Source organism: Schistocerca americana, unplaced genomic scaffold (assembly GCF_021461395.2).
Source record: "Schistocerca americana isolate TAMUIC-IGC-003095 unplaced genomic scaffold, iqSchAmer2.1 HiC_scaffold_42, whole genome shotgun sequence".
NCBI lineage: Eukaryota > Metazoa > Arthropoda > Insecta > Orthoptera > Acrididae > Schistocerca > Schistocerca americana.
This window is the reverse complement of record NW_025726148.1, coordinates 3,211,198-3,283,286: the sequence shown is the minus strand read 5'-3', so window position 1 is coordinate 3,283,286 and position 72,089 is coordinate 3,211,198.

Below are 72,089 nucleotides of genomic sequence, written 5' to 3'. Positions count from 1 at the left end.
TACTTTCTACCCTTGATGAACAAGAACTGTAAGAAGCCTCAGAAAGCACCATTTCCAACACTCACCATCTGTAGACATAGTTAGCGTACAGCTGTACACGTCTACCTTACTCACTACCCTAGGTGAAGGAGAACAGTAAGGAGCTCAGAAGGCACTATTTCCAACATTCACCATCTGTAGACACAGTTAGCGCACATCTGACCATGTCTCCCTTACTTTCTACCCTTGATGAACAAGAACTGTAAGGAGCCTCAGAAAGCACCATTTCCAACATTCACCATCTGTAGACACAGTTAGCGCACATCTGACCATGTCTCCCTTACTTTCTACCCTTGATGAACAAGAACTGTAAGGAGCCTCAGAAAGCACCATTTCCAGCATTCACCATCTGTAGACACAGTTAGCGCACATCTGACCGTGTCTCCCTTACTTTCTACCCTTGATGAACAAGAAATGTAAGGAGCCTCAGAAAGCACCATTTCCAACATTCACCATCTGTAGACATAGTTAGCGTACAACTGTACACGTCTACCTTACTCACTACCCTAGGTGAAGGAGAACAGTAAGGAGCTCAGAAGGCACCATTTCCAACATTCACCATCTGTAGACACAGTTAGCGCACATCTGACCATGTCTCCCTTACTTTCTACCCTTGATGAAAAAGAACTGTAAGGAGCCTCAGAAAGCACCATTTCCAACATTCACCATCTGTAGACACAGTTAGCGCACATCTGACCATGTCTCCCTTACTTTCTACCCTTGATGAACAAGAACTGTAAGGAGCCTCAGAAAGCACCATTTCCAACATTCACCATCAGTAGACATAGTTAGCGTACAGCTGTACACGTCTACCTTACTCACTACCCTAGGTGAAGGAGAACAGTAAGGAGCTCAGAAGGCACCATTTCCAACATTCACCATCTGTAGACACAGTTAGCGCACATCTGACCATGTCCCGCTTACTTACTACCCTTGATGAACAAGAACTGTAAGGAGCCTCAGAAAGGACCATTTCCAGCATTCACCATCTGTAGACACAGTTAGCGCACATCTGACCATGTCTCCCTTACTTTCTACCCTTGATGAACAAGAACTGTAAGGAGCCTCAGAAAGCACCATTTCCAACATTCACCATCTGCAGACATAGTTGGCGAACAGCTGTACACGTCTACCATACTCACTACCCTAGTGGAAGGAGAACAGTAAGTAGCTCAGGAGGCACCGTTTCCAACATTCACCATCTGTAGACATAGTTAGCGCACATCTGGCCATGTCTCCCTTACTTTCTACCCTTGATGAACAAGAACTGTAACGAGCCTCAGAAAGCACCATTTCCAACTTTCACCATCTGTAGACATAGTTAGCGTACAGCTGTACACGTCTACCTTACTCACTACCCTAAATGAAGGAGAACAGTAAGGAGCTCAGAAGGCACCATTTCCAACATTCACCATCTGTAGACACAGGTAGCGCACATCTGACCATGTCTCCCTTACTTTCTACCCTTGATGAAAAAGAACTGTAAGGAGCCTCAGAAAGCACCATTTCCAACATTCACCATCTGTAGACACAGTTAGCGCACATCTGACCATGTCTCCCTTACTTTCTACCCTTGATGAACAATAACTGTAAGGAGCCTCAGAAAGCACCATTTCCAACATTCACCATCAGTAGACATAGTTAGCGTACAGCTGTACACGTCTACCTTACTCACTACCCTAGGTGAAGGAGAACAGTAAGGAGCTCAGAAGGCACCATTTCCAACATTCACCATCTGTAGACACAGTTAGCGCACATCTGACCATGTCCCGCTTACTTACTACCCTTGATGAACAAGAACTGTAAGGAGCCTCAGAAAGGACCATTTCCAGCATTCACCATCTGTAGACACAGTTAGCGCACATCTGACCATGTCTCCCTTACTTTCTACCCTTGATGAACAAGAACTGTAAGGATCCTCAGAAAGCACCATTTCCAACATTCACCATCTGCAGACATAGTTGGCGTACAGCTGTACACGTCTACCATACTCACTACCCTAGGTGAAGGAGAACAGTAAGGAGCTCAGGAGGCACCGTTTCCAACATTCACCATCTGTAGACATAGTTAGCGCACATCTGGCCATGTCTCCCTTACTTTCTACCCTTGATGAACAAGAACTGTAACGAGCCTCAGAAAGCACCATTTCCAACTTTCACCATCTGTAGACATAGTTAGCGTACAGCTGTACACGTCTACCTTACTCACTACCCTAGGTGAAGGAGAACAGTAAGGAGCTCAGAAGGCACCATTTCCAACATTCACCATCTGTAGACACAGTTAGCGCACATCTGACCACGTCTCCCTTACTTTCTACCCTTGATGAACAAGAACTGTAAGGAGCCTCAGAAAGCACCATTTCCAACATTCACCATCTGTAGACACAGTTAGCGCACATCTGACCATGTCTCCCTTACTTTCTACCCTTGATGAACAAGAACTGTAAGCAGCCTCGGAAAGCACCATTTCCAACATTCACCATCTGTAGACACAGTTAGCGCACATCTGACCATGTCTCCCTTACTTTCTACCCTTGATGAGCAAGAACTGTAAGGAGCCTCAGAAAGCACCATTTCCAACATTCACCATCTGTAGACATAGTTAGCATACAGCTGTACACGTCTACCTTACTTACTACCCTAGGTAAAGGAGAACAGTAAGGAGCTCAGAAGGAACCATTTCCAACTTTCACCATCTGTAGACACTGTTAGCGCACATCTGACCATGTCTCCCTTACTTTCTACCCTTGATGTACAAGAACTGTAAGGAGCCTCAGAAAGCACCATTTCCAACATTCACCATCTGTAGACACAGTTAGCGCACATCTGACCATGTCTCCCTTACTTTCTACCCTTGATGAACAAGAACTGTAAGGAGCCTCAGAAAGCACCATTTCCAACATTCACCATCTGTAGACATAGTTAGCGTACAGCTGTACACGTCTACCTTACTCACTACCCTAGGTGAAGGAGAACAGTAAGGAGCTCAGAAGGCACCATTTCCAACATTCACCATCTGTAGACACAGTTAGCGCACATCTGACCATGTCTCCCTTACTTTCTACCCTTGATGAACAAGAACTGTAAGGAGCCTCAGAAAGCACCATTTCCAACATTCACTATCTGTAGACACAGTTAGCGCACATCTGACCATGTCTCCCTTACTTTCTACCCTTGATGAACAAGAACTGTAAGGAGCCTCAGAAAGCACCATTTCCAACATTCACTATCTGTAGACACAGTTAGCGCACATCTGACCATGTCTCCCTTACTTTCTACCCTTGATGAACAAGAACTGTAACGAGCCTCAGAAAGCACCATTTCCAACATTCACGATCTGTAGACACAGTTAGCGCACATCTGACCATGTCTCCCTTACTTTCTACCCTTGATGAACAAGAACTGTAAGGAGCCTCAGAAAGCACCATTTCCAACATTCACTATCTGTAGACACAGTTAGCGCACATCTGACCATGTCTCCTTTACATTCTACCCTTGATGAACAAGAACTGTAAGGAGCCTCAGAAAGCACCATTTCCAACATTCACCATCTGTTGACATAGTTAGCGTACAGCTGTACACGTCTACCTTACTCACTACCCTAGGTGAAGGAGACAGTAAGAAGCTCAGAAGGCACCATTTCCAACATTCACCATCTGTAGACACAGTTAGCGCACATCTGACCATGTCTCCCTTACTTTCTACCCTTGATGAACAAGAACTGTAAGGAGCCTCAGAAAGCACCATTTCCAACATTCACCATCTGTAGACACAGTTAGCGCACATCTGACCATGTCTCCCTTACTTTCTACCCTTGATGAACAAGAACTGTAGGGAGCCTCAGAAAGCACCATTTCCACATTCACCATCTGTAGACACAGTTAGCGCACATCTGACCATGTCTCCCTTACTTTCTACCCCTGATGAACAAGAACTGTAAGGAGCCTCAGAAAGCACCAATTCCAACATTCACCATCTGTAGACATAGTTAGCGTACAGCTGTACACGTCTACCTTACTCACTACCCTAGGTGAAGGAGAACAGTTAGGAGCTCAGAAGGCACCATTTCCAACATTCACCATCTGTAGACACAGTTAGCGCACATCTGACCATGTCTCCCTTACTTTCTACCCTTGATGAACAAGAACTGTAAGGAGCCTCAGAAAGCACCATTTCCAACATTCACTATCTGTAGACACAGTTAGCGCACATCTGACCATGTCTCCCTTACTTTCTACCCTTGATGAACAAGAACTGTAAGGAGCCTCAGAAAGCACCATTTCCAACATTCACTATCTGTAGACACAGTTAGCGCACATCTGACCATGTCTCCCTTACTTTCTACCCTTGATGAACAAGAACTGTAAGGAGCCTCAGAAAGCACCATTTCCAACATTCACCATCTGTAGACATAGTTAGCGTACAGCTGTACACGTCTACCTTACTCACTACCCTAGGTGAAGGAGAACAGTAAGGAGCTCAGAAGGCACCATTTCCAACATTCACCATCTGTAGACACAGTTAGCGCACATCTGACCATGTCTCCCTTACTTTCTACCCTTGTTGAACAAGAACTGTAAGGAGCCTCAGAAAGCACCATTTCCTACATTCACCATCTGTAGACATAGTTAGCGTACAGCTGTACACGTCTACCTTACTCACTACCCTAGGTGAAGGAGAACAGTAAGGAGCTCAGAAGGCACCTTTTTTAACATTCACCATCTGTAGACACAGTTAGCGCACATCCGACCATGTCTCCCTTACTGTCTACCCTTGATGAACAAGAACTGTAGGGAGCCTCAGAAAGCACCATTCCCAACATTCACCATCTGTAGACACAGTTAGCGCACATCTGACCATGTCTCCCTTACTTTCTACCCTTGATGAACAAGAACTGTAAGGAGCTTCAGAAAGCACCATTTCCAACATTCACCATCTGTAGACATCGTTAGCGTACAGCTGTACACGTCTACCTTACTCACTACCCTAGGTGAAGGAGAACAGTAAGGAGCTCAGAAGGCACCATTTCCAACATTCACCATCTGTAGACACAGTTAGCGCACATCTGACCATGTCTCCCTTACTTTCTACCCTTGATGAACAAGAACTGTAAGGAGCCTCAGAAAGCAAAATTTCCAACATTCACTATCTGTAGACACAGTTAGCGCACATCTGACCATGTCTCCCTTACTTTCCACCCTTGATGAACAAGAACTGTAAGGAGCCTCAGAAAGCACCATTTCCAACATTCACCATCTGTAGACACAGTTAGCGCACATCTGACCATGACTCCCTTACTTTCTACCCATGATGAACAAGATCTCTAAGGAGCCTCAGAAAGCACCATTTCCAACATTCACCATCTGTAGACACAGTTAGCGCACATCTGACCATGTCTCCCTTAATTTCTACCCTTGATGAACAAGAACTGTAAGGAGCCTCATAAAAAAACCATTTCCAACATTCACCATCTGTAGACACAGTTAGCGCACATCTGACCATGTCTCCCTTACTTTCTACCCTTGATGAACAAGAACCGTAAGGAGCCTCAGAAAGCACCATTTCCAACATTCACCATCTGTAGACATAGTTAGCGTACAGCTGTACACGTCTACCTTACTCACTACCCTAGGTGAAGTAGAACAGTAAGGAGCTCAGAAGGCACCATTTCCAACATTCACCATCTGTAGACACAGTTAGCGCACATCTGACCATGTCTCCCTTACTTTCTACCCTTGATGAACAAGGACTGTAAGGAGCCTCAGAAAGCACCATTTCCAACATTCACCATGTGTAGACACAGTTAGCGCACATCTGACCATGTCTCCCTTACTTTCTACCCTTGATGAACAAGAACTGTAACGAGCCTCAGAAAGCACCATTTCCAACATTCACGATCTGTAGACACAGTTAGCGCACATCTGACCATGTCTCCCTTACTTTCTACCCTTGATGAACAAGAACTGTAAGGAGCCTCAGAAAGCACCATTTCCAACATTCACTATCTGTAGACACAGTTAGCGCACATCTGACCATGTCTCCTTTACTTTCTACCCCTGATGAATAAGAACTGTAAGGAGCCTCAGAAAGCACCATTTCCAACATTCACCATCTGTAGACACAGTTAGCCAACATCTGACCATGTCTCCCTTACTTTCTACCCTTGATGAACAAGAACTGTAAGGAGCCTCAGAAAGCACCATTTTTAACATTCACTATCTGTAGACACAGTTAGCGCACATCTGACCATGTCTCCCTTACTTTCTACCCTTGATGAACAAGAACTGTAAGGAGCCTCAGAAAGCACCATTTCCAACATTCACCATCTGTAGACACAGTTAGCGCACATCTGACCATGTCTCCCTTACTTTCTACACTTGATGAACAAGAACTGTAAGGAGCCTCAGAAAGCACCATTTCCCACTTTCACCATCTGTAGACACAGTTAGCGCACATCTGACCATGTCTCCCTTACTTTCTACCCTTGATGAACAAGAACTGTAAGGGCCTTTAGAAAGCACCATTTCCAACATTCACCATCTGTAGACATAGTTAGCGTACAGCTGTACACGTCTACCTTAGTCACTACCCTAGGTGAAGGAGAACAGTAAGGAGCTCAGAAGGCACCATTTCCAACATTCACCATCTGTAGATACAGTTAGCGCACATCTGACCATGTCTCCCTTACTTTCTACCCTTGATGAACAAGAACTGTAAGGAGCCTCAGAAAGCACCATTTCCAACATTCACCATCTGTAGACACAGTTAGCGCACATCTGACCACGTCTCCCTTACTTTCTACCCTTGATGAACAAGAACTGTAAGGAGCCTCAGAAAGCACCATTTCCAACATTCACCATCTGTAGACACAGTTAGCGCACATCTGACCACGTCTCCCTTACTTTCTACCCTTGATGAACAAGAACTGTAAGGAGCCTCAGAAAGCACCATTTCCAACATTCACCATCTGTAGACACAGTTAGCGCACATCTGACCATGTCTCCCTTACTTTCTACCCTTGTTGAACAAGAACTGTAAGGAGCCTCAGAAAGCACCATTTCCAACATTCACCATCTGTAGACACAGTTAGCGCACATCTGACCATGTCTCCCTTACTTTCTACCCTTGATGAACAAGATATGTAAGGAGCCTCAGAAAGCACCATTTCCAACATTCACCATTTGTAGACACAGTTAGCGCACATCTGACCATGTCTCCCTTACTTTCTACCCTTGATGAACAAGAACTGTAAGGAGCCTCAGAAAGCACCATTTCCAACATTCACCATCTGTAGACACAGTTAGCGCACATCTGACCATGTCTCCCTTACTTTCTACCCTTGTTGAACAAGAACTGTAAGGAGCCTCAGAAAGCACCATTTCCAACATTCACCATCTGTAGACACAGTTAGCGCACATCTGACCATGTCTCCCTTACTTTCTACCCTTGTTGAACAAGAACTGTAAGGAGCCTCAGAAAGCACCATTTCCTACATTCACCATCTGTAGACATAGTTAGCGTACAGCTGTACACGTCTACCTTACTCACTACCCTAGGTGAAGGAGAACAGTAAGGAGCTCAGAAGGCACCTTTTTTAACATTCACCATCTGTAGACACAGTTAGCGCACATCCGACCATGTCTCCCTTACTGTCTACCCTTGATGAACAAGAACTGTAGGGAGCCTCAGAAAGCACCATTCCCAACATTCACCATCTGTAGACACAGTTAGCGCACATCTGACCATGTCTCCCTTACTTTCTACCCTTGATGAACAAGAACTGTAAGGAGCCTCAGAAAGCACCATTTCCAACATTCACCATCTGTAGACATCGTTAGCGTACAGCTGTACACGTCTACCTTACTCACTACCCTAGGTGAAGGAGAACAGTAAGGAGCTCAGAAGGCACCATTTCCAACATTCACCATCTGTAACCACAGTTAGCGCACATCTGACCATGTCTCCCTTACTTTCTACCCTTGATGAACAAGAACTGTAAGGAGCCTCAGAAAGCACCATTTCCAACATTCACTATCTGTAGACACAGTTAGCGCACATCTGACCATGTCTCCCTTACTTTCCACCCTTGATGAACAAGAACTGTAAGGAGCCTCAGAAAGCACCATTTCCAACATTCACCATCTGTAGACACAGTTAGCGCACATCTGACCATGACTCCCTTACTTTCTACCCATGATGAACAAGATCTCTAAGGAGCCTCAGAAAGCACCATTTCCAACATTAACCATCTGTAGACACAGTTAGCGCACATCTGACCATGTCTCCCTTAATTTCTACCCTTGATGAACAAGAACTGTAAGGAGCCTCATAAAAAAACCATTTCCAACATTCACCTTCTGTAGACACAGTTAGCGCACATCTGACCATGTCTCCCTTACTTTCTACCCTTGATGAACAAGAACCGTAAGGAGCCTCAGAAAGCACCATTTCCAACATTCACCATCTGTAGACACAGTTAGCGCACATCTGACCATGTCTCCCTTACTTTCTACCCTTGATGAACAAGAACTGTAAGGAGCCTCAGAAAGCACCATTTCCAACATTCACCATCTGTAGACACAGTTAGCGCACATCTGACCATGTCTCCCTTACTTTTTACCCTTGATGAACAAGAACTGTAAGGAGCCTCAGAAAGCACCATTTCCAACATTCACCATCTGAAGACACAGTTAGTGCACATCTGACCATGTCTCCCTTACTTTCTACCCTTGATGAACAAGAACTGTAGGGAGCCTCAGAAAGCACCATTTCCAACATTCACCATCTGTAGACACAGATAGCGCACATCTGACCATGTCTCCCTTACTTTCTACCCTTGATGAACAAGAACTGTAAGGAGCCTCAGAAAGCACCATTTCCAACATTCACCATCTGTAGACACAGTTAGCGCACATCTGACCATGTCTCCCTTACTTTCTACTCTTGATGAACAAGAGCAGTAAGGAGCCTCAGAAAGCACCATTTCCAACATTCACCATCTGTAGACATAGTTAGCGTACAGCTGTACACGTCTACCTTACTCACTACCCTAGGTGAAGGAGAACAGTAAGGAGCTCAGAAGGCACCATTTCCAACATTCACCATCTGTAGACACAGTTAGCGCACATCTGACCATGTCTCCCTTACTTTCTACCCTTGATGAACAAGAACTGTAAGGAGCCTCAGAAAGCACCATTTCCAACATTCACCATCTGTAGACATAGTTAGCGTACAGCTGTACACGTCTACCTTCCTCACTACCCTAGGTGAAGGAGAACAGTAAGGTGCTCAGAAGGCACCATTTCCAACATTCACCATCTGTAGACACAGTTAGCGCACATCTGACCATGTCTCCCTTACTTTCTACCCTTGTTGAACAAGAACTGTAAGGAGCCTCAGAAAGCACCATTTCCTACATTCAGCATGTGTAGACATAGTTAGCGTACAGCTGTACACGTCTACCTTACTCACTACCCTAGGTGAAGGAGAACAGTAAGGAGCTCAGAAGGCACCATTTCCAACATTCACCATCTGTAGACACAGTTAGCGCACATCCGACCATGTCTCCCTTACTTTCTACCCTTGATGAACAAGAACTGTAAGGAGCCTCAGAAAGCACCATTTCCAACATTCACCATCTGTAGACACAGTTAGCGCACATCTGACCATGTCTCCCTTACTTTCTACCCTTGATGAACAAGAACTGTAAGGAGCCTCAGAAAGCACCATTTCCAACATTCACTATCTGTAGACACAGTTAGCGTAAACCTGTACACGTCTACCTTACTCACTACCCTAGGTGAAGGAGAACAGTAAGGAGCTCAGAAGGCACCATTTCCAACATTCACCATCTGTAGACACAGTTAGCGCACATCTGACCATGTCTCCCTTACTTTCTACCCTTGATGAACAAGAACTGTAAGGAGCCTCAGAAAGCACCATTTCCAACATTCACCATCTGTAGACACAGTTAGCGCACATCTGACCACGTCTCCCTTACTTTCTACCCTTGATGAACAAGATCTGTAAGGAGCCTCAGAAAGCACCATTTCCAACATTCACCATTTGTAGACACAGTTAGCGCACATCTGACCATGTCTCCCTTACTTTCTACCCTTGATGAACAAGAACTGTAAGGAGCCTCAGAAAGCACCATTTCCAACATTCACCATCTGTAGACACAGTTTGCGCACATCTGACCATGTCTCCCTTACTTTCTACCCTTGATGAACAAGAACTGTAAGGAGCCTCAGAAAGCACCATTTCCAACATTCACCATCTGTAGACACAGTTAGCGCACATCTGACCATGTCTCCCTTACTTTCTACCCTTGATGAACAAGAACTGTAAGGAGCCTCAGAAAGCACCATTTCCAACATTCACCATCTGTAGACACAGTTAGCGCACATCTGACCATGTCTCCCTTGTTTTCTACCGTTGATGAACAAGAACTGTAAGGTGCCTCAGAAAGCACCATTTCCAACATTCACCATCTGTAGACACAGTTAGCGCACATCTGACCATGTCTCCCTTACTTTCTACCCCTGATGAACAAGAACTGTAAGGAGCCTCAGAAAGCACCATTTCCAACATTCACCATCTGTCGACAAAGTTAGCGCACATCTGACCATGTCTCCCTTACTTTCTACCCTTGATGAACAAGAACTGTAAGGAGCCTCAGAAAGCACCATTTCCAACATTCAGCATCTGTAGACATAGTTAGCGTACAGCTGTACACGTCTACCTTCCTCACTACCCTAGGTGAAGGAGAACAGTAAGGAGCTCAGAAGGCACCATTTCCAACATTCACCATCTGTAGACACAGTTAGCGCACATCTTACCATGTCTCCCTTACTTTCTACCCTTGTTGAACAAGAACTGTAAGGAGCCTCAGAAAGCACCATTTCCTACATTCACCATCTGTAGACATAGTTAGCGTACAGCTGTACACGTCTACCTTACTCACTACCCTAGGTGAAGGAGAACAGTAAAGAGCTCAGAAGACACCATTTCCAACATTCACCATCTGTAGACACAGTTAGCGCACATCCGACCATGTCTCCCTTACTTTCTACCCTTGATGAACAAGAACTGTAAGGAGCCTTAGAAAGCACCATTTCCAACATTCACCATCTGTAGACACAGTTAGCGCACATCTGACCATGTCTCCCTTAGTTTCTACCCTTGATGAACAAGAACTGTAAGGAGCCTCAGAAAGCACCATTTCCTACATTCACCATCTGTAGACATAGTTAGCGTACAGCTGTACACGTCTACCTTACTCACTACCCTAGGTGAAGGAGAACAGTAAGGAGCTCATAAGGCACCATTTCCAACATTCACCATCTGTAGACACAGTTAGCGCACATCTGACCATGTCTCCCTTACTTTCTACCCTTGATGAACAAGAACTGTAAGGAGCCTCAGAAAGCACCATTTCCAACATTCACCATCTGTAGACACAGTTAGCGCACATCTGACCATGTCTCCCTTACTTTCTACCCTTGATGAACAAGAACTGTAAGGAGCCTCAGAAAGCACCATTTCCAACATTCACCATTTGTAGACACAGTTAGCGCACATCTGACCATGTCTCCCTTACTTTCTACCCTTGATGAACAAGAACTGTAAGGAGCCTCAGAAAGCACCATTTCCAACATTCACCATCTGTAGACACAGTTAGCGCACATCTGACCATGTCTCCCTTACCTTCTACCCTTGATGAACAAGAACTGTAAGGAGCCTCAGAAAGCACCATTTCCGACATTCACCATCTGTAGACACAGTTAGCACACATCTGACCATTTCTCCCTTACTTTCTACCCTTGATGAACAAGAACTGTAAGGAGCCTCAGAAAGCACCATTTCCAACATTCACTATCTGTAGATATAGTTACCGTACAGCTGTACACGTCTACCTTACTCACTACCCTACGTGAAGGAGAACAGTAAGGAGCTCAGAAGGCACCATTTCCAACATTCACCATCTGTAGACACAGTTAGCGCACATCTGACCATGTCTCCCTTTCTTTCTACCCTTGATGAACGAGAACTGTAAGGAGCCTCAGAATGCACCATTTCCAACATTCACTATCTGTAGACACAGTTAGCGCACATCTGACCATGTCTCCCTTACTTTCTACCCTTGATGAACAAGAACTGTAAGGAGCCTCAGAAAGCACCATTTCCAACATTCACCATCTGTAGACACAGTTAGCGCACATCTGACCATGTCTCCCTTACTTTCTACCTTTGATGAAGAAGAACTGTAAGGAGCCTCAGAAAGCACCATTTCCAACATTCACTATCTGTAGACACAGTTAGCGCACATCCGACCATGTCTCCCTTACTTTCTACCCTTGATGAACAAGAACTGTAAGGAGCCTCAGAAAGCACCATTTCCAACATTCACCATCTGTAGACACAGTTACCGCACATCTGACCATGTCTCCCTTACTTTCTACCCTTGATGAACAAGAACTGTAAGGAGCCTCAGAAAGCACCATTTCCAACATTCACTATCTGTAGACACAGTTAGCGTAAAGCTGTACACGTCTACCTTACTCACTACCCTAGGTGAAGGAGAACAGTAAGGAGCTCAGAAGGCACCATTTCCAACATTCACCATCTGTAGACACAGTTAGCGCACATCTGACCATGTCTCCCTTACTTTCTACCCTTGATGAACAAGAACTGTAAGGAGCCTCAGAAAGCACCATTTCCAACATTCACCATCTGTAGACACAGTTAGCGCACATCTGACCATGTCTCCCTTACTTTCTACCCTTGATGAACAAGAACTGTAAGGAGCCTCAGAAAGCACCATTTCCAACATTCACCATCTGTAGACACAGTTTGCGCATATCTGACCATGTCTCCCTTACTTTCTACCCTTGATGAACAAGAACTGTAAGGAGCCTCAGAAAGCACCATTTCCAACATTCACCATCTGTAGACACAGTTAGCGCACATCTGACCATGTCTCCCTTACTTTCTACCCTTGATGAACAAGAACTGTAAGGAGCCTCAGAAAGCACCATTACCAACATTCACCATCTGTAGACACAGTTAGCGCACATCTGACCATGTCTCCCTTACTTTCTACCGTTGATGAACAACAACTGTAAGGAGCCTCAGAAAGCACCATTTCCAACATTCACCATCTGTAGACACAGTTAGCGCACATCTGACCATGTCTCCCTTACTTTCTACCCTTGATGAACAAGAACTGTAAGGAGCCTCAGAAAGCACCATTTCCAACATTCACCATCTGTCGACAAAGTTAGCACACATCTGACCATGTCTCCCTTACTTTCTACCCTTGATGAACAAGAACTGTAAGGAGCCTCAGAAAGCACCATTTCCAACATTCAGCATCTGTAGACATAGTTAGCGTACAGCTGTACACGTCTACCTTCCTCACTACCGTAGGTGAAGGAGAACTGTTAGGAGCTCAGAAGGCACCATTTCCAACATTCACCATCTGTAGACACAGTTAGCGCACATCTTACCATGTCTCCCTTACTTTCTACCCTTGTTGAACAAGAACTGTAAGGAGCCTCAGAAAGCACCATTTCCTACATTCACCATCTGTAGACATAGTTAGCGTACAGCTGTACACGTCTACCTTACTCACTACCCTAGGTGAAGGAGAACAGTAAAGAGCTCAGAAGACACCATTTCCAACATTCACCATCTGTAGACACAGTTAGCGCACATCCGACCATGTCTCCCTTACTTTCTACCCTTGATGAACAAGAACTGTAAGGAGCCTTAGAAAGCACCATGTCCAACATTCACCATCTGTAGACACAGTTAGCGCACATCTGACCATGACTCCCTTACTTTCTACCCATGATGAACAAGATCTCTAAGGAGCCTCAGAAAGCACCATTTCCAACATTCACCATCTGTAGACACAGTTAGCGCACATCTGACCATGTCTCCCTTACTTTCTACCCTTGATGAACAAGAACTGTAAGGAGCCTCAGAAAGCACCATTTCCAACATTCACTATCTGTAGACACAGTTAGCGTAAAGCTGTACACGTCTACCTTACTCACTACCCTAGGTGAAGGAGAACAGTAAGGAGCTCAGAAGGCACCATTTCCAACATTCACCATCTGTAGACACAGTTAGCGCACATCTGACCATGACTCCCTTACTTTCTACCCATGATGAACAAGATCTCTAAGGAGCCTCAGAAAGCACCATTTCCAACATTCACCATCTGTAGACACAGTTAGCGCACATCTGACCATGTCTCCCTTACTTTCTACCCTTGATGAAGAAGAACCGTAAGGAGCCTCAGAAAGCACCATTTCCAACATTCACCATCTGTAGACATAGTTAGCGTACAGCTGTACACGTCTACCTTACTCACTACCCTAGGTGAAGAAGAACAGTAAGGAGCTCAGAAGGCACCATTTCCAACATTCACCATCTGTAGACACAGTTAGCGCACATCTGACCATGTCTCCCTTAATTTCTACCCTTGATGAACAAGAACTGTAAGGAGCCTCATAAAAAAACCATTTCCAACATTCACCATCTGTAGACACAGTTAGCGCACATCTGACCATGTCTCCCTTACTTTCTACCCTTGATGAACAAGAACCGTAAGGAGCCTCAGAAAGCACCATTTCCAACATTCACCATCTGTAGACATAGTTAGCGTACAGCTGTACACGTCTACCTTACTCACTACCCTAGGTGAAGAAGAACAGTAAGGAGCTCAGAAGGCACCATTTCCAACATTCACCATCTGTAGACACAGTTAGCGCACATCTGACCATGTCTCCCTTACTTTCTACCCTTGATGAACAAGGACTGTAAGGAGCCTCAGAAAGCACCATTTCCAACATTCACCATGTGTAGACACAGTTAGCGCACATCTGACCATGTCTCCCTTACTTTCTACCCTTGATGAACAAGAACTGTAACGAGCCTCAGAAAGCACCATTTCCAACATTCACGATCTGTAGACACAGTTAGCGCACATCTGACCATGTCTCCCTTACTTTCTACCCTTGATGAACAAGAACTGTAAGGAGCCTCAGAAAGCACCATTTCCAACATTCACCATCTGTAGACACAGTTAGCGCACATCTGACCATGTCTCCCTTACTTTCTACCCTTGATGAACAAGAACCGTAAGGAGCCTCAGAAAGCACCATTTCCAACATTCACCATCTGTAGACACAGTTAGCGCACATCTGACCATGTCTCCCTTACTTTCTACCCTTGATGAACAAGAACTGTAAGGAGCCTCAGAAAGCACCATTTCCAACATTCACCATCTGTAGACACAGTTAGCGCACATCTGACCATGTCTCCCTTACTTTTTACCCTTGATGAACAAGAACTGTAAGGAGCCTCAGAAAGCACCATTTCCAACATTCACCATCTGAAGACACAGTTAGTGCACATCTGACCATGTCTCCCTTACTTTCTACCCTTGATGAACAAGAACTGTAGGGAGCCTCAGAAAGCACCATTTCCAACATTCACCATCTGTAGACACAGATAGCGCACATCTGACCATGTCTCCCTTACTTTCTACCCTTCATGAACAAGAACTGTAAGGAGCCTCAGAAAGCACCATTTCCAACATTCACCATCTGTAGACACAGTTAGCGCACATCTGACCATGTCTCCCTTACTTTCTACTCTTGATGAACAAGAACAGTAAGGAGCCTCAGAAAGCACCATTTCCAACATTCACCATCTGTAGACATAGTTAGCGTACAGCTGTACACGTCTACCTTACTCACTACCCTAGGTGAAGGAGAACAGTAAGGAGCTCAGAAGGCACCATTTCCAACATTCACCATCTGTAGACACAGTTAGCGCACATCTGACCATGTCTCCCTTACTTTCTACCCTTGATGAACAAGAACTGTAAGGAGCCTCAGAAAGCACCATTTCCAACATTCACCATCTGTAGACATAGTTAGCGTACAGCTGTACACGTCTACCTTCCTCACTACCCTAGGTGAAGGAGAACAGTAAGGAGCTCAGAAGGCACCATTTCCAACATTCACCATCTGTAGACACAGTTAGCGCACATCTGACCATGTCTCCCTTACTTTCTACCCTTGTTGAACAAGAACTGTAAGGAGCCTCAGAAAGCACCATTTCCTACATTCAGCATGTGTAGACATAGTTAGCGTACAGCTGTACACGTCTACCTTACTCACTACCCTAGGTGAAGGAGAACAGTAAGGAGCTCAGAAGGCACCATTTCCAACATTCACCATCTGTAGACACAGTTAGCGCACATCCGACCATGTCTCCCTTACTTTCTACCCTTGATGAACAAGAACTGTAAGGAGCCTCAGAAAGCACCATTTCCAACATTCACCATCTGTAGACACAGTTAGCGCACATCTGACCATGTCTCCCTTACTTTCTACCCTTGATGAACAAGAACTGTAAGGAGCCTCAGAAAGCACCATTTCCAACATTCACTATCTGTAGACACAGTTAGCGTAAACCTGTACACGTCTACCTTACTCACTACCCTAGGTGAAGGAGAACAGTAAGGAGCTCAGAAGGCACCATTTCCAACATTCACCATCTGTAGACACAGTTAGCGCACATCTGACCATGTCTCCCTTACTTTCTACCCTTGATGAACAAGAACTGTAAGGAGCCTCAGAAAGCACCATTTCCAACATTCACCATCTGTAGACACAGTTAGCGCACATCTGACCACGTCTCCCTTACTTTCTACCCTTGATGAACAAGATCTGTAAGGAGCCTCAGAAAGCACCATTTCCAACATTCACCATTTGTAGACACAGTTAGCGCACATCTGACCATGTCTCCCTTACTTTCTACCCTTGATGAACAAGAACTGTAAGGAGCCTCAGAAAGCACCATTTCCAACATTCACCATCTGTAGACACAGTTTGCGCACATCTGACCATGTCTCCCTTACTTTCTACCCTTGATGAACAAGAACTGTAAGGAGCCTCAGAAAGCACCATTTCCAACATTCACCATCTGTAGACACAGTTAGCGCACATCTGACCATGTCTCCCTTACTTTCTACCCTTGATGAACAAGAACTGTAAGGAGCCTCAGAAAGCACCATTTCCAACATTCACCATCTGTAGACACAGTTAGCGCACATCTGACCATGTCTCCCTTGTTTTCTACCGTTGATGAACAAGAACTGTAAGGTGCCTCAGAAAGCACCATTTCCAACATTCACCATCTGTAGACACAGTTAGCGCACATCTGACCATGTCTCCCTTACTTTCTACCCCTGATGAACAAGAACTGTAAGGAGCCTCAGAAAGCACCATTTCCAACATTCACCATCTGTCGACAAAGTTAGCGCACATCTGACCATGTCTCCCTTACTTTCTACCCTTGATGAACAAGAACTGTAAGGAGCCTCAGAAAGCACCATTTCCAACATTCAGCATCTGTAGACATAGTTAGCGTACAGCTGTACACGTCTACCTTCCTCACTACCCTAGGTGAAGGAGAACAGTAAGGAGCTCAGAAGGCACCATTTCCAACATTCACCATCTGTAGACACAGTTAGCGCACATCTTACCATGTCTCCCTTACTTTCTACCCTTGTTGAACAAGAACTGTAAGGAGCCTCAGAAAGCACCATTTCCTACATTCACCATCTGTAGACATAGTTAGCGTACAGCTGTACACGTCTACCTTACTCACTACCCTAGGTGAAGGAGAACAGTAAAGAGCTCAGAAGACACCATTTCCAACATTCACCATCTGTAGACACAGTTAGCGCACATCCGACCATGTCTCCCTTACTTTCTACCCTTGATGAACAAGAACTGTAAGGAGCCTTAGAAAGCACCATTTCCAACATTCACCATCTGTAGACACAGTTAGCGCACATCTGACCATGTCTCCCTTAGTTTCTACCCTTGATGAACAAGAACTGTAAGGAGCCTCAGAAAGCACCATTTCCAACATTCACCATCTGTAGACATAGTTAGCGTACAGCTGTACACGTCTACCTTACTCACTACCCTAGGTGAAGGAGAACAGTAAGGAGCTCATAAGGCACCATTTCCAACATTCACCATCTGTAGACACAGTTAGCGCACATCTGACCATGTCTCCCTTACTTTCTACCCTTGATGAACAAGAACTGTAAGGAGCCTCAGAAAGCACCATTTCCAACATTCACCATCTGTAGACACAGTTAGCGCACATCTGACCATGTCTCCCTTACTTTCTACCCTTGATGAACAAGAACTGTAAGGAGCCTCAGAAAGCACCATTTCCAACATTCACCATTTGTAGACACAGTTAGCGCACATCTGACCATGTCTCCCTTACTTTCTACCCTTGATGAACAAGAACTGTAAGGAGCCTCAGAAAGCACCATTTCCAACATTCACCATCTGTAGACACAGTTAGCGCACATCTGACCATGTCTCCCTTACTTTCTACCCTTGATGAACAAGAACTGTAAGGAGCCTCAGAAAGCACCATTTCCAACATTCACCATCTGTAGACACAGTTAGCACACATCTGACCATTTCTCCCTTACTATCTACCCTTGATGAACAAGAACTGTAAGGAGCCTCAGAAAGCACCATTTCCAACATTCACTATCTGTAGATATAGTTACCGTACAGCTGTACACGTCTACCTTACTCACTACCCTAGGTGAAGGAGAACAGTAAGGAGCTCAGAAGGCACCATTTCCAACATTCACCATCTGTAGACACAGTTAGCGCACATCTGACCATGTCTCCCTTTCTTTCTACCCTTGATGAACGAGAACTGTAAGGAGCCTCAGAATGCACCATTTCCAACATTTACTATCTGTAGACACAGTTAGCGCACATCTGACCATGTCTCCCTTACTTTCTACCCTTGATGAACAAGAACTGTAAGGAGCCTCAGAAAGCACTATTTCCAACATTCACCATCTGTAGACACAGTTAGCGCACATCTGACCATGTCTCCCTTACTTTCTACCTTTGATGAAGAAGAACTGTAAGGAGCCTCAGAAAGCACCATTTCCAACATTCACCATCTGTAGACACAGTTAGCGCACATCCGACCATGTCTCCCTTACTTTCTACCCTTGATGAACAAGAACTGTAAGGAGCCTCAGAAAGCACCATTTCCAACATTCACCATCTGTAGACACAGTTAGCGCACATCTGACCATGTCTCCCTTACTTTCTACCCTTGATGAACAAGAACTGTAAGGAGCCTCAGAAAGCACCATTTCCAACATTCACCATCTGTAGACACAGTTAGCGCACATCTGACCATGTCTCCCTTACTTTCTACCCTTGATGAACAAGAACTGTAAGGAGCCTCAGAAAGCACCATTTCCAACATTCACCATCTGTCGACAAAGTTAGCGCACATCTGACCACGTCTCCCTTACTTTCTACCCTTGATGAACAAGAACTGTAAGGAGCCTCAGAAAGCACCATTTCCAACATTCAGCATCTGTAGACATAGTTAGCGTACAGCTGTACACGTCTACCTTCCTCACTACCCTAGGTGAAGGAGAACAGTAAGGAGCTCAGAAGGCACCATTTCCGACATTCACCATCTGTAGACACAGTTAGCGCACATCTTACCATGTCTCCCTTACTTTCTACCCTTGTTGAACAAGAACTGTAAGGAGCCTCAGAAAGCACCATTTCCTACATTCACCATCTGTAGACATAGTTAGCGTACAGCTGTACACGTCTACCTTACTCACTACCCTAGGTGAAGGAGAACAGTAAAGAGCTCAGAAGACACCATTTCCAACATTCACCATCTGTAGACACAGTTAGCGCACATCCGACCATGTCTCCCTTACTTTCTACCCTTGATGAACAAGAACTGTAAGGAGCCTTAGAAAGCACCATTTCCAACATTCACCATCTGTAGACACAGTTAGCGCACATCTGACCATGTCTCCCTTAGTTTCTACCCTTGATGAACAAGAACTGTAAGGAGCCTCAGAAAGCACCATTTCCAACATTCACCATCTGTAGACATAGTTAGCGTACAGCTGTACACGTCTACCTTACTCACTACCCTAGGTGAAGGAGAACAGTAAGGAGCTCATAAGGCACCATTTCCAACATTCACCATGTGTAGACACAGTTAGCGCACATCTGACCATGTCTCCCTTACTTTCTACCCTTGATGAACAAGAACTGTAAGGAGCCTCAGAAAGCACCATTTCCAACATTCACCATCTGTAGACACAGTTAGCGCACATCTGACCATGTCTCCCTTACTTTCTACCCTTGATGAACAAGAACTGTAAGGAGCCTCAGAAAGCACCATTTCCAACATTCACCATTTGTAGACACAGTTAGCGCACATCTGACCATGTCTCCCTTACTTTCTACCCTTGATGAACAAGAACTGTAAGGAGCCTCAGAAAGCACCATTTCCAACATTCACCATCTGTAGACACAGTTAGCGCACATCTGACCATGTCTCCCTTACTTTCTACCCTTGATGAACAAGAACTGTAAGGAGCCTCAGAAAGCACCATTTCCAACATTCACCATCTGTAGACACAGTTAGCACACATCTGACCATTTCTCCCTTACTTTCTACCCTTGATGAACAAGAACTGTAAGGAGCCTCAGAAAGCACCATTTCCAACATTCACTATCTGTAGATATAGTTACCGTACAGCTGTACACGTCTACCTTACTCACTACCCTAGGTGAAGGAGAACAGTAAGGAGCTCAGAAGGCACCATTTCCAACATTCACCATCTGTAGACACAGTTAGCGCACATCTGACCATGTCTCCCTTTCTTTCTACCCTTGATGAACGAGAACTGTAAGGAGCCTCAGAATGCACCATTTCCAACATTCACTATCTGTAGACACAGTTAGCGCACATCTGACCATGTCTCCCTTACTTTCTACCCTTGATGAACAAGAACTGTAAGGAGCCTCAGAAAGCACCATTTCCAACATTCACCATCTGTAGACACAGTTAGCGCACATCTGACCATGTCTCCCTTACTTTCTACCTTTGATGAAGAAGAACTGTAAGGAGCCTCAGAAAGCACCATTTCCAACATTCACCATCTGTAGACACAGTTAGCGCACATCCGACCATGTCTCCCTTACTTTCTACCCTTGATGAACAAGAACTGTAAGGAGCCTCAGAAAGCACCATTTCCAACATTCACCATCTGTAGACACAGTTAGCGCACATCTGACCATGTCTCCCTTACTTTCTACCCTTGATGAACAAGAACTGTAAGGAGCCTCAGAAAGCACCATTTCCAACATTCACTATCTGTAGACACAGTTAGCGTAAAGCTGTACACGTCTACCTTACTCACTACCCTAGGTGAAGGAGAACAGTAAGGAGCTCAGAAGGCACCATTTCCAACATTCACCATCTGTAGACACAGTTAGCGCACATCTGACCATGTCTCCCTTACTTTCTACCCTTGATGAACAAGAACTGTAAGGAGCCTCAGAAAGCACCATTTCCAACATTCACCATCTGTAGACACAGTTAGCGCACATCTGACCATGTCTCCCTTACTTTCTACCCTTGATGAACAAGAACTGTAAGGAGCCTCAGAAAGCACCATTTCCAACATTCACCATCTGTAGACACAGTTTGCGCATATCTGACCATGTCTCCCTTACTTTCTACCCTTGATGAACAAGAACTGTAAGGAGCCTCAGAAAGCACCATTTCCAACATTCACCATCTGTAGACACAGTTAGCGCACATCTGACCATGTCTCCCTTACTTTCTACCCTTGATGAACAAGAACTGTAAGGAGCCTCAGAAAGCACCATTTCCAACATTCACCATCTGTAGACACAGTTAGCGCACATCTGACCATGTCTCCCTTACTTTCTACCGTTGATGAACAACAACTGTAAGGAGCCTCAGAAAGCACCATTTCCAACATTCACCATCTGTAGACACAGTTAGCGCACATCTGACCATGTCTCCCTTACTTTCTACCCTTGATGAACAAGAACTGTAAGGAGCCTCAGAAAGCACCATTTCCAACATTCACCATCTGTCGACAAAGTTAGCACACATCTGACCATGTCTCCCTTACTTTCTACCCTTGATGAACAAGAACTGTAAGGAGCCTCAGAAAGCACCATTTCCAACATTCAGCATCTGTAGACATAGTTAGCGTACAGCTGTACACGTCTACCTTCCTCACTACCGTAGGTGAAGGAGAACTGTTAGGAGCTCAGAAGGCACCATTTCCAACATTCACCATCTGTAGACACAGTTAGCGCACATCTTACCATGTCTCCCTTACTTTCTACCCTTGTTGAACAAGAACTGTAAGGAGCCTCAGAAAGCACCATTTCCTACATTCACCATCTGTAGACATAGTTAGCGTACAGCTGTACACGTCTACCTTACTCACTACCCTAGGTGAAGGAGAACAGTAAAGAGCTCAGAAGACACCATTTCCAACATTCACCATCTGTAGACACAGTTAGCGCACATCCGACCATGTCTCCCTTACTTTCTACCCTTGATGAACAAGAACTGTAAGGAGCCTTAGAAAGCACCATGTCCAACATTCACCATCTGTAGACACAGTTAGCGCACATCTGACCATGTCTCCCTTAGTTTCTACCCTTGATGAACAAGAACTGTAAGGAGCCTCAGAAAGCACCATTTCCAACATTCACCATCTGTAGACATAGTTAGCGTACAGCTGTACACGTCTACCTTACTCACTACCCTAGGTGAAGGAGAACAGTAAGGAGCTCGGAAGGCACCATTTCCAACATTCACCATCTGTAGACACAGTTAGCGCACATCTGACCATGTCTCCCTTACTTTCTACCCTTGATGAACAAGAACTGTAAGGAGCCTCAGAAAGCACCATTTCCAACATTCACCATCTGTAGACACAGTTAGCGCACATCTGACCATGTCTCCCTTACTTTCCACCCTTGATGAACAAGAACTGTAAGGAGCCTCAGAAAGCACCATTTCCAACATTCACCATTTGTAGACACAGTTAGCGCACATCTGACCATGTCTCCCTTACTTTCTACCCTTGATGAACAAGAACTGTAAGGAGCCTCAGAAAGCACCATTTCCAACATTCACCATCTGTAGACACAGTTAGCGCACATCTGACCATGTCTCCCTTACTTTCTACCCTTGATGAACAAGAACTGTAAGGAGCCTCAGAAAGCACCATTTCCAACATTCACTATCTGTAGACACAGTTAGCGCACATCTGACCATGTCTCCCTTACTTTCTACCCTTGATGAACAAGAACTGTAAGGAACCTCAGAAAGCACCATTTCCAACATTCACCATCTGTAGACTCAGTTAGCGCACATCTGACCATGTCTCCCTTACTTTCTACCCTTGATGAACAAGAACTGTAAGGAACCTCAGAAAGCACCACTTCCAACATTCACCATCTGTAGACACAGTTAGCGCACATCTGACCATGTCTCCCTTACTTTCTACCCTTGATGAACAAGAACTGTAAGGAGCCTCAGAAAGCACCATTTCCAACATTCACCATCTGTAGACATAGTTAGCGTACAGTTGTACACGTCTACTTTACTCACTACCCTAGGTGAAGGAGAACAGTAAGGAGCTCAGAAGGCACCATTTCCAACATTCGCCATCTGTAGACACAGTTAGCGCACATCTGACCATGTCTCCCTTACTTTCTACCCTTGATGAACAAGAACTGTAAGGAGCCTCAGAAAGCACCATTTCCAACATTCACCATCTGTAGACACAGTTAGCGCACATCTGACCATGTCTCCCTTACTTTCTACCCTAGATGAACAAGAACTGTAAGGAGCCTCAGAAAGCACCATTTCCAACATTCACCATCTGTAGACATAGTTAGCGTACAGCTGTACACGTCTACCTTAATCACTACCCTAGGTGAAGGAGAACAGTAAGAAGCTCAGAAGGCACCATTTCCAACATTCACCATCTGTAGACACAGTTAACGCACATCTGACCATGTCTCCCTTACTTTCTACCCTTGATGAACAAGAACTGTAAGGAGCCTCAGAAAGAACCATTTCCAACATTCACCATCTGTAGACACAGTTAGCACACATCTGACCATTTCTCCCTTACTTTCTACCCTTGATGAACAAGAACTGTAAGGAGCCTCAGAAAGCACCATTTCCAACATTCACTATCTGTAGATATAGTTACCGTACAGCTGTACACGTCTACCTTACTCACTACCCTAGGTGAAGGAGAACAGTAAGGAGCTCAGAAGGCACCATTTCCAACATTCACCATCTGTAGACACAGTTAGCGCACATCTGACCATGTCTCCCTTTCTTTCTACCCTTGATGAACGAGAACTGTAAGGAGCCTCAGAATGCACCATTTCCAACATTCACTATCTGTAGACACAGTTAGCGCACATCTGACCATGTCTCCCTTACTTTCCACCCTTGATGAACAAGAACTGTAAGGAGCCTCAGAAAGCACCATTTCCAACATTCACCATCTGTAGACACAGTTAGCGCACATCTGACCATGTCTCCCTTACTTTCTACCTTTGATGAACAAGAACCGTAAGGAGCCTCAGAAAGCACCATTTCCAACATTCACTATCTGTAGACACAGTTAGCGCACATCTGACCATGTCTCCCTTACTTTCTACCCTTGATGAACAAGAACTGTAAGGAGCCTCAGAAAGCACCATTTCCAACATTCACCATCTGTTGACATAATTAGCGTACAGCTGTACACGTCTACCTTACTCACTACCCTAGGTGAAGGAGAACAGTAAGGCGCTCAGAAGGCACCATTTCCAACGTTCACCATCTGTAGACACAGTTAGTGCACATCTGACCATGTCTCCCTTACTTTCTACACTTGATGAACAAGAACTGTAAGGAGCCTCAGAAAGCACCATTTCCAACATTCACCATCTGTAGACACAGTTAGCGCACATCTGACCATGTCTCCCTTACTTTCTACCCTTGATGAACAAGAACTGTAAGGAGCCACAGAAAGCACCATTTCCAACATTCACCATCTGTAGACACAGTTAGCGCACATCTGACCATGTCTCCCTTACTTTCTACCCTTGATGAACAAGAACTGTAAGGAGCCTCAGAAAGCACCATTTCCAACATTCACCATCTGTAGACACAGTTAGCGCACATCTGACCATGTCTCCCTTACTTTCTGCCCTTGATGAACAAGAACTGTAAGGAACCTCAGAAAGCACCATTTCCAACATTCACCATCTGAAGACACAGTTAGTGCACATCTGACCATGTCTCCCTTACTTTCTACCCTTGATGAACAAGAACTGTAAGGAGCCTTAGAAAGCACCATGTCCAACATTCACCATCTGTAGACACAGTTAGCGCACATCTGACCATGTCTCCCTTAGTTTCCACCCTTGATGAACAAGAACTGTAAGGAGCCTCAGAAAGCACCATTTCCAACATTCACCATCTGTAGACATAGTTAGCGTACAGCTGTACACGTCTACCTTACTCACTACCCTAGGTGAAGGAGAACAGTAAGGAGCTCGGAAGGCACCATTTCCAACATTCACCATCTGTAGACACAGTTAGCGCACATCTGACCATGTCTCCCTTACTTTCTACCCTTGATGAACAAGAACTGTAAGGAGCCTCAGAAAGCACCATTTCCAACATTCACCATCTGTAGACACAGTTAGCGCACATCTGACCATGTCTCCCTTACTTTCCACCCTTGATGAACAAGAACTGTAAGGAGCCTCAGAAAGCACCATTTCCAACATTCACCATTTGTAGACACAGTTAGCGCACATCTGACCATGTCTCCCTTACTTTCTACCCTTGATGAACAAGAACTGTAAGGAGCCTCAGAAAGCACCATTTCCAACATTCACCATCTGTAGACACAGTTAGCGCACATCTGACAATGTCTCCCTTACTTTCTACCCTTGATGAACAAGAACTGTAAGGAGCCTCAGAAAGCACCATTTCCAACATTCACCATCTGTAGACATAGTTAGCGTACAGTTGTACACGTCTACTTTACTCACTACCCTAGGTGAAGGAGAACAGTAAGGAGCTCAGAAGGCACCATTTCCAACATTCGCCATCTGTAGACACAGTTAGCGCACATCTGACCATGTCTCCCTTACTTTCTACCCTTGATGAACAAGAACTGTAAGGAGCCTCAGAAAGCACCATTTCCAACATTCACCATCTGTAGACACAGTTAGCGCACATCTGACCATGTCTCCCTTACTTTCTACCCTAGATGAACAAGAACTGTAAGGAGCCTCAGAAAGCACCATTTCCAACATTCACCATCTGTAGACATAGTTAGCGTACAGCTGTACACGTCTACCTTAATCACTACCCTAGGTGAAGGAGAACAGTAAGAAGCTCAGAAGGCACCATTTCCAACATTCACCATCTGTAGACACAGTTAACGCACATCTGACCATGTCTCCCTTACTTTCTACCCTTGATGAACAAGAACTGTAAGGAGCCTCAGAAAGAACCATTTCCAACATTCACCATCTGTAGACACAGTTAGCACACATCTGACCATTTCTCCCTTACTTTCTACCCTAGATGAACAAGAACTGTAAGGAGCCTCAGAAAGCACCATTTCCAACATTCACCATCTGTAGACATAGTTAGCGTACAGCTGTACACGTCTACCTTAATCACTACCCTAGGTGAAGGAGAACAGTAAGAAGCTCAGAAGGCACCATTTCCAACATTCACCATCTGTAGACACAGTTAACGCACATCTGACCATGTCTCCCTTACTTTCTACCCTTGATGAACAAGAACAGTAAGGAGCTCAGAAGGCACCATTTCCAACATTCACCATCTGTAGACACAGTTAGCGCACATCTGACCATGTCTCCCTTTCTTTCTACCCTTGATGAACGAGAACTGTAAGGAGCCTCAGAATGCACCATTTCCAACATTCACTATCTGTAGACACAGTTAGCGCACATCTGACCATGTCTCCCTTACTTTCTACCCTTGATGAACAAGAACTGTAAGGAGCCTCAGAAAGCACCATTTCCAACATTCACCATCTGTAGACACAGTTAGCGCACATCTGACCATGTCTCCCTTACTTTCTACCTTTGATGAACAAGAACTGTAAGGAGCCTCAGAAAGCACCATTTCCAACATTCACTATCTGTAGACACAGTTAGCGCACATCTGACCATGTCTCCCTTACTTTCTACCCTTGATGAACAAGAACTGTAAGGAGCCTCAGAAAGCACCATTTCCAACATTCACCATCTGTTGACATAATTAGCGTACAGCTGTACACGTCTACCTTACTCACTACCCTAGGTGAAGGAGAACAGTAAGGCGCTCAGAAGGCACCATTTCCAACGTTCACCATCTGTAGACACAGTTAGTGCACATCTGACCATGTCTCCCTTACTTTCTACACTTGATGAACAAGAACTGTAAGGAGCCTCAGAAAGCACCATTTCCAAGATTCACCATCTGTAGACACAGTTAGCGCACATCTGACCATGTCTCCCTTACTTTCTACCCTTGATGAACAAGAACTGTAAGGAGCCACAGAAAGCACCATTTCCAACATTCACCATCTGTAGACACAGTTAGCGCACATCTGACCATGTCTCCCTTACTTTCTACCCTTGATGAACAAGAACTGTAAGGAGCCTCAGAAAGCACCATTTCCAACATTCACCATCTGTAGACACAGTTAGTGCACATCTGACCATGTCTCCCTTACTTTCTACCCTTGATGAACAAGAACTGTAAGGAGCCTTAGAAAGCACCATGTCCAACATTCACCATCTGTAGACACAGTTAGCGCACATCTGACCATGTCTCCCTTAGTTTCCACCCTTGATGAACAAGAACTGTAAGGAGCCTCAGAAAGCACCATTTCCAACATTCACCATCTGTAGACATAGTTAGCGTACAGCTGTACACGTCTACCTTACTCACTACCCTAGGTGAAGGAGAACAGTAAGGAGCTCGGAAGGCACCATTTCCAACATTCACCATCTGTAGACACAGTTAGCGCACATCTGACCATGTCTCCCTTACTTTCTACCCTTGATGAACAAGAACTGTAAGGAGCCTCAGAAAGCACCATTTCCAACATTCACCATCTGTAGACACAGTTAGCGCACATCTGACCATGTCTCCCTTACTTTCCACCCTTGATGAACAAGAACTGTAAGGAGCCTCAGAAAGCACCATTTCCAACATTCACCATTTGTAGACACAGTTAGCGCACATCTGACCATGTCTCCCTTACTTTCTACCCTTGATGAACAAGAACTGTAAGGAGCCTCAGAAAGCACCATTTCCAACATTCACCATCTGTAGACACAGTTAGCGCACATCTGACAATGTCTCCCTTACTTTCTACCCTTGATGAACAAGAACTGTAAGGAGCCTCAGAAAGCACCATTTCCAACATTCACTATCTGTAGACACAGTTAGCGCACATCTGACCACGTCTCCCTTACTTTCTACCCTTGATGAACAAGAACTGTAAGGAGCCTCAGAAAGCACCATTTCCAACATTCACCATCTGTAGACACAGTTAGCGCACATCTGACCATGTCTCCCTTACTTTCTACCCTTGATGAACAAGAACTGTAAGGAACCTCAGAAAGCACCACTTCCAACATTCACCATCTGTAGACACAGTTAGCGCACATCTGACCATGTCTCCCTTACTTTCTACCCTTGATGAACAAGAACTGTAAGGAGCCTCAGAAAGCACCATTTCCAACATTCACCATCTGTAGACATAGTTAGCGTACAGTTGTACACGTCTACTTTACTCACTACCCTAGGTGAAGGAGAACAGTAAGGAGCTCAGAAGGCACCATTTCCAACATTCGCCATCTGTAGACACAGTTAGCGCACATCTGACCATGTCTCCCTTACTTTCTACCCTTGATGAACAAGAACTGTAAGGAGCCTCAGAAAGCACCATTTCCAACATTCACCATCTGTAGACACAGTTAGCGCACATCTGACCATGTCTCCCTTACTTTCTACCCTAGATGAACAAGAACTGTAAGGAGCCTCAGAAAGCACCATTTCCAACATTCACCATCTGTAGACATAGTTAGCGTACAGCTGTACACGTCTACCTTAATCACTACCCTAGGTGAAGGAGAACAGTAAGAAGCTCAGAAGGCACCATTTCCAACATTCACCATCTGTAGACACAGTTAACGCACATCTGACCATGTCTCCCTTACTTTCTACCCTTGATGAACAAGAACTGTAAGGAGCCTCAGAAAGAACCATTTCCAACATTCACCATCTGTAGACACAGTTAGCACACATCTGACCATTTCTCCCTTACTTTCTACCCTTGATGAACAAGAACTGTAAGGAGCCTCAGAAAGCACCATTTCCAACATTCACTATCTGTAGATATAGTTACCGTACAGCTGTACACGTCTACCTTACTCACTACCCTAGGTGAAGGAGAACAGTAAGGAGCTCAGAAGGCACCATTTCCAACATTCACCATCTGTAGACACAGTTAGCGCACATCTGACCATGTCTCCCTTTCTTTCTACCCTTGATGAACGAGAACTGTAAGGAGCCTCAGAATGCACCATTTCCAACATTCACTATCTGTAGACACAGTTAGCGCACATCTGACCATGTCTCCCTTACTTTCTACCCTTGATGAACAAGAACTGTAAGGAGCCTCAGAAAGCACCATTTCCAACATTCACCATCTGTAGACACAGTTAGCGCACATCTGACCATGTCTCCCTTACTTTCTACCTTTGATGAACAAGAACTGTAAGGAGCCTCAGAAAGCACCATTTCCAACATCCACTATCTGTAGACACAGTTAGCGCACATCTGACCATGTCTCCCTTACTTTCTACCCTTGATGAACAAGAACTGTAAGGAGCCTCAGAAAGCACCATTTCCAACATTCACCATCTGTTGACATAATTAGCGTACAGCTGTACACGTCTACCTTACTCACTACCCTAGGTGAAGGAGAACAGTAAGGCGCTCAGAAGGCACCATTTCCAACGTTCACCATCTGTAGACACAGTTAGTGCACATCTGACCATGTCTCCCTTACTTTCTACACTTGATGAACAAGAACTGTAAGGAGCCTCAGAAAGCACCATTTCCAACATTCACCATCTGTAGACACAGTTAGCGCACATCTGACCATGTCTCCCTTACTTTCTACCCTTGATGAACAAGAACTGTAAGGAGCCACAGAAAGCACCATTTCCAACATTCACCAACTGTAGACACAGTTAGCGCACATCTGACCATGTCTCCCTTACTTTCTACCCTTGATGAACAAGAACTGTAAGGAGCCTCAGAAAGCACCATTTCCAACATTCACCATCTGTAGACACAGTTAGCGCACATCTGACCATGTCTCCCTTACTTTCTGCCCTTGATGAACAAGAACTGTAAGGAACCTCAGAAAGCACCATTTCCAACATTCACCATCTGAAGACACAGTTAGTGCACATCTGACCATGTCTCCCTTACTTTCTACCCTTGATGAACAAGAACTGTAAGGAGCCTCAGAAAGCACCATTTACAACATTCACCATCTGTAGACACAGTTAGCGCACATCTGACCATGTCTCCCTTACTTTCTACCCTTGATGAACAAGAACTGTAAGGAGCCTCAGAAAGCGCCATATCCAACATTCACCATCTGTAGACACAGTTAGCGCACATCTGACCATGTTTCCCTTACTTTCTACCCTAGATGAACAAGAACTGTAAGGAGCCTTAGAAAGCACCATTTCCAACATTCACTATCTGTAGACACAGTTAGCGCACATCTGACCATGTCTCCCTTACTTTCTACCCTTGATGAACAAGAACTGTAAGGAGCCTTAGAAAGCACCATTTCCAACATTTACCATCTGTAGACACAGTTAGCGCACATCTGACCATGTCTCCCTTACTTTCTACCCTTGATGAACAAGAACTGTAAGGAGCCTCAGAAAGCACCATTTCCAACATTCACCATCTGTAGACACAGTTCGCGCACATCTCACCATGTCTCCCTTACTTTGTACCCTTGATGAACAAGAACTGTAAGGAGCCTCAGAAAGCACCATTTCCAACATTCACCATCTGTAGACACAGCGCACATCTGACCATGTCTCCCTTACTTTCTACCCTTGATGAACAAGAACTGTAAGGAGCCTCAGAAAGCACCATTTCCAACATTCACCATCTGTAGACACAGTTAGCGCACATCTGACCATGTCTCCCTTACTTTCTACCCTTGATGAACAAGAACTGTAAGGAGCCTCAGAAAGCACCATTTCCAACATTCACCATCTGTAGACACAGTTAGCGCACATCTGACCATGTCTCCTTTACTTTCTACCCTTGATGAACAAGAACTGTAAGGAGCCTCAGAAAGCACCATTTCCAACATTCACTATCTGTAGACACAGTTAGCGCACATCTGACCATGTCTCCCTTACTTTCTACCCTTGATGAACAAGAACTGTAAGGAGCCTCAGAAAGCACCATTTCCAACATTCACCATCTGTAGACACAGTTCGCGCACATCTCACCATGTCTCCCTCACTTTCTACCCTTGATGAACAAGAACTGTAAGGAGCCTCAGAAAGCACCATTTCCAACATTCACCATCTGTAGACACAGTTAGCGCACATCTGACCATGTCTCCCTTACTTTCTACCCTTGATGAACAAGAACTGTTAGGAGCCTCAGAAAGCACCATTTCCAACATTCACCATCTGTAGACACAGTTAGCGCACATCTGACCATGTCTCCCTTACTTTCTACCCTTGATGAACAAGAACTGTAAGGAGCCTCAGAAAGCACCATTTCCAACATTCACCATCTGTAGACACAGTTAGCGCACATCTGACCATGTCTCCCTTACTTTCTACCCTTGATGAACAAGAACTGTAAGGAGCCTCATATAGCACCATTTCCAACATTCACCATCTGTAGACATAGTTAGCGTACAGCTGTACACGTCTACCTTACTCACTACAATAGGTGAAGGAGAACAGTAAGGAGCTCAGAAGGCACCATTTCCAACAATCACCATCTGTAGACACAGTTAGCGCACATCTGACCATGTCTCCCTTACTTTCTACCCTTGATGAACAAGAACTGTAAGAAGCCTCAGAAAGCACCATTTCCAACATTCACCATCTGTAGACGCAGTTAGCGCACATCTGACCATGTCTCCCTTACTTTCTGCCCTTGATGAACAAGAACTGTAAGGAGCCTGAGAAAGCACCATTTCCAACATTCACTATCTGTAGACACAGATAGCGCACATCTGACCATGTCTCCCTTACTTTCTACCCTTGATGAACAAGAACTGTAAGGAGCCTCAGAAAGCACCATTTCCAACATTCACCATCTGTAGACATAGTTAGCGTACAGCTGTACACGTCTACCTTACTCACTACCCTAGGTGAAGGAGAACAGTAAGGAGCTCAGAAGGCACCATTTCCAACATTCACCGTCTGTAGACACAGTTAGCGCACATCTGACCATGTCTCCCTTACTTTCTACCCTTGATGAACAAGAACTGTAAGGAGCCTCAGAAAGCACCATTTCCAACATTCACCATCTGGAGACATAGTTAGCGTACAGCTGTACACGTCTACCATACTCACTACCCTAGGTGAAGGAGAACAGTAAGGAGCTCAGAAGGCACCATTTCCAACATTCACCATCTGTAGACACAGTTCGCGCACATCTGACCATGTCTCCCTTACGTTCTACCCTTGATGAACAAGAACTGTAAGGAGCCTCAGAAAGCACCATTTCCAACATTCACCATCTGTAGACACAGTTAGCGCACATCTGACCATGTCTCCCTTACTTACTACCCTTGATGAACAAGAACTGTAAGGAGCCTCAGAAAGCACCATTTCCAACATTCACTATCTGTAGACACAGTTAGCGCACATCTGACCATGTCTCCCTTACTTTCTACCCTTCATGAACAAGAACTGTAAGGAGACTCAGAAAGCACCATTTCCAACATTCACTATCTGTAGACACAGTTAGCGTACAGCTGTACACGTCTACCTTACTCACTACCCTAGGTGAAGGAGAACAGTAAGGAGCTCAGAAGGCACCATTTCCAACATTAACCATCTGTAGACACAGTTAGCGCACATCTGACCATGTCTCCCTTACTTTCTACCCTTGCTGAACAAGAACTGTAAGGAGCCTCAGAAAGCACCATTTCCAACTTTCATCATCTGTAGACATAGTTAGCGTACAGCTGTACTCGTCTACCTTACTCACTACCCTAGGTGAAGGAGAACAGTAAGGAGCTCAGAAGGCACCATCCCCAACATTCACCATCTGTAGACACAGTTAGCGCACATCTGACCATGTCTCCCTTACTTTCTACCCTTGATGAACAAGAACTGTAAGGAGCCTCAGAAAGCACCATTTCCAACATTCACCATCTGTAGACACAGTTAGCGCACATCTGACCATGTCTCCCTTACTTTCTACCCTTGATGAACAAGAACTGTAAGGAGCCTCAGAAAGCACCATTTCCAACATTCACCATCTGTAGACACAGTTAGCGCACATCTGACCATGTCTCCCTTACTTTCTACCCTTGATGAACAAGAACTGTAAGGAGCCTCAGAAAGCACCATTTCGAACATTCACAATCTGTAGACACAGTAAGCGCACATCTGACTATGTCTCCCTTACTTTCTACCCTTGATGAACAAGAACTGTAAGGAGCCTCAGAAAGCACCATTTCCAACATTCACCATCTGTAGACACAGTTTGCGCACATCTCACCATGTCTCCCTTACTTTCTACCCTTGATGAACAAGAACTGTAAGGAGCCTCAGAAAGCACCATTTCCAACATTCACCATCTGTAGACACAGTTAGCGCACATCTGACCATGTCTCCCTTACTTTCTACCCTTGATGAACAAGAACTGTAAGGAGCCTCAGAAAGCACCATTTCCAACATTCACCATCTGTAGACACAGTTAGCGCACATCTCACCATGCCTCCCTTACTTTCTACCCTTGATGAACATGAACTGTAAGGAGTCTCAGAAAGCACCATTTCCAACATTCACCATCTGTAGACACAGTTAGCGCACATCTGACCATGTCTCCCTTACTTTCTACCCTTGATGAACAAGAACTGTAAGGAGCCTCAGAAAGCACCATTTCCAACATTCACCATCTGTAGACACAGTTAGCGCACATCTCACCATGACTCCCTTACTTTCTACCTTTGATGAACAAGAACTGTAAGGGGCCTCAGAAAGCACCATTTCCAACATTCACCATCTGTAGACACAGTTAGCGCACATCTGACCATGTCTCCCTTACTTTCTACCCTTGATGAACAAGAACTGTAAGGAGCCTCAGAAAGCACCATTTCCAACATTTACCATCTGTAGACACAGTTAGCGCACATCTCACCATGTCTCCCTTACTTTCTACCCTTGATGAACAAGAACTGTAAGGAGCCTCAGAAAGCAACATTTCCAACATTCACCATCTGTAGAGATAGTTAGCGTACAGCTGTACACTTCTACCTTACTCACTACCCTAGGTGAAGGAGAACAGTAAGGAGCTCAGAAGGCACCATTTCCAACATTCACTATCTGTAGACACAGTTAGCGCACATCTGACCATGTCTCCCTTACTTTCTACCATTGATGAACAAGAACTGTAAGGAGCCTCAGAAAGCACCATTTCCAACATTCACCATCTGTAGACACAGTTAGCGCACATCTGACCATGTCTCCCTTACTTTCTACCCTTGATGAACAATAACTGTAAGGAGCCTCAGAAAGCACCATTTCCAACATTCACCATCTGTAGACACAGTTAGCGCACATCTGACCATGTATCAATTACTTTCTACCCTTGATGAACAAGAACTGTAAGGAGCCTCAGAAAGCACCATTTCCAACATACACCATCTGTAGACATAGTTAGTGTACAGCTGTACACGTCTACCTTACTCACTACCCTAGGTGAAGGAGAACAGTAAGGAGCTCAGAAGGCACAATTTTCACCGTTCACCATCTGTAGACACAGTTAGCGCACATCTGACCATGTCTCCCCTACTTTCTACCATTGATGAACAAGAACTGTAAGGAGCCTCAGAAAGCACCATTTCCAACATTCACCATCTGTAGACACAGTTAGCGCACATCTGACCATGTCTCCCTTACTTTCTACCCTTGATGAACAATAAGTGTAAGGAGCCTCAGAAAGCACCATTTCCAACATTAACTATCTGTAGACACAGTTAGCGCACATCTGACCATGTCTCCCTTACTTTCTACGCTTGATGAACAAGAACTGTAAGGAGCCTCAGAAAGCACCATTTCCAACATTCACCATCTGTAGACATAGTTAGCGTACAGCTGTACACGTTACCTTACTCACTACCCTAGGTGAAGGAGAACAGTAAGGAGCTCAGAAGGCACCATTTCCAACATTCACCATCTGTAGACACAGTTAGCGCACATCTGACCATGTCTCCCTTACTTTCTACCCTTGATGAACAAGAACTGTAAGGAGCCTCAGAAAGCACCATTTCCAACATTCACCATCTGTAGACACAGTTAGCGCACATCTGACCATGTCTCCCTTACTTTCTACCCTTGATGAACAAGAACTGTAAGGAGCCTCAGAAAGCACCATTTCCAACATTCACCATCTGTAAACATAGTTAGCGTACAGCTGTACACGTCTACCTTACTCACTACCCTAGGTGAAGGAGAACAGTAAGGAGCTCAGAAGGCGCCATTTCCAACATTCACCATCTGTAGACACAGTTAGCGTACATCTGACCATGTCTCCCTTACTTTCTACCCTTGATGAACAAGAACTGTAAGGAGCCTCAGAAAGCACCATTTCCAACATTCACCATCTGTAGACATAGTTAGCGCACAACTGACCATGTCTCCCTTACTTTCTACCCTTGATGAACAAGAACTGTAAGGAACCTCAGAAAGCACCATTTCCAACATTCACCATCTGTAGACACAGTTAGCGCACATCTGACCATGTCTCCCTTACTTTCTACCCTTGATGAACAAGAACTGTAAGGAGCCTCAAAAAGCACCATTTCCAACATTCACCATCTATAGACACAGTTAGCGCACATCTGACCATGTCTCCCTTACTTTCTACCCTTGATGAACAAGAACTGTAAGGAGCCTCAGAAAGCACCATTTCCAACATTCACCATCTGTAGACACAGTTAGCGCACATCTGACCATGTCTCCCATACTTTCTACCCTTGATGAACAAGAACTGTAAGGAGCCTCAGAAAGCACCATTTCCAACATTCACCATCTGTAGACATAGTTAGCGTACAGCAGTACACGTCTACCTTACTCACTACCCTAGGTGAAGGAGAACAGTAAGGAGCTCAGAAGGCACCATTTCCAACATTCACCGTCTGTAGACACAGTTAGCGCACATCTGACCATGTCTCCCTCACTTTCTACCCTTGATGAACAAGAACTGTAAGGAGCCTCAGAAAGCACCATTTCCAACATTCACCATCTGTAGACACAGTTAGCGCACATCTGACCATGTCTCCCTCACTTTCTACCCTTGATGAACAAGAACTGTAAGGAGCCTCAGAAAGCACCATTTCCAACATTCACCATCTGTAGACATAGCGTACAGCTGTACACGTCTACCTTACTCACTACCCTAGGTGAAGGAGAACAGTAAGGAGCTCAGAAGGCACCATTTCCAACATTCACCATCTGTAGACACAGTTAGCGCACATCTGACCATGTCTCCCTTACTTTCTACCCTTAATGAACAAGAACTGTAAGGAGCCTCAGAAAGCACCATTTCCAACATTCACTATCTGTAGACACAGTTAGCGCACATCTGACAATGTATCCCTTACTTTCTACTCTTGAAGAACAAGAACTGTAAGGAGCCTCAGAAAGCACCATTTCCAACATTCACCATGTGTAGACATAGTTAGCGTACAGCTGTACACGTCTACCTTACTCACTACCCTAGGTGAAGGACAACAGTAAGGTGCTCAGAAGGCAACATTTCGAACATTCACCATCTGTAGACACAGTTAGCGCACATCTGACCATGTCTCCCTTACTTTCTACACTTTATGAACAAGAACTGTAAGGAGCCTCAGAAAGCACCATTTCCAACATTCACCATCTGTAGACACAGTTAGCGCACATCTGACCATGTCTCCCTTACTTTCTACCCTTGATGAACAAGAACTGTAAGGAGCCTCAGAAAACACCATTTCCAACATTCACTATCTGTAGACACAGTTAGCGCACATCTGACCATGTCTCCCTTACTTTCTACCCTTGATGAACAAGAACTGTAAGGAGCCTCAGAAAGCACCATTTCCAACATTCACCATCTGTAGACACAGTTAGCGCACATCTGACCATGTCTCCCTTACTTTCTACCCTTGATGAACAAGAACTGTAAGGAGCCTCAGAAAGCACCATTTCCAACATTCACCATCTGTAGACACAGTTAGCGCACATCTGACCATGTCTCCCTTACTTTCTACCCTTGATGAACAAGAACTGTAAGGAGCCTCAGAAAGCACCATTTCCAACATTCACCATCTGTAGACATAGTTAGCGTACAGCTGTACACGTCTACCTTACTCACTACCCTAGGTGAAGGAGAACAGTAAGGAGCCCAGAAGGCACCATTTCCAACATTCACCATCTGTAGACAAAGTTAGCGCACATCTGACCATGTCTCCCTTACGTTCTACCCTTGATGAACAAGAACTGTAAGGAGCCTTAGAAAGCACCATTTACAACATTCACCATCTGTAGACACAGTTAGCGCACATCTGACCATGTCTCCCTTACTTTCTACCCTTGATGAACAAGAACTGTAAGGAGCCTCAGAAAGCACCATTTCCAACATTCACTATCTGTAGACACAGTTAGCGCACATCTGACCATGTCTCCCTTACTTTCTACCCTTGATGAACAAGACCTGTAAGGAGCCTCAGAAAGCACCATTTCCAACATTCACCATCTGTAGACATAGTTAGCGCACATCTGACCATGTCTCCCTTACTTTCTACCCTTGATGAACAAGAACTGTAAGGAGCCTCAGAAAGCACCATTTCCAACATTCACCATCTGTAGACACAGTTAGCGCACATCTGACCATGTCTCCCTTACTTTCTACCCTTGATGAACAAGAACTGTAAGGAGCCTCAAAAAGCACCATTTCCAACATTCACCATCTATAGACATAGTTAGCGCACATCTGACCATGTCTCCCTTACTTTCTACCCTTGATGAACAAGAACTGTAAGGAGCCTCAGAAAGCACCATTTCCAACATTCACCATCTGTAGACATAGTTAGCGTACAGCTGTACACGTTACCTTACTCACCACCCTAGGTGAAGGAGAAAAGTAAGGAGCTCAGAAGGCACCATTTCCAACATTCACCATCTGTAGACCCAGTTAGCGCACATCTGACCATGTCTCCCTTACTTTCTACCCTTGATGAACAAGAACTGTAAGGAGCCTCAGAAAGCACCATTTCCAACATTCACCATCTGTAGACATAGCGTACAGCTGTACACGTCTACCTTACTCACTACCCTAGGTGAAGGAGAACAGTAAGGAGCTCAGAAGGGACCATTTCCAACATTCACCATCTGTAGACACAGTTAGCGCACATCTGACCATGTCTCCCTTACTTCCTACCCTTGATGAACAAGAACTGTAAGGAGCCTCAGAAAGCACCATTTCCAACATTCACCATCTGTAGACACAGTTAGCGCACATCTGACCATGTCTCCCTTACTTTCTACCCTTGATGAACAAGAACTGTAAGGAGCCTCAGAAAGCACCATTTCCAACATTCACCATCTGTAGACACAGTTAGCGCACATCTGACCATGTCTCCCTTACTTTCTACCCTTGATGAACAAGAACTGTAAGGAGCCTCAGAAAGCACCATTTCAAACATTCACCATCTGTAGACATAGTTAGCGTACAGCTGTACACGTCTACCTTACTCACTACCCTAGGTGAAGGAGAACAGTAAGGAGCTCAGAAGGCACCATTTCCAACATTCACCGCCTGTAGACACAGTTAGCGCACATCTGACCATGTCTCCCTTACTTTCTACCCTTGATGAACAAGAACTGTAAGGAGCCTCAGAAAGCACCATTTCCAACATTCACCATCTGTAGACACAGTTAGCGCACATCTGACCATGTCTCCCTCACTTTCTACCCTTGATGAACAAGAACTGTAAGGAGCCTCAGAAAGCACCATTTCCAACATTCACCATCTGTAGACATAGCGTACAGCTGTACACGTCTACCTTACTCACTACCCTAGGTGAAGGAGAACAGTAAGGAGCTCAGAAGGCACCATTTCCAACATTCACCATCTGTAGACACAGTTAGCGCACATCTGACCATGTCTCCCTTACTTTCTACCCTTGATGAACAAGAACTGTAAGGAGCCTCAGAAAGCACCATTTCCAACATTCACTATCTGTAGACACAGTTAGCGCACATCTGACAATGTATCCCTTACTTTCTACTCTTGAAGAACAAGAACTGTAAGGAGCCTCAGAAAGCACCATTTCCAACATTCACCATGTGTAGACATAGTTAGCGTACAGCTGTACACGTCTACCTTACTCACTACCCTAGGTGAAGGAGAACAGTAAGGTGCTCAGAAGGCAACATTTCCAACATTCACCATCTGTAGACACAGTTAGCGCACATCTGACCATGTCTCCCTTACTTTCTACACTTTATGAACAAGAACTGTAAGGAGCCTCAGAAAGCACCATTTCCAACATTCACCATCTGTAGACACAGTTAGCGCACATCTGACCATGTCTCCCTTACTTTCTACCCTTGATGAACAAGAACTGTAAGGAGCCTCAGAAAGCACCATTTCCAACATTCACTATCTGTAGACACAGTTAGCGCACATCTGACCATGTCTCCCTTACTTTCTACCCTTGATGAACAAGAACTGTAAGGAGCCTCAGAAAGCACCATTTCCAACATTCACCATCTGTAGACACAGTTAGCGCACATCTGACCATGTCTCCCTTACTTTCTACCCTTGATGAACAAGAACTGTAAGGAGCCTCAGAAAGCACCATTTCCAACATTCACCATCTGTAGACACAGTTAGCGCACATCTGACCATGTCTCCCTTACTTTCTACCCTTGATGAACAAGAACTGTAGGGAGCCTCAGAAAGCACCATTTCCAACATTCACCATCTGTAGACATAGTTAGCGTACAGCTGTACACGTCTACCTTACTCACTACCCTAGGTGAAGGAGAACAGTAAGGAGCCCAGAAGGCACCATTTCCAACATTCACCATCTGTAGACACAGTTAGCGCACATCTGACTATGTCTCCCTTACGTTCTACCCTTGATGAACAAGAACTGTAAGGAGCCTCAGAAAGCACCATTTACAACATTCACCATCTGTAGACACAGTTAGCGCACATCTGACCATGTCTCCCTTACTTTCTACCCTTGATGAACAAGAACTGTAAGGAGCCTCAGAAAGCACCATTTCCAACATTCACTATCTGTAGACACAGTTACCGCACATCTGACCATGTCTCCCTTACTTTCTACCCTTGATGAACAAGAACTGTAAGGAGCCTCAGAAAGCACCATTTCCAACATTCACCATCTGTAGACATAGTTAGCGCACATCTGACCATGTCTCCCTTACTTTCTACCCTTGATGAACAAGAACTGTAAGGAGCCTCAGAAAGCACCATTTCCAACATTCACCATCTGTAGACACAGTTAGCGCACATCTGACCATGTCTCCCTTACTTTCTACCCTTGATGAACAAGAACTGTAAGGAGCCTCAAAAAGCACCATTTCCAACATTCACCATCTATAGACACAGTTAGCGCACATCTGACCATGTCTCCCTTACTTTCTACCCTTGATGAACAAGAACTGTAAGGAGCCTCAGAAAGCACCATTTCCAACATTCACCATCTGTAGACACAGTTAGCGCACATCTGACCATGTCTCCCATACTTTCTACCCTTGATGAACAAGAACTGTAAGGAGCCTCAGAAAACACCATTTCCAACATTCACCATCTGTAGACATAGTTAGCGTACAGCTGTACACGTTACCTTACTCACTACCCTAGGTGAAGGAGAAAAGTAAGGAGCTCAGAAGGCACCATTTCCAACATTCACCATCTGTAGACACAGTTAGCGCACATCTGACCATGTCTCCCTTACTTTCTACCCTTGATGAACAAGAACTGTAAGGAGCCTCAGAAAGCACCATTTCCAACATTCACCATCTGTAGACACAGTTAGCGCACATCTGACCATGTCTCCCTTACTTTCTACCCTTGATGAACAAGGACTGTAAGGAGCCTCAGAAAGCACCATTTCCAACATTCACCATCTGTAGACATAGTTAGCGTACAGCTGTACACGTCTACCTTACTCACTACCCTAGGTGAAGGAGAACAGTAAGGAGCTCAGAAGGCACCATTTCCAACATTCACCGTCTGTAGACACAGTTAGCGCACATCTGACCATGTCTCCCTTACTTTCTACCCTTGATGAACAAGAACTGTAAGGAGCCTCAGAAAGCACCATTTCCAACATTCACCATCTGTAGACACAGTTAGCGCACATCTGACCATGTCTCCCTCACTTTCTACCCTTGATGAACAAGAACTGTAAGGAGCCTCAGAAAGCACCATTTCCAACATTCACCATCTGTAGACACAGTTAGCGCACATCTGACCATGTCTCCCTTACTTTCTACCCTTGATGAACAAGAACTGTAAGGAGCCTCAAAAAGCACCATTTCCAACATTCACCATCTATAGACACAGTTAGCGCACATCTGACCATGTCTCCCTTACTTTCTACCCTTGATGAACAAGAACTGTAAGAAGCCTCAGAAAGCACCATTTCCAACATTCACCATCTGTAGACACAGTTAGCGCACATCTGACCATGTCTCCCATACTTTCTACCCTTGATGAACAAGAACTGTAAGGAGCCTCAGAAAACACCATTTCCAATATTCACCATCTGTAGACATAGTTAGCGTACAGCTGTACACGTTACCTTACTCACTACCCTAGGTGAAGGAGAAAAGTAAGGAGCTCAGAAGGCACCATTTCCAACATTCACCATCTGTAGACACAGTTAGCGCACATCTGACCATGTCTCCCTTACTTTCTACCCTTGATGAACAAGAACTGTAAGGAGCCTCAGAAAGCACCATTTCCAACATTCACCATCTGTAGACACAGTTAGCGCACATCTGACCATGTCTCCCTTACTTTCTACCCATGATGAACAAGGACTGTAAGGAGCCTCAGAAAGCACCATTTCCAACATTCACCATCTGTAGACATAGTTAGCGTACAGCTGTACACGTCTACCTTACTCACTACCCTAGGTGAAGGAGAACAGTAAGGAGCTCAGAAGGCACCATTTCCAACATTCACCGTCTGTAGACACAGTTAGCGCACATCTGACCATGTCTCCCTTACTTTCTACCCTTGATGAACAAGAACTGTAAGGAGCCTCAGAAAGCACCATTTCCAACATTCACCATCTGCAGACACAGTTAGTGCACATCTGACCATGTCTCCCTCACTTTCTACCCTTGATGAACAAGAACTGTAAGGAGCCTCAGAAAGCACCATTTCCAACATTCACCATCTGTAGACATAGCGTACAGCTGTACACGGCTACCTTACTCACTACCCTAGGTGAAGGAGAACAGTAAGGAGCTCAGAAGGCACCATTCCCAACATTCACCATCTGTAGACACAGTTAGCACACATGTGACCATGTCTCCCTTACTTTCTACCCTTGGTGAACAAGAACTGTAAGGAGCCTCAGAAAGCACCATTTCCAACATTCACTATCTGTAGACACAGTTAGCGCACATCTGACAATGTATCCCTTACTTTCTACTCTTGAAGAACAAGAACTGTAAGGAGCCTCAGAAAGCACCATTTCCAACATTCACCATGTGTAGACATAGTTAGCGTACAGCTGTACACGTCTACCTTACTCACTACCCTAGGTGAAGGAGAACAGTAAGGTGCTCAGAAGGCAACATTTCCAACATTCACCATCTGTAGACACAGTTAGCGCACATCTGACCATGTCTCCCTTACTTTCTACACTTTATGAACAAGAACTGTAAGGAGCCTCAGAAAGCACCATTTCCAACATTCACCATCTGTAGACACAGTTAGCGCACATCTGACCATGTCTCCCTTACTTTCTACCCTTGATGAACAAGAACTGTAAGGAGCCTCAGAAAGCACCATTTCCAACATTCACTATCTGTAGACACAGTTAGCGCACATCTGACCATGTCTCCCTTACTTTCTACCCTTGATGAACAAGAACTGTAAGGAGCCTCAGAAAGCACCATTTCCAACATTCACCATCTGTAGACACAGTTAGCGCACATCTGACCATGTCTCCCTTACTTTCTACCCTTGATGAACAAGAACTGTAAGGAGCCTCAGAAAGCACCATTTCCAACATTCACCATCTGTAGACATAGTTAGCGTACAGCTGTACACGTCTACCTTACTCACTACCCTAGGTGAAGGAGAACAGTAAGGAGCCCAGAAGGCACCATTTCCAACATTCACCATCTGTAGACACAGTTAGCGCACATCTGACTATGTCTCCCTTACGTTCTACCCTTGATGAACAAGAACTGTAAGGAGCCTCAGAAAGCACCATTTACAACATTCACCATCTGTAGACACAGTTAGCGCACATCTGACCATGTCTCCCTTACTTTCTACCCTTGATGAACAAGAACTGTAAGGAGCCTCAGAAAGCACCATTTCCAACATTCACCATCTGTAGACATAGTTAGCGCACATCTGACCATGTCTCCCTTACTTTCTACCCTTGATGAACAAGAACTGTAAGGAGCCTCAGAAAGCACCATTTCCAACATTCACCATCTGTAGACACAGTTAGCGCACATCTGACCATGTCTCCCTTACTTTCTACCCTTGATGAACAAGAACTGTAAGGAGCCTCAAAAAGCACCATTTCCAACATTCACCATCTATAGACACAGTTAGCGCACATCTGACCATGTCTCCCTTACTTTCTACCCTTGATGAACAAGAACTGTAAGGAGCCTCAGAAAGCACCATTTCCAACATTCACCATCTGTAGACACAGTTAGCGCACATCTGACCATGTCTCCCATACTTTCTACCCTTGATGAACAAGAACTGTAAGGAGCCTCAGAAAACACCATTTCCAACATTCACCATCTGTAGACATAGTTAGCGTACAGCTGTACACGTTACCTTACTCACTACCCTAGGTGAAGGAGAAAAGTAAGGAGCTCAGAAGGCACCATTTCCAACATTCACCATCTGTAGACACAGTTAGCGCACATCTGACCATGTCTCCCTTACTTTCTACCCTTGATGAACAAGAACTGTAAGGAGCCTCAGAATGCACCATTTCCAACATTCACCATCTGTAGACACAGTTAGCGCACATCTGACCATGTCTCCCTTACTTTCTACCCTTGATGAACAAGGACTGTAAGGAGCCTCAGAAAGCACCATTTCCAACATTCACCATCTGTAGACATAGTTAGCGTACAGCTGTACACGTCTACCTTACTCACTACCCTAGGTGAAGGAGAACAGTAAGGAGCTCAGAAGGCACCATTTCCAACATTCACCGTCTGTAGACACAGTTAGCGCACATCTGACCATGTCTCCCTTACTTTCTACCCTTGATGAACAAGAACTGTAAGGAGCCTCAGAAAGCACCATTTCCAACATTCACCATCTGTAGACACAGTTAGCGCACATCTGACCATGTCTCCCTCACTTTCTACCCTTGATGAACAAGAACTGTAAGGAGCCTCAGAAAGCACCATTTCCAACATTCACCATCTGTAGACATAGCGTACAGCTGTACACGTCTACCTTACTCACTACCCTAGGTGAAGGAGAACAGTAAGGAGCTCAGAAGGCACCATTTCCAACATTCACCATCTGTAGACACAGTTAGCGCACATCTGACCATGTCTCCCTTACTTTCTACCCTTGATGAACAAGAACTGTAAGGAGCCTCAGAAAGCACCATTTCCAACATTCACTATCTGTAGACACAGTTAGCGCACATCTGACCATGTCTCCCTTACTTTCTACTCTTGAAGAACAAGAACTGTAAGGAGCCTCAGAAAGCACCATTTCCAACATTCACCATGTGTAAACATAGTTAGCGTACAGCTGTACACGTCTACCTTACTCACTACCCTAGGTGAAGGAGAACAGTAAGGTGCTCAGAAGGCAACATTTCCAACATTCACCATCTGTAGACACAGTTAGCGCACATCTGAACATGTCTCCCTTACTTTCTACACTTTATGAACAAGAACTGTAAGGAGCCTCAGAAAGCACCATTACCAACATTCACCATCTGTAGACACAGTTAGCGCACATCTGACCATGTCCCTTACTTTCTACCCTTGATGAACAAGAACTGTAAGGAGCCTCAGAAAGCACCATTTCCAACATTCACTATCTGTAGACACAGTTAGCGCACATCTGACCATGTCTCCCTTACTTTCTACCCTTGATGAACAAGAACTGTAAGGAGCCTCAGAAAGCACCATTTCCAACATTCACCATCTGTAGACACAGTTAGCGCACATCTGACCATGTCTCCCTTACTTTCTACCCTTGATGAACAAGAACTGTAAGGAGCCTCAGAAAGCACCATTTCCAACATTCACTATCTGTAGACACAGTTAGCGCACATCTGACCATGTCTCCCTTACTTTCTACCCTTGATGAACAAGAACTGTAAGGAGCCTCAGAAAGCACCATTTCCAACTTTCATCATCTGTAGACATAGTTATCGTACAGCTGTACACGTCTACCTTACTCACTACCCTAGGTGAAGGAGAACAGTAAGGAGCTCAGAAGGCACCATTCCCAACATTCACCATCTGTAGACACAGTTAGCGCACATCTGACCATGTCTCCCTTACTTTCTACCCTTGATGAACAAGAACTGTAAGGAGCCTCAGAAAGCACCATTTCCAACATTCACCATCTGTAGACACAGTTAGCGCACATCTGACCATGTCTCCCTTACCTTCTACCATTGATGAACAAGAACTGTAAGGAGCCTCAGAAAGCACCATTTCCAACATTCACCATCTGTAGACACAGTTAGCGCACATCTGACCATGTCTCCCTTACTTTCTACCCTTGATGAACAATAACTGTAAGGAGCCTCAGAAAGCACCATTTCCAACATTCACTATCTGTAGACACAGTTAGCGCACATCTGACCTTGTCTCCCTTACTTTCTACCCTTGATGAACAAGAACTGTAAGGAGCCTCAGAAAGCACCATTTCCAACATTCACCATCTGTAGACACAGTTAGCGCACATCTCACCATTTCTCCCTTACTTTCTACCCTTGATGAACAAGAACTGTAAGAAGCCCCAGAAGGCACCATTTCCAACATTCACCATCTGTAGACACAGTTAGCGCACATATGACCATGTCTCCCTTACTTTCTACCATTGATGAACAAGAACTGTAAGGAGCCTCAGAAAGCACCATTTCCAACATTCACTATCTGTAGACACAGTTAGCGCACATCTGACCATGTCTCCCTTACTTTCTACCCTTGATGAACAAGAACTGTAAGGAGCCTCAGAAAGCACCATTTCCAACATTCACCATCTGTAGACATAGTTAGCGTACAGCTGTACACGTCTACCTTACTCACTACCCTAGGTGAAGGAAAACAGTAAGGAGCTCAGAAGGCACCATTTCCAACATTCACCATCTGTAGACACAGTTAGCGCACATCTGACCATGGCTCCCTTACTTTCTACCCTTGATGAACAAGAACTGTAAGGAGTCTCAGAAAGCACCATTTAAAACATTTACCATCTGTAGACACAGTTAGCGCACATCTGACCATGTCTCCCTTACTTTCTACCCTTGATGAACAAAAACTGTAAGGAGCCTCAGAAAGCACCATTTCCAACATTCACTATCTGTAGACACAGTTAGCGCACATCTGACCATGTCTCCCTTACTTTCTACCCTTGATGAACAGGAACTGTAAGGAGCCTCAGAAAGCACCATTTCCAACATTCACCATCTGTAGACACAGTTAGCGCACATCTCACCATGTCTCCCTTACTTTCTACCCTTGATGAACAAGAACTGTAAGGAGCCTCAGAAAGCATCATTTCCAACATTCACCATCTGTAGACACAGTTAGCGCACATCTGACCATGTCTCCCTTACTTTCTACCCTTGATGAACAAGAACTGTAAGGAGCCTCAGAAAGCACCATTTCCAACATTCACTATCTGTAGACACAGTTAGCGCACATATGACCATGTCTCCCTTAGTTTCTACCCTTGATGAACAAGAACTGTAAGGAGCCTCAGAAAGCACCATTTCCAACATTCACCATCTGTAGACACAGTTAGCGCACATCTGACCATGTCTCCCTTACTTTCTACCCTTGATGAACAAGAACTGTTAGGAGCCTCAGAAAGCACCATTTCCAACATTCACCATCTGTAGACACAGTTAGCGCACATCTGACCATGTCTCCCTTACTTTCTACCCTTGATGAACAAGAACTGTAAAGAGCCTCAGAAAGCACCATTTCCAACATTCACCATCTGTAGACATAGTTAGCGTACAGCTGTACACGTCTACCTTACTCAGTACCCTAGGTGAAGGAGAACAGCAAGGAGCTCAGAAAGCACCATTTCCAACATTCACCATCTGTAGACACAGTTAGCGCACATCTCACCATGTCTCCCTTACTTTCTACCCTTGATGAACAAGAACTGTAAGGAGCCTCAGAAAGCACCATTTCCAACATTGACCATCTGTAGACACAGTTAGCGCACATCTGACCATGTCTCCCTTACTTTCTACCCTTGATGAACAAGAACTGTAAGGAGCCTCAGAAAGCACCATTTCCAACATTCACCATCTGTAGGCATAGTTAGCGTACAGCTGTACACGTCTACCTTACTCACTACCCTAGATGAAGGAGAACAGTTAGGAGCTCAGAAGGCACCATTTTCAACGTTCACCATCTGTAGACACAGTTAGCGCACATCTGACCATGTCTCCCTTACTTTCTACCATTGATGAACAAGAACTGTAAGGAGCCTCAGAAAGCACCATTTCCAACATTCACCATCTGTAGACACAGTTAGCGCACATCTGACCATGTCCCCCTTACTTTCTACCCTTGATGAACAACAACTGTAAGGAGCCTCACAAAACATCATTTCCAACATTCACCATCTGTAGACACAGTTAGCGCACATCTGACCATGTCTCCCTTACTTTCTACCCTTGATGAACAAGAACTGTTAGGAGCCTCAGAAAGCACCATTTCCAACATTCACCATCTGTAGAGACAGTTAGCGCACATCTGACCATGTCTCCCTTACTTTCTACCCTTGATGAACAAGAACTGTAAGGAGCCTCAGAAAGCACCATTTCCAACATTCACCATCTGTAGACATAGTTAGCGTACAGCTGTACACGTCTACCTTACTCACTACCCTAGGTGAAGGAGAACAGTAAGGAGCTCAGAAGGCACCATTTCCAACATTCACCATCTGTAGACACAGTTAGCGCACATCTGACCATGTCTCCCTTACTTTCTACCCTTGATGAACAAGAACTGTTAGGAGCCTCAGAAAGCACCATTTCCAACATTCACCATCTGTAGACATAGTTAGCGTACAGCTGTACACGTCTACCTTACTCACTACCCTAGGTGAAGGAGAACAGTAAGGAGCTCAGAAGGCACCATTTCCAACATTCACCATCTGTAGACACAGTTAGCGCACATCTGACCATGTCTCCCTTACTTTTTACCCTTGATGAAAAAGAACTGTAAGGAGCCTCAGAAAGCACCATTTCCAACATTCACCATCTGTAGACACAGTTAGCCAACATCTGACCATGTCTCCCTTACTTTCTACCATTGATGATCAAGAACTGTAAGGAGCCTCAGAAAGCACCATTTCCAGCATTCACCATCTGTAGACACAGTTAGCGCACATCTGACCATGTCTCCCTTACTTTCTACCCTTGACGAACAAGAACTGTAAGGAGCCTCAGAAAGCACCATTTCCAACATTCACCATTTTTAGACATAATTAGCGTACAGCTGTACACGTCTACCTTACCGACTACCCTAGGTGAAGGAGAACAGTAAGGAGCTCAGAAGGCACCATTTCCAACATTCACCATCTGTAGACACAGTCAGCGCACATCTGACCATGTCTCCCTTACTTTCTACCCTTCATGAACAAGAACTGTAAGGAGCCTCAGAAAGCACCATTTCCAACATTCACCATCTGTAGACATAGTTAGCGTACAGCTGTACACGTCTACCTTACTCACTACCCTAGGTGAAGGAGAACAGTAAGGAGCTCAAAAGGCACCATTTCCAACATTCACCATCTGTAGACACAGTTAGCGAACATCTGACCATGTCTCCCTTACTATCTACCCTTGATGAACAAGAACTGTAAGGAGCCTCAGAAAGCACCATTTCCAACATTCACCATCTGTAGACACAGTTAGCGCACATCTGACCATGTCTCCCTTACTTTCTACCCTTGATGAACAAGAACTGTAAGGAGCCTCAGAAAGCACCATTTCCAACATTCACTATCTGTAGACACAGTTAGCGCACATCTGACCATGTCTCCCTTACTTTCTACCCTTGATGAACAAGAACTGTAAGGAGCCTCAGAAAGCACCATTTCCAACTTTCATCATCTGTAGACATAGTTAGCGTACAGCTGTACACGTCTACCTTACTCACTACCCTAGGTGAAGGAGAACAGTAAGGAGCTCAGAAGGCACCATTCCCAACATTCACCATCTGTAGACACAGTTAGCGCACATCTGACCATGTCTCCCTTACTTTCTACCCTTGATGAACAAGAACTGTAAGGAGCCTCAGAAAGCACCATTTCCAACATTCACCATCTGTAGACACAGTTAGCGCACATCTGACCATGTCTCCCTTACCTTCTACCATTGATGAACAAGAACTGTAAGGAGCCTCAGAAAGCACCATTTCCAACATTCACCATCTGTAGACACAGTTAGCGCACATCTGACCATGTCTCCCTTACTTTCTACCCTTGATGAACAATAACTGTAAGGAGCCTCAGAAAGCACCATTTCCAACATTCACTATCTGTAGACACAGTTAGCGCACATCTGACCTTGTCTCCCTTACTTTCTACCCTTGATGAACAAGAACTGTAAGGAGCCTCAGAAAGCACCATTTCCAACATTCACCATCTGTAGACACAGTTAGCGCACATCTCACCATTTCTCCCTTACTTTCTACCCTTGATGAACAAGAACTGTAAGAAGCCCCAGAAGGCACCATTTCCAACATTCACCATCTGTAGACACAGTTAGCGCACATCTGACCATGTCTCCCTTACTTTCTACCCTTGATGAACAAGAACTGTAAGGAGCCTCAGAAAGCACCATTTCCAACATTCACTATCTGTAGACACAGTTAGCGCAAATCTGACCATGTCTCCCTTACTTTCTACCCTTGATGAACAAGAACTGTAAGGAGCCTCAGTAAGCACCATTTCCAACATTCACCATCTGTAGACATAGTTAGCGTACAGCTGTACACGTCTACCTTACTCACTACCCTAGGTGAAGGAAAACAGTAAGGAGCTCAGAAGGCACCGTTTCCAACATTCACCATCTGTAGACACAGTTAGCGCACATCTGACCATGGCTCCCTTACTTTCTACCCTTGATGAACAAGAACTGTAAGGAGCCTCAGAAAGCACCATTTAAAACATTTACCATCTGTAGACACAGTTAGCGCACATCTGACCATGTCTCCCTTACTTTCTACCCTTGATGAACAAAAACTGTAAGGAGCCTCAGAAAGCACCATTTCCAACATTCACTATCTGTAGACACAGTTAGCGCACATCTGACCATGTCTCCCTTACTTTCTACCCTTGATGAACAGGAACTGTAAGGAGCCTCAGAAAGCACCATTTCCAACATTCACCATCTGTAGACACAGTTAGCGCACATCTGACCATGTCTCCCTTACTTTCTACCCTTGATGAACAAGAACTGTTAGGAGCCTCAGAAAGCACCATTTCCAACATTCACCATCTGTAGACATAGTTAGCGTACAGCTGTACACGTCTACCTTACTCACTACCCTAGGTGAAGGAGAACAGTAAGGAGCTCAGAAGGCACCATTTCCAACATTCACCATCTGTAGACACAGTTAGCGCACATCTGACCATGTCTCCCTTACTTTTTACCCTTGATGAAAAAGAACTGTAAGGAGCCTCAGAAAGCACCATTTCCAACATTCACCATCTGTAGACACAGTTAGCCAACATCTGACCATGTCTCCCTTACTTTCTACCATTGATGATCAAGAACTGTAAGGAGCCTCAGAAAGCACCATTTCCAGCATTCACCATCTGTAGACACAGTTAGCGCACATCTGACCATGTCTCCCTTACTTTCTACCCTTGACGAACAAGAACTGTAAGGAGCCTCAGAAAGCACCATTTCCAACATTCACCATTTTTAGACATAATTAGCGTACAGCTGTACACGTCTACCTTACCGACTACCCTAGGTGAAGGAGAACAGTAAGGAGCTCAGAAGGCACCATTTCCAACATTCACCATCTGTAGACACAGTCAGCGCACATCTGACCATGTCTCCCTTACTTTCTACCCTTCATGAACAAGAACTGTAAGGAGCCTCAGGAAGCACCATTTCCAACATTCACCATCTGTAGACATAGTTAGCGTACAGCTGTACACGTCTACCTTACTCACTACCCTAGGTGAAGGAGAACAGTAAGGAGCTCAGAAGGCACCATTTCCAACATTCACCATCTGTAGACACAGTTAGCGAACATCTGACCATGTCTCCCTTACTATCTACCCTTGATGAACAAGAACTGTAAGGAGCCTCAGAAAGCACCATTTCCAACATTCACCATCTGTAGACACAGTTAGCGCACATCTGACCATGTCTCCCTTACTTTCTACCCTTGATGAACAAGAACTGTAAGGAGCCTCAGAAAGCACCATTTCCAACATTCACTATCTGTAGACACAGTTAGCGCACATCTGACCATGTCTCCCTTACTTTCTACCCTTGATGAACAAGAACTGTAAGGAGCCTCAGAAAGCACCATTTCCAACTTTCATCATCTGTAGACATAGTTAGCGTACAGCTGTACACGTCTACCTTACTCACTACCCTAGGTGAAGGAGAACAGTAAGGAGCTCAGAAGGCACCATTCCCAACATTCACCATCTGTAGACACAGTTAGCGCACATCTGACCATGTCTCCCTTACTTTCTACCCTTGATGAACAAGAACTGTAAGGAGCCTCAGAAAGCACCATTTCCAACATTCACCATCTGTAGACACAGTTAGCGCACATCTGACCATGTCTCCCTTACCTTCTACCATTGATGAACAAGAACTGTAAGGAGCCTCAGAAAGCACCATTTCCAACATTCACCATCTGTAGACACAGTTAGCGCACATCTGACCATGTCTCCCTTACTTTCTACCCTTGATGAACAATAACTGTAAGGAGCCTCAGAAAGCACCATTTCCAACATTCACTATCTGTAGACACAGTTAGCGCACATCTGACCTTGTCTCCCTTACTTTCTACCCTTGATGAACAAGAACTGTAAGGAGCCTCAGAAAGCACCATTTCCAACATTCACCATCTGTAGACACAGTTAGCGCACATCTCACCATTTCTCCCTTACTTTCTACCCTTGATGAACAAGAACTGTAAGAAGCCCCAGAAGGCACCATTTCCAACATTCACCATCTGTAGACACAGTTAGCGCACATCTGACCATGTCTCCCTTACTTTCTACCCTTGATGAACAAGAACTGTAAGGAGCCTCAGAAAGCACCATTTCCAACATTCACTATCTGTAGACACAGTTAGCGCAAATCTGACCATGTCTCCCTTACTTTCTACCCTTGATGAACAAGAACTGTAAGGAGCCTCAGTAAGCACCATTTCCAACATTCACCATCCGTAGACATAGTTAGCGTACAGCTGTACACGTCTACCTTACTCACTACCCTAGGTGAAGGAAAACAGTAAGGAGCTCAGAAGGCACCGTTTCCAACATTCACCATCTGTAGACACAGTTAGCGCACATCTGACCATGGCTCCCTTACTTTCTACCCTTGATGAACAAGAACTGTAAGGAGCCTCAGAAAGCACCATTTAAAACATTTACCATCTGTAGACACAGTTAGCGCACATCTGACCATGTCTCCCTTACTTTCTACCCTTGATGAACAAAAACTGTAAGGAGCCTCAGAAAGCACCATTTCCAACATTCACTATCTGTAGACACAGTTAGCGCACATCTGACCATGTCTCCCTTACTTTCTACCCTTGATGAACAGGAACTGTAAGGAGCCTCAAAAAGCACCATTTCCAACATTCACCATCTGTAGACACAGTTAGCGCACATCTCACCATGTCTCCCTTACTTTCTACCCTTGATGAACAAGAACTGTAAGGAGCCTCAGAAAGCATCATTTCCAACATTCACCATCTGTAGACACAGTTAGCGCACATCTGACCATGTCTCCCTTACTTTCTACCCTTGATGAACAAGAACTGTAAGGAGCCTCAGAAAGCACCATTTCCAACATTCACCATCTGTAGACACAGTTAGCGCACATATGACCATGTCTCCCTTAGTTTCTACCATTGATGAACAAGAACTGTAAGGAGCCTCAGAAAGCACCATTTCCAACATTCACCATCTGTAGACACAGTTAGCGCACATCTGACCATGTCTCCCTTACTTTCTACCCTTGATGAACAAGAACTGTTAGGAGCCTCAGAAAGCACCATTTCCAACATTCACCATCTGTAGACACAGTTAGCGCACATCTGACCATGTCTCCCTTACTTTCTACCCTTGATGAACAAGAACTGTAAGGAGCCTCAGAAAGCACCATTTCCAACATTCACCATCTGTAGACATAGTTAGCGTACAGCTGTACACGTCTACCTTACTCAGTACCCTAGGTGAAGGAGAACAGCAAGGAGCTCAGAAAGCACCATTTCCAACATTCACCATCTGTAGACACAGTTAGCGCACATCTCACCATGTCTCCCTTACTTTCTACCCTTGATGAACAAGAACTGTAAGGAGCCTCAGAAAGCACCATTTCCAACATTCACCATCTGTAGACACAGTTAGCGCACATCTGACCATGTCTCTTTTACTTTCTAACCTTGATGAACAAGAACTGTAAGGAGCCTCAGAAAGCACCATTTCCAACCTTCACCATCTGTAGACATAGTTAGCGTACAGCTGTACACGTCTACCTTACTCACTACCCTAGGTGAAGGAGAACAGTAAGGAGCTCAGAAGGCACCATTTCCAACATTCACCATCTGTAGACACAGTTAGCGCACATCTGACCATGTCTCCCTTACTTTCTACCCTTGATGAACAAGAACTGTAAGGAGCCTCAGAAAGCACCATTTCCAACATTCACTACCTGTAGACACAGTTAGCGCACATCTGACCATGTCTCCCTTACTTTCTACCCTTGATGAACAAGAACTGTAAGGAGCCTCAGAAAGCACCATTTCCAACATTCTCCATCTGTAGGCATAGTTAGCGTACAGCTGTACACGTCTACCTTACTCACTACCCTAGATGAAGGAGAACAGTTAGGAGCTGAGAAGGCACCATTTTCAACGTTCACCATCTGTAGACACAGTTAGCGCACATCTGACCATGTCTCCCTTACTTTCTACCATTGATGAACAAGAACTGTAAGGAGCCTCAGAAAGCACCATTTCCAACATTCACCATCTGTAGACACAGTTAGCGCACATCTGACCATGTCCCCCTACTTTCTACCCTTGATGAACAACAACTGTAAGGAGCCTCACAAAACATCATTTCCAACATTCACCATCTGTAGACACAGTTAGCGCACATCTGACCATGTCTCCCTTACTTTCTACCCTTGATGAACAAGAACTGTTAGGGGCCTCAGAAAGCACCATTTCCAACATTCACCATCTGTAGAGACAGTTAGCGCACATCTGACCATGTCTCCCTTACTTTCTACCCTTGATGAACAAGAACTGTAAGGAGCCTCAGAAAGCACCATTTCCAACATTCACCATCTGTAGACATAGTTAGCGTACAGCTGTACACGTCTACCTTACTCACTACCCTAGGTGAAGGAGAACAGTAAGGAGCTCAGAAGGCACCATTTCCAACATTCACCATCTGTAGACACAGTTAGCGCACATCTGACCATGTCTCCCTTACTTTCTACCCTTGATGAACAAGAACTGTTAGGAGCCTCAGAAAGCACCATTTCCAACATTCACCATCTGTAGACATAGTTAGCGTACAGCTGTACACGTCTACCTTACTCACTACCCTAGGTGAAGGAGAACAGTAAGGAGCTCAGAAGGCACCATTTCCAACATTCACCATCTGTAGACACAGTTAGCGCACATCTGACCATGTCTCCCTTACTTTTTACCCTTGATGAAAAAGAACTGTAAGGAGCCTCAGAAAGCACCATTTCCAACATTCACCATCTGTAGACACAGTTAGCGCACATTTGACCATGTCTCCCTTACTTTCTACCATTGATGATCAAGAACTGTAAGGAGCCTCAGAAAGCACCATTTCCAGCATTCACCATCTGTAGACACAGTTAGCGCACATCTGACCATGTCTCCCTTACTTTCTACCCTTGACGAACAAGAACTGTAAGGAGCCTCAGAAAGCACCATTTCCAACATTCACCATTTTTAGACATAGTTAGCGTACAGCTGTACACGTCTACCTTACTCACTACCCTAGGTGAAGGAGAACAGTAAGGAGCTCAGAAGGAACCATTTCCAACATTCACCATCTGTAGACACAGTTAGCGCACATCTGACCATGTCTCCCTTACTTTCTACCCTTGATGAACAAGAACTGTAAGGAGCCTCAGAAAGCACCATTTCCAACATTCACCATCTGTAGACATAGTTAGCGTACAGCTGTACACGTCTACCTTACTCACTACCCTAGGTGAAGGAGAACAGTAAGGAGCTCAGAAGGCACCATTTCCAACATTCACCATCTGTAGACACAGTTAGCGAACATCTGACCATGTCTCCCTTACTATCTACCCTTGATGAACAAGAACTGTAAGGAGCCTCAGAAAGCACCATTTCCAACATTCACCATCTGTAGACACAGTTAGCGCACATCTGACCATGTCTCCCTTACTTTCTACCCTTGATGAACAAGAACTGTAAGGAGCCTCAGAAAGCACCATTTCCAACATTCACTATCTGTAGACACAGTTAGCGCACATCTGACCATGTCTCCCTTACTTTCTACCCTTGATGAACAAGAACTGTAAGGACCCTCAGAAAGCACCATTTCCAACATTCACCATCTGTAGACACAGTTAGCGCACATCTGACCATGTCTCCCTTACTTTCTACCCTTGATGAACAAGAACTGTTAGGAGCCTCAAAAAGCACCATTTCCAACATTCACCATCTGTAGACACAGTTAGCGCACATCTGACCATGTCTCCCTTACTTTCTACCCTTGATGAACAAGAACTGTATTGAGCCTCAGAAAGCACCATTTCCAACATTCACCATCTGTAGACATAGTTAGCGTACAGCTGTACACGTCTACGTTACTCACTACCCTAGGTGAAGGAGAACAGTAAGGAGCTCAGAAGGCACCATTTCCAACATTCACCATCTGTAGACACAGTTAGCGCACATCTCACCATGTCTCCCTTACTTTCTACCCTTGATGAACAAGAACAGTAAGGAGCCTCAGAAAGCACCATTTCCAACATTTACCATCTGTAGACACAGTTAGCGCATATCTGACCATGTCTCTTTTACTTTCTACCCTTGATGAACAAGAACTGTAAGGAGCCTCAGAAAGCACCATTTCCAACATACACCATCTGTAGACATAGTTAGCGTACAGCTGTACACGTCTACCTTACTCACTACCCTAGGAGAAGGAGAACAGTAAGGAGCTCAGAAGGCACCATTTCCAACATTCACCATCTGTAGACACAGTTAGCGCACATCTGACCATGTCTCCCTTACTTTCTACCCCTGATGAACATGAACTGTAAGGAGCCTCAGAAAGCACCATTTCCAACATTCACCATCTGTAGACATAGTTAGCGTACAGCTGTACACGTCTACCTTACTCACTACCCTAGGTGAAGGAGAACAGTAAGGAGCTCAGAAGGCACCATTTCCAACATTCACCATCTGTAGTCACAGTTAGCGCACATCTCACCATGTCTCCCTTACTTTCTACCCTTGATGAACAAGAACTGTAAGGAGCCTAAGAAAGCACCGTTTCCAACATTCACCATCTGTAGACACAGTTAGCGCACATCTGACCATGTCTCCCTTACTTTGTACCCTTGATGAACAAGAACTGTAAGGAGCCTCAGAAAGCACCATTTCCAACATTCACCATTTGTAGACACAGTTAGCGCACATCTGACCATGTCTCCCTTACTTTCTACCCTTGATGAACAAGAACTGTATTGAGCCTCAGAAAGCACCATTTCCAACATTCACCATCTGTAGACATAGTTAGCGTACAGCTGTACACGTCTACCTTACTCACTACCCTAGGTGAAGGAGAACAATAAGGAGCTCAGAGGCACCATTTCCAACATTCACCATCTGTAGACACAGTTAGCGCACATCTGACCATGTCTCCCTTACTTTCTACCCCTGATGAACAAGAACTGTAAGGAGCCTCAGAAAGCACCATTTCCAACATTCACCATCTGTAGGCATAGTTAGCGTACAGCTGTACACGTCTACCTTACTCACTAACCTAGATGAAGGAGAACAGTTAGGAGCTCAGAAGGCACCATTTTCAACGTTCACCATCTGTAGACACAGTTAGCGCACATCTGACCATGTCTCCCTTACTTTCTACCATTGATGAACAAGAACTGTAAGGAGCCTCAGAAAGCACCATTTCCAACATTCACCAACTGTAGACACAGTTAGCGCACATCTGACCATGTCCCCCTTACTTTCTACCCTTGATGAACAAGAACTGTAAGGAGCCTCAGAAAGCACCATTTCCAACATTCACCATCTGTAGACACAGTTAGCGCACATCTGACCATGTCTCCCTTACTTTCTACCCTTGATGAACAAGAACCGTAAGGAGCCTCAGAAAGCACCATTTCCAACATTCACTATCTGTAGACACAGTTAGCGCACATCTGACCATGTCTCCCTTACTTTCTACCCTTGATGAACAAGAACTGTAAGGACCCTCAGAAAGCACCATTTCCAACATTCACCATCTGTAGACACAGTTAGCGCACATCTGACCATGTCTCCCTTACTTTCTACCCTTGATGAACAAGAACTGTTAGGAGCCTCAGAAAGCACCATTTCCAACATTCACCATCTGTAGACACAGTTAGCGCACATCTGACCATGTCTCCCTTACTTTCTACCCTTGATGAACAAGAACTGTATTGAGCCTCAGAAAGCACCATTTCCAACATTCACCATCTGTAGACATAGTTAGCGTACAGCTGTACACGTCTACGTTACTCACTACCCTAGGTGAAGGAGAACAGTAAGGAGCTCAGAAGGCACCATTTCCAACATTCACCATCTGTAGACACAGTTAGCGCACATCTCACCATGTCTCCCTTACTTTCTACCCTTGATGAACAAGAACAGTAAGGAGCCTCAGAAAGCACCATTTCCAACATTTACCATCTGTAGACACAGTTAGCGCATATCTGACCATGTCTCCCTTACTTTCTACCCTTGATGAACAAGAACTGTAAGGAGCCTCAGAAAGCACCATTTCCAACATACACCATCTGTAGACATAGTTAGCGTACAGCTGTACACGTCTACCTTACTCACTACCCTAGGAGAAGGAGAACAGTAAGGAGCTCAGAAGGCACCATTTCCAACATTCACCATCTGTAGACACAGTTAGCGCACATCTGACCATGTCTCCCTTACTTTCTACCCCTGATGAACAAGAACTGTAAGGAGCCTCAGAAAGCACCATTACCAACATTCACCATCTGTAGACATAGTTAGCGTACAGCTGTACACGTCTACCTTACTCACTACCCTAGGTGAAGGAGAACAGTAAGGAGCTCAGAAGGCACCATTTCCAACATTCACCATCTGTAGTCACAGTTAGCGCACATCTCACCATGTCTCCCTTACTTTCTACCCTTGATGAACAAGAACTGTAAGGAGCCTTAGAAAGCACCGTTTCCAACATTCACCATCTGTAGACACAGTTAGCGCACATCTGACCATGTCTCCCTTACTTTGTACCCTTGATGAACAAAAACTGTAAGGAGCCTCAGAAAGCACCATTTCCAACATTCACCATTTGTAGACACAGTTAGCGCACATCTGACCATGTCTCCCTTACTTTCTACCCTTGATGAACAAGAACTGTATTGAGCCTCAGAAAGCACCATTTCCAACATTCACCATCTGTAGACATAGTTAGCGTACAGCTGTACACGTCTACGTTACTCACTACCCTAGGTGAAGGAGAACAGTAAGGAGCTCAGAAGGCACCATTTCCAACATTCACCATCTGTAGACACAGTTAGCGCACATCTCACCATGTCTCCCTTACTTTCTACCCTTGATGAACAAGAACAGTAAGGAGCCTCAGAAAGCACCATTTCCAACATTCACCATCTGTAGACACAGTTAGCGCACATCTGACAATGTCTCCCTTACTTTCTACCCTTGATGAACAAGAACTGTATTGAGCCTCAGAAAGCACCATTTCCAACATTCACCATCTGTAGACACAGTTAGCGCACATCTGACCATGTCTCCCTTACTTTCTACCCTTGATGAACAAGAACTGTAAGGAGCCTCAGAAAGCACCATTTCCAACATTCACGATCTGTAGACATAGTTAGCGTACAGCTGTACACGTCTACCTTACTCACTACCCTAGGTGAAGGAAAACAGTGAAGAGCTCAGAAGGCACCATTTACAACATTCACCATCTGTAGACACAGTTAGCGCACATCTCACCATGTCTCCCTTACTTTCTACCCTTGATGAACAAGAACTGTAAGGAGCCTAAGAAAGCACCGTTTCCAACATTCACCATCTGTAGACACAGTTAGCGCACATCTGACCATGTCTCCCTTACTTTGTACCCTTGATGAACAAGAACTGTAAGGAGCCTCAGAAAGCACCATTTCCAACATTCACCATTTGTAGACACAGTTAGCGCACATCTGACCATGTCTCCCTTACTTTGTACCCTTGATGAACAAGAACAGTAAGGAGCTCAGAAGGCACCATTTACAACATTCACCATCTGTAGACACAGTTAGCGCACATCTGACCATGTCTCCCTTACTTTCTACCATTGATGAACAAGAACTGTAAGGAGCCTCAGAAAGCACCATTTCCAACATTCACCATCTGTAGACACAGTTAGCGCATATCTGACCATGTCTCCCTTACTTTCTACCCTTGATGAACAAGAACTGTAAGGAGCCTCAGAAAGCACCATTTCCAACATTCACCATTTGTAGACATAGTTAGCGTACAGCTGTACACGTCTACCTTACTCACTACCCTAGGTGAAGGAGAACAGTAAGGAGCTCAGAAGGCACCATTACCAACATTCACCATCTGTAGACACAGTTAGCGCACATCTGACCATGTCTCCCTTACTTTCTACCCTTGATGAACAAGAACTGTAAGGAGCCTCAGAAAGCACCATTTCCAACATTCACTATCTGTAGACACAGTTAGCGCACATCTGACCATGTCTCCCTTACTTTCTAACCTTGACGAACAAGAACTGTAAGGAGCCTCAGAAAGCACCATTTCCAACATTCACCATTTTTAGACATAGTTAGCGTACAGCTGTACACGTCTACCTTACTGACTACCCTAGGTGAAGGAGAACAGTAAGGAGCTCAGAAGGCACCATTTCCAACATTCACCATCTGTAGACACAGTTAGCGCACATCTCACCATGCCTCCCTTACTTTCTACCCTTGATGAACAAGAACTGTAAGGAGCCTCAGAAAGCACCATTTCCAACATTCACCATCTGTAGACATAGTTGGCGTACAGCTGTACACGTCTACCTTACCCACTACCCTAGGTGAAGGAGAACAGTAAGGAGCTCAGAAGGCACCATTTCCAACATTCACCATCTGTAGACACAGTTAGCGCACATCCGACCATGTCTCCCTTACTATCTACCCTTGATGAACAAGAACTGTAAGGAGCCTCAGAAAGCACCATTTCCAACATTCACCATCTGTAGACACAGTTAGCGCACATCTGACCATGTCTCCCTTACTTTCTACCCTTGATGAACAAGAACTGTAAGGAGCCTCAGAAAGCACCATTTCCAACATTCACTATCTGTAGACACAGTTAGCGCACATCTGACCATGTCTCCCTTACTTTCTACCCTTGATGAACAAGAACTGTAAGGAGCCTCAGAAAGCACCATTTCCAACATTCACCATCTGTAGACACAGTTAGCGCACATCTGACCATGTCTCCCTTACTTTCTACCCTTGATGAACAATAACTGTTAGGAGCCTCAGAAAGCACCATTTCCAACATTCACCATCTGTAGACACAGTTAGCGCACATGTGACCATGTCTCCCTTACTTTCAACCCTTGATGAACAAGAACTGTATTGAGCCTCAGAAAGCACCATTTCCAACGTTCACCATCTGTAGACATAGTTAGCGTACAGCTGTACACGTCTACGTTACTCACTACCCTAGGTGAAGGAGAACAGTAAGGAGCTCAGAAGGCACCATTTCCAACATTCACCATCTGTAGACACAGTTAGCGCACATCTGACCATGTCTCCCTTACTTTCTACCCTTGATGAACAAGAACAGTAAGGAGCCTCAGAAAGCACCATTTCCAACATTTACCATCTGTAGACACAGTTAGCGCATTTCTGACCATGTCTCCCTTACTTTCTACCCTTGATGAACAAGAACTGTAAGGAGCCTCAGAAAGCACCATTTCCAACATTCACCATCTGTAGACATAGTTAGCGTACAGCTGTACACGTCTACCTTACTCACTACCCTAGGTGAAGGAGAACAGTAAGGAGCTCAGAAGGCACCATTTCCAACATTCACCATCTGTAGACACAGTTAGCGCACATCTGACCATGTCTCCCTTACTTTCTACCCCTGATGAACAAGAACTGTAAGGAGCCTCAGAAAGCACCATTTCCAACATTCACCATCTGTAGACATAGTTAGCGTACAGCTGTACACGTCTACCTTACTCACTACCCTAGGTGAAGGAGAACAGTAAGGAGCTCAGAAGGCACCATTTCCAACATTCACCATCTGTAGTCACAGTTAGCGCACATCTCACCATGTCTCCCTTACTTTGTACCCTTGATGAACATGAACTGTAAGGGGCCTCAGAAAGCACCATTTCCAACATTGACCATTTGTAGACACAGTTAGCGCACATCTGACCATGTCTCCCTTACTTTCTACCCTTGATGAACAAGAACTGTAAGGAGCCTCAGAAAGCACCATTTCCAACATTCACCGTCTGTAGTCATAGTTAGCGTACAGCTGTACACGTCTACCTTACTCACTCTCCTAGGTGAAGGAGAACAGTAAGGAGCTCAGAAGGCACCATTTCCAACATTCACCATCTGTAGACACAGTTAGCGCACATCTGACCATGTCTCCCTTACTTTCTACCCTTGATATACAAGATCTGTAAGGAGCCTCAGAAAGCAGCATTTCCAACATTCACCATCTGTAGACATAGTTAGCGTACAGCTGTACACGTCTACTTTACTCACTACCCTAGGTGAAGGAGAACAGTAAGGAGCTCAGAAGGCACCATTACCAACATTCACCATCTGTAGACACAGTTGGCGCATATCAGACCATGTCTCCCTTACTTTCTACCTTTGATGAACAAGAACTGTAAGGAACCTCAGAAAGCACCATTTCCAACATTCTCCATCTGTAGACACAGTTAGCGCACATCTGACCATGTCTCCCTTACTTTCTACCCTTGATGAACAAGAACTGCAAGGAGGCTCAGATAGCACCATTTCCAACATTCACCATCTGTAGACACAGTTAGCGCGCATCTGACCATGTCTCCCTTACTTTCTACCCTTGATGAACAAGAACTGTAAGGACCCTAAGAAAGCACAATTTCCAACATTCACCATCTGTAGACATAGTTAGCGTACAGCTGTACACGTCTACCTTAGGTGAAGGCGAACAGTAAGGAGCTCAGAAGGCACCATTTCCAACATTCACCATCTGTAGACACAGTTAGCGCACATCTGACCATGTCTCCCTTACTTTCTACCCTTGATGAACAAGAACTGTAAGGAGCCTCAGAAAGCACCATTTCCAACATTCACCATCTGTAGACACAGTCAGCGCACATCTCACCATGTCTCCCTTACTTTCTACCCTTGATGAACAAGAACTGTAAGGAGCCTCAGAAAGCACCATTTCCAACATTCACCATCTGTAGACACAGTTAGCGCACATCTGACCATGTCTCCCTTACTTTCTACCCTTGATGAACAATAACTGTTAGGAGCCTCAGAAAGCACCATTTCCAACATTCACCATCTGTAGACACAGTTAGCGCACATGTGACCATGTCTCCCTTACTTTCAACCCTTGATGAACAAGAACTGTATTGAGCCTCAGAAAGCACCATTTCCAACGTTCACCATCTGTAGACATAGTTAGCGTACAGCTGTACACGTCTACGTTACTCACTACCCTAGGTGAAGGAGAACAGTAAGGAGCTCAGAAGGCACCATTTCCAACATTCACCATCTGTAGACACAGTTAGCGCACATCTGACCATGTCTCCCTTACTTTCTACCCTTGATGAACAAGAACAGTAAGGAGCCTCAGAAAGCACCATTTCCAACATTTACCGACTGTAGACACAGTTAGCGCATTTCTGACCATGTCTCCCTTACTTTCTACCCTTGATGAACAAGAACTGTAAGGAGCCTCAGAAAGCACCATTTCCAACATTCACCATCTGTAGACATAGTTAGCGTACAGCTGTACACGTCTACCTTACTCACTACCCTAGGTGAAGGAGAACAGTAAGGAGCTCAGAAGGCACCATTTCCAACATTCACCATCTGTAGACACAGTTAGCGCACATCTGACCATGTCTCCCTTACTTTCTACCCCTGATGAACAAGAACTGTAAGGAGCCTCAGAAAGCACCATTTCCAACATTCACCATCTGTAGACATAGTTAGCGTACAGCTGTACACGTCTACCTTACTCACTACCCTAGGTGAAGGAGAACAGTAAGGAGCTCAGAAGGCACCATTTCCAACATTCACCATCTGTAGTCACAGTTAGCGCACATCTCACCATGTCTCCCTTACTTTGTACCCTTGATGAACAAGAACTGTAAGGGGCCTCAGAAAGCACCATTTCCAACATTGACCATTTGTAGACACAGTTAGCGCACATCTGACCATGTCTCCCTTACTTTCTACCCTTGATGAACAAGAACTGTAAGGAGCCTCAGAAAGCACCATTTCCAACATTCACCATCTGTAGTCATAGTTAGCGTACAGCTGTACACGTCTACCTTACTCACTCTCCTAGGTGAAGGAGAACAGTAAGGAGCTCAGAAGGCACCATTTCCAACATTCACCATCTGTAGACACAGTTAGCGCACATCTGACCATGTCTCCCTTACTTTCTACCCTTGATATACAAGATCTGTAAGGAGCCTCAGAAAGCAGCATTTCCAACATTCACCATCTGAAGACATAGTTAGCGTACAGCTGTACACGTCTACTTTACTCACTACCCTAGGTGAAGGAGAACAGTAAGGAGCTCAGAAGGCACCATTACCAACATTCACCATCTGTAGACACAGTTGGCGCATATCAGACCATGTCTCCCTTACTTTCTACCTTTGATGAACAAGAACTGTAAGGAACCTCAGAAAGCACCATTTCCAACATTCACCATCTGTAGACACAGTTAGCGCACATCTGACCATGTCTCCCTTACTTTCTACCCTTGATGAACAAGAACTGCAAGGAGGCTCAGATAGCACCATTTCCAACATTCACCATCTGTAGACACAGTTAGCGCGCATCTGACCATGTCTCCCTTACTTTCTACCCTTGATGAACAAGAACTGTAAGGACCCTAAGAAAGCACAATTTCCAACATTCACCATCTGTAGACATAGTTAGCGTACAGCTGTACACGTCTACCTTAGGTGAAGGCGAACAGTAAGGAGCTCAGAAGGCACCATTTCCAACATTCACCATCTGTAGACACAGTTAGCGCACATCTGACCATGTCTCCCTTACTTTCTACCCTTGATGAACAAGAACTGTAAGGAGCCTCAGAAAGCACCATTTCCAACATTCACCATCTGTAGACACAGTCAGCGCACATCTCACCATGTCTCCCTTACTTTCTACCCTTGATGAACAAGAACTGTAAGGAGCCTCAGAAAGCACCATTTCCAACATTCACCATCTGTAGACACAGTTAGCGCACATCTGACCATGTCTCCCTTACTTTCTACCCTTGATGAACAATAACTGTAAGGAGCCTCAGAAAGCACCATTTCCAACATTCACTATCTGTAGACATAGTTAGCGCACATCTGACCATGTCTCCCTTATTTCTTACCCTTGATGAACAAGAACTGTAAGGAGCCTCAGAAAGCAGCATTTCCAACATTCACCATCTGTAGACATAGTTAGCGTACAGCTGTACACGTCTACCTTACTCACTACCCTAGGTGAAGGAGACCAGTAAGGAGCTCAGAAGGCACCTTTACCAACATTCACCATCTGTAGACACAGTTAGCACACATCTGACCATGTCTCCCTTACTTTCTACCTTTGATGAACAAGAACTGTAAGGAGCCTCAGAAAGCACCATTTCCAACATTCACCATCTGTAGACACAGTTAGCGCGCATCTGACCATGTCTCCCTTACTTTCTACCCTTCATGAACAAGAACTGTAAGGAGCCTCAGAAAGCACCATTTCCAACAGTCACCATCTGTAGACATAGTTAGCGTACAGCTGTACACGTCTACCTTACTCACTACCCTAGGTGAAGGAGAACAGTATGGAGCTCAGAAGGCACCATTTCCAACATTCACCATCTGTAGACACAGTTAGCGCACATCTGACCATGTCTCCCTTACTTTCTACCCTTGATGAACAAGAACTGTAAGGAGCCTCAGAAAGCACCATTTCCACCATTCACCATCTGTAGACACAGTTAGCGCACATCTGACCATGTCTCCCTTACTTTCTACCCTTGATGAACAAGAACTGTAAGGAGCCTCAGAAAGCACCATTTCCAACATTCACCATCTGTAGACATAGTTAGCGTACAGCTGTACACGTCTACCTTACTCACTACCCTAGGTGAAGGAGAACAGTAAGGAGCTCAGAAGGCACCATTTCCAACATTCACCATCTGTAGACACAGTTAGCGCACATCTGACCATGTCTCCCTTACTTTCTACCCTTGATATACAAGATCTGTAAGGAGCCTCAGAAAGCACCATTTCCAACATTCACCATCTGTAGAAATAGTTAGCGTACAGCTGTACACGTCTACCTTACACACTACCCTAGGTGAAGGAGAACAGTAAGGAGCTCAGAAGGCACCATTACCAACATTCACAATCTGTAGACACAGTTAGCGCACATCTGACCATGTCTCCCTTACTTTCTACCCTTGATGAACAAGAACTGTAAGGAGCCTCAGAAAGCACCATTTCCAAAATTCACCATCTGTAGACACAGTTAGCGCACATCTCACCATGTCTCCCTTACTTTCTACCCTTGATGAACAAGAACTGTAAGGAGCCTCAGAAAGCACCATTTCCAACATTCACCATCTGTAGACACAGTTAGCGCACATCTCACCATGTCTCCCTTACTTTCTACCCTTGATGAACAAGAACTGTAAGGAGCCTCAGAAAGCACCATTTCCAACATTCACCATCTGTAGACACAGTTAGCGCACATCTCACCATGTCTCCCTTACTTTCTACCCTTGATGAACAAGAACTGTAAGGAGCCTCAGAAAGCACCATTTCCAACATTCACTATCTGTAGACACAGTTAGCGCACATCTGACCATGTCTCCCTTACTTTCTACCCTTGATGAACAAGAACTGTAAGGAGCCTCAGAAAGCACCTTTTCCAACATTCACTATCTGTAGACACAGTTAGCGCACATCTGACCATGTCTCCCTTACTTTCTACCCTTGATGAACAAGAGCTGTAAGGAGCCTCAGAAAGCACCATTTTTAACATTCACTATCTGTAGACACAGTTAGCACACATCTGACCATGTCTCCCTTACTTTCTACCCTTGATGAACAAGAACTGTAAGGAGCCTCAGAAAGCACCATTTCCAACATTCACTCTCTGTAGACACAGTTAGCGCACATCTGACCATGTCTCCCTTACTTTCTACCCTTGATGAACAAGAACTGTAAGGAGCCTCAGAAAGCACCATTTCCAACATTCACTATCTGTAGACACAGTTAGCGCACATCTGACCATGTCTCCCTTACTTTCTACCCTTGATGAACAAGAACTGTAAGGAGCCTCAGAAAGCACCATTTCCAACATTCACTATCTGTAGACACAGTTAGCGCACATCTGACCATGTCTCCCTTACTTTCTACCCTTGATGAACAAGAACTGTAAGGAGCCTCAGAAAGCACCATTTCCAACATTCACTATCTGTAGACACAGTTAGCGCACATCTGACCATGTCTTCCTTACTTTCTACCCTTGATGAACAACAACTGTAAGGAGCCTCAGAAAGCACCATTTCCAACATTCACTATCTGTAGACACAGTTAGCGCACATCTGACCATGTCTCCCTTACTTTCTATACTTGATGAACAAGAACTGTAAGGAGCCTCAGAAAGCACCATTTCCAACATTCACTATCTGTAGACACAGTTAGCGCACATCTCACCATGTCTCCCTTACTTTCTACCCTTGATGAACAAGAACTGTAAGGAGCCTCAGAAAGCACCATTTCCAACATTCACCATCTGTAGACACAGTTAGCGCACATCTCACCATGTCTCCCTTACTTTCTACCCTTGATGAACAAGAACTGTAAGGAGCCTCAGAAAGCACCATTTCCAACATTCACTATCTGTAGACACAGTTAGCGCACATCTGACCATGTCTCCCTTACTTTCTACCCTTGATGAACAAGAACTGTAAGGAGCCTCAGAAAGCACCATTTCCAACATTCACTATCTGTAGACACAGTTAGCGCACATCTGACCATGTCTCCCTTACTTTCTACCCTTGATGAACAAGAACTGTAAGGAGCCTCAGAAAGCACCATTTCCAACATTCACTATCTGTTGACACAGTTAGCGCACATCTGACCATGTCTCCCTTACTTCCTACCCTTGATGAACAAGAACTGTAAGGAGCCTCAGAAAGCACCATTTCCAACATTCACTATCTGTAGACACAGTTAGCGCACATCTGACCATGTCTCCCTTACTTTCTACCCTTGATGAACAAGAACTGTAAGGACCCTCAGAAAGCACCATTTCCAACATTCACTATCTGTAGACACAGTTAGCGAACATCTGACCATGTCTCCCTTACTTTCTACCATTGATGAACAAGAACTGTAAGGAGCCTCAGAAAGCACCATTTCCAACATTCACTATCTGTAGACACAGTTAGCGCACATCTGACCATGTCTCCCTTACTTTTTACCCTTGATGAACAAGAACTGTAAGGAGCCTCAGAAAGCACCATTTCCAACATTCACTATCTGTAGACACAGTTAGCGCACATCTGACCATGTCTCCCTTACTTTCTACCCTTGATGAACAAGAACTGTAAGGAGCCTCAGAAAGCACCATTTCCAACATTCACTATCTGTAGACACAGTTAGCGCACATCTGACCATGTCTCCCTTACTTTCTACCCTTGATGAACAAGAACTGTAAGGAGCCTCAGAAAGCACCATTTCCAACATTCACTCTCTGTAGACACAGTTAGCGCACATCTGACCATGTCTCCCTTACTTTCTACCCTTGATGAACAAGAACTGCAAGGAGCCTCAGAAAGCACCATTTCCAACATTCACTATCTGTAGACACAGTTAGCGCACATATGACCATGTCTCCCTTACTTTCTACCCTTGATCAACAAGAACTGTAAGGAGCCTCAGAAAGCACCATTCCCAACATTCACCATCTGTAGACACAGTTAGCGCACATCTCACCATGTCTCCCTTACTTTCTACCCTTGATGAACAAGAACTGTATGGAGCCTCAGAAAGCACCATTTCCAACATTCACCATCTCTAGACACAGTTAGCGCACATCTCACCATGTCTCCCTTACTTTCTACCCTTGATGAACAAGAACTGTATGGAGCCTCAGAAAGCACCATTCCCAACATTCACCATCTGTAGACACAGTTAGCGCACATCTCACCATGTCTCCCTTACTTTCTACCCTTGATGAACAAGAACTGTAAGGAGCCTCAGAAAGCACCATTCCCAACATTCACCATCTGTAGACACAGTTAGCGCACATCTCACCATGTCTCCCTTACTTTCTACCCTTGATGAACAAGAACTGTAAGGAGCCTCAGAAAGCACCATTTCCAACATTCACTATCTGTAGACACAGTTAGCGCACATCTGACCATGTCTCCCTTACTTTCTACCCTTGATGAACAAGAACTGTAAGGAGCCTCAGAAAGCACCTTTTCCAACATTTACTATCTGTAGACACAGTTAGCGCACATCTGACCATGTCTCCCTTACTTTCTACCCTTGATGAACAAGAGCTGTAAGGAGCCTCAGAAAGCACCATTTCCAACATTCACTATCTGTAGACACAGTTAGCACACATCTGACCATGTCTCCCTTACTTTCTACCCTTGATGAACAAGAACTGTAAGGAGCCTCAGAAAGCACCATTTCCAACATTCACTCTCTGTAGACACAGTTAGCGCACATCTGACCATGTCTCCCTTACTTTCTACCCTTGATGAACAAGAACTGTAAGGAGCCTCAGAAAGCACCATTTCCAACATTCACTATCTGTAGACACAGTTAGCGCACATCTCACCATGTCTCCCTTAGTTTCTACCCTTGATGAACAAGAACTGTAAGGAGCCTCAGAAAGCACCATTTCCAACATTCACTATCTGTAGACACAGTTAGCGCACATCTGACCATGTCTCCCTTACTTTCTACCCTTGATGAACAAGAACTGTAAGGAGCCTCAGAAAGCACCATTTCCAACATTCACTATCTGTAGACACAGTTAGCGCACATCTGACCATGTCTTCCTTACTTTCTACCCTTGATGAACAAGAACTGTAAGGAGCCTCAGAAAGCACCATTTCCAACATTCACTATCTGTAGACACAGTTAGCGCACATCTGACCATGTCTCCCTTACTTTCTACCCTTGATGAACAAGAACTGTAAGGAGCCTCAGAAAGCACCATTTCCAACATTCACTATCTGTAGACACAGTTAGCGCACATCTCACCATGTCTCCCTTACTTTCTACCCTTGATGAACAAGAACTGTAAGGAGCCTCAGAAAGCACCATTTCCAACATTCACCATCTGTAGACACAGTTAGCGCACATCTCACCATGTCTCCCTTACTTTCTACCCTTGATGAACAAGAACTGTAAGGAGCCTCAGAAAGCACCATTTCCAACATTCACTATCTGTAGACACAGTTAGCGCACATCTGACCATGTCTCCCTTACTTTCTACCCTTGATGAACAAGAACTGTAAGGAGCCTCAGAAAGCACCATTTCCAACATTCACTATCTGTAGACACAGTTAGCGCACATCTGACCATGTCTCCCTTACTTTCTACCCTTGATGAACAAGAACTGTAAGGAGCCTCAGAAAGCACCATTTCCAACATTCACTATCTGTTGACACAGTTAGCGAACATCTGACCATGTCTCCCTTACTTCCTACCCTTGATGAACAAGAACTGTAAGGAGCCTCAGAAAGCACCATTTCCAACATTCACTATCTGTAGACACAGTTAGCGCACATCTGACCATGTCTCCCTTACTTTCTACCCTTGATGAACAAGAACTGTAAGGACCCTCAGAAAGCACCATTTCCAACATTCACTATCTGTAGACACAGTTAGCGAACATCTGACCATGTCTCCCTTACTTTCTACCATTGATGAACAAGAACTGTAAGGAGCCTCAGAAAGCACCATTTCCAACATTCACTATCTGTAGACACAGTTAGCGCACATCTGACCATGTCTCCCTTACTTTTTACCCTTGATGAACAAGAACTGTAAGGAGCCTCAGAAAGCACCATTTCCAACATTCACTATCTGTAGACACAGTTAGCGCACATCTGACCATGTCTCCCTTACTTTCTACCCTTGATGAACAAGAACTGTAAGGAGCCTCAGAAAGCACCATTTCCAACATTCACTATCTGTAGACACAGTTAGCGCACATCTGACCATGTCTCCCTTACTTTCTACCCTTGATGAACAAGAACTGTAAGGAGCCTCAGAAAGCACCATTTCCAACATTCACTCTCTGTAGACACAGTTAGCGCACATCTGACCATGTCTCCCTTACTTTCTACCCTTGATGAACAAGAACTGCAAGGAGCCTCAGAAAGCACCATTTCCAACATTCACTATCTGTAGACACAGTTAGCGCACATATGACCATGTCTCCCTTACTTTCTACCCTTGATCAACAAGAACTGTAAGGAGCCTCAGAAAGCACCATTCCCAACATTCACC